Consider the following 72,089-nt stretch of genomic DNA (forward strand, 5'->3'; position numbering starts at 1 on the left):
TGTTCCCGTAGCCAACGGTTAGTGTGGGCCCATAGTAAATATGCATATATCAGCAGCTACCAAATTCAGTACATGTCTACTTCCTAGTAACAAAATTTAAAACAATTAAGCGATCCCAAACACGTGCAATTAAAAAATACAGTAGATAATTAAAAATGGAATGAAGTAATTTCTTGCTTAATTAGCAGTTAACTAGTTTTGCGAATACTTACAGAACCCTCATTTATTTCTAATTTCGTACGCCTCATACGAGTGTCGGCTTAGGTTCTCCCAGGCCGCCCTGGGTGAATAAACAATGCACGTTGTTTATAAACGGGCCTATGTACACTGAACGACAGATCAGAGACAGGCCTACCGACAAGTGGGGGCTGGCATGCGTGATGAAAACACGTCCGCCGCTCAGAGATTGTGTGTTCTGCTGCGAACGTGACGATATAGGTGCAAAGACACGCGTATACAGCAAAACCTGGGCACGTGCCGTTTGGCACCGAAGTTTTTGCACATATCACGTCGACCTGCGCGATAGATCGTGCGGCGATACAGCGGAATACGTTTACTCGAGCCGTTCACTCGGCGCGGGGAAAAAGAAAGAAAAATGCGCGCCACAGTGAGCCGGCGGCAAAAAAGAAAAAAGAAAACGGAATCGAAAGGACGTTTATCGATGGAGAGAATCAACGCACGCATACGCGACAAACGGTGAACGAGAGAGAGAAATGAAACGAGACAAGAAACGTTGGGGGGAAAAGGCAGTCACGCGGGCGTTAAAGTGCACGCACAGCTTCACGCGCGTTTTGGTTCCACACGAAGCGCGCATGCGCGTGCGTGATCGGCCAAGTCCTGTCACGATTTTTTGCGGGAGGAGAATCGAGTCGCATGTGCGCGTTGCACTCACTGTACGCCGTCGGCGAGTGCTCGCGCTTCTCTGCGGAGTTGGCCTACTCGACGAAGCAACCGGGTCGGCGAACTCATTCGCAGTTGTCAATCGATCTCTGCTTTCAGCTTTCTCTGCTATATAGTTGGTGTACGCGTACGCTTCCGTGTGGCTACCATGCAGAATCTACAGAGGACGATCGGATTTTTACCGAGAGATATAGAAAAGAGCTTCCAATCTGCGAGCAAAGCTTCAGACAGGCTCACGGTACAAAAAAGAAAGATACCAGATCTTCGTTGATGTTTACCAAACGGTGACAGCGAACAGCCGTGTGACCCGCAAGCGATACAGGCCCATGGATGTGTCGTAATGCGTTGCTATGTTCTTGGCCGAGGGTCGCGGTGCACCGGCTGCGACGGCAACATAATAATGGATGAGAATATGCAAGAAACGGCGTGTACTTAGATATAAGTGTGCGTTAACTCCAGGTGGTCAAAATTATTCCGGAGTCTCCCACTACGACATGTCTCACAAACATGTCCCGTACACACAAAGAGCTATTTCGCTAGAATTGCTTTAAGAGGACATCCCAGCCTATCCTGACGCTCGGCATTTCATTAGTGAAGGCGGCCAACCAATTGTAGATTGTACTTATGAACGGAAAGCTTTGAGTATCCCAAGGTAGCTTTTTTCATCTAATGCTCACAATTTTTTAGCAGCCGTGTGCATTCTACAAATATTATAACATCACTTTGGCAACAACATCAAATCACTTCAGATTTACAGCAAACCAATTTCCGCGCTGATGTTTTGGGTTAGCTAGCTGGCATGCAGCGTATAGCTGTTGCATGCGTACTACACATTTAAAGGGGAATTGTCAGCCACCCGACTGCAGCATGATGCTACAAACGTTAGCCTTGTACTGTTTCTAAGAAAGAAACCTTCGCGGACGAAGAAAAAAAAAAGTCATCCAGGTCCCGGGTCCACCACCTTGCGGGCTTCCGCAAAACTAATTTCTTGCACTACACTAATAATATATGGGGTTTTACGTGCCAAAACCACTTTCTGATTATGAGGCACGCCGTAGTGGGGGACTCCGGAAATTTTGACCACCTGGGGTTCTTTAACGTGCACCTAAATCTAAGTACACGGGTGTTTTCGCAGTGCACTACACTATGTTGAGGGAATTTGCACATTTTCTCGTGCGATAACATGTGCGCGTGCATACACGTGTATCCACCAGACGCGCGCTACCAAGACGGCCAATCAAGGCTGCAACCGTGCATCATAGGGCGTGTAGACGAGCGAACATAAGTGTACAATAATACCGCGGCACGCGTTGAATTGCCACAGGCCGGTGAAAGGATATTGTTAGTAAGACACTCATACGGCATAATAGACACGGAGTCACTAATTAATTTAATTACTGCGTTCTTTAGTTCCACTTTTCTATTCTCCTAAACATGATCCAGCACGATGTGCTTAGATTGACCAGCAAACATGATCTGTCAAAATGTATTTGAAATAAACTCTGATTTGATTTGATTTCATTTGATTTGTGACTGCACGATGAGTGTATGCGCGCGCGTGAGGTTTGTGTGGTTGGTAGTCTCAAGTTTATTCAAATGATGTTATGCACATTGTCTTTTTTTGTTACAAAATAAATGTTAGAAATAAATGCCAAAAGCAGAGAATGAGGAGGATTTCGGATCCCGCCTATTGAACGCTTAATGGAATAACCAGCATGCCCTAGCTCTGCGCTCTCTCCCTCCATATCTCGCCTCAACGCCCCCCCCCCCCCCCCCTTTCCCACTCTTGGCGAAAACAGAAGTGCGTGCGTATACCTTCTATACGCGCGTGATCGGCGAGAGAGGATCAGGGTTCGTTTGCCTCTCATAGTCCTTGAGCGCGTCGCTTGCGCTACGCAGCGTAACACCGATGATTGCGAGAAATGAAAATTAGCGCAGTAAACGAGAGGCGTTCCCTTAGAGAAACAATGAAGTCGGCCAGTACTCATTGATAAGCAAGAAAAAGAGAGAGCGAGACTGTCGAATCCCCATAGAGGCGCTTATACACGCACGAGAGTGATAAAGACTCAGCCACTCGTTATCAGCGAGGTTGCCGTGGAGGAAGAAATCACACTTTCTTACCACCAAGCGTGGCCGTGACCGCATGGCTCACCGATTTCATGGGGTAATGGGTGTAAATTGAACGCGATACGGTTTATCTGGGTCAAGTTAGCCACGGGAGACTTGGACCGCGAGAAGGAATACGACGGGCGAATAAAAATGGGTCGGAGCTTATACGACAGGCATTCTCAAGTCATGCATGACTACGTACCAGTGTCCCTGAATATAAATGTAGTACATGTTCGGTATTTCCAGCGAGAACTCGCAAGGCTGAAACTTCTACGATAACAAAGAAACTTGAGTAAGCTTGGACCGCGCAACCAGCAATGAAAGGGAAAAATAATGATGGCCGTAACGTTAGTAGACACGAGAACGGCATTATGCATTAGCAGTCAAACTCTTTTAGCCACTAGTTGATATTTCAGCTGATATTAGGAAGATAAACGCGACTCCGGCAGGTCATGTAATGCGCAGAACAAATCTGTTACAGTAACGGTATTTTACAGGTCTATTACTGCAGTGGTCTATTACAGCAATGCAATAGGTGCCAAGGGAACGTAAAAGCAGTATCGGGTGGCCGTGGAAGGGGCGGTGTAATGAGATCAAGAAATTAGCAAGCGTGAGATGGAGTCGGTCGAAGCAAGACACCGTGGTTAAGATCATTGCGGGAGCCCTTCGTTCTGCAGTGCAGATACAATGTCATCATAACCATGACTGCGGCGACAACGACGATGGTGGCTTCGCAACAACAGCGCATTAGCGCCAAAGATCGTTTCATTTCAACCAAAACATTCGTTGAAATGGGTGACTGCGACATGCGACACTCCGAAGAAGCCTTGGCAGTTTCGTCTTCCAATGCGTTTGGGCTGAAAAAAAAAAGGAAGCAATGCGCGTGAAGATTGCGCTCTTTACGCAATATTGTGCTTAGTCGGGGGCAACCGTACGTAACACATAACCACAGCTGCGTAGCAGACGGAGGAAAAGAAGGGGGAACTTCGTCTGCTCGTAATGTCGTTATGGCTCGATGCGACGCTTCGCCGCGGTTCGCGAAGCCCCTCGCTCTGACGTCGCGTCCGTTAAGAAGGAAATCCCATTTCTTTGCCCTTGAATCTGACCCGCCGAGTCGGGGGTGTTGTTGAGCCGCGGCCCCTAAAACTTGTAACGCGTCTTCGCTAAGTATACTAAATAGAAAGGAAACGCTTAATGCTTGCCGTTTTGACTGCGGCATGACTGCGCTATTGCTGCGGCGTCCTGAGGAACAGTGTCGACATCGACGTAAGTACAGGAGCAGAGCGAACAGGAAATGCGCCAGACGGTGACTTTCACTTGGAATTGACGAAGTCGTCTTATCTGTTTCCACCCTTCAAGCAAAGCGTTGTACGTCATTCCGTAACATCCAAACGATAGATTCAATAAGGCTTCTTTTGGCCAACGTTCCGTGTGAGAGAGAACGGTAACAATTATTGGGTTCAGGACTTCAGTGCGGGTACTCTTGAATTAATAATATAGTTTGACTTAAACAGTTGAGGCCCAAAGTACAATTAAAGGTTACAGTGCCATATTTATTGTCAATAAATTAACGAAGAAACATGGTGTTTACTTCAGTAAGTCATTTTGTGGATTCGGCCTACATGGCCAAATTGAGGTTTTATAAGGTATGTTAAACAGATAATTTATGCGTAACTTAAATTAGACAACACATGTTGTAGCAACTGTTTGGCGTGCCTTTGAGTGCTTTTATCACGCGTAATGGAAAGCGGCAGAGAATTAGGTGTGATGAAGTGAGGAAATTTGCAGGCATAAGATGCGATCGGCAGGCGCAAGACCGGTGCAGTTGGAGATCACTTGGAGAAGCTTTCGTCGTACAGTGGAAATAAGTAGGCTGATGATAATCCTGCGTATTACAAGCCATATAATAGAATGTCGTAACGATTGACAAATGCGAAAAGGACCAATCGCGTCGCAAGACAATAACGGTCGCTGATTTCGCAGTTAGAGAATACAGTTGGGATAGTTGTGGCTGGCTTATCAGAGAATTGAAAAGTCATTGACTAGCCCGAAAAAGACATCGTATGACAGTAAGAAGCAAACAGGACAGGACGCTAGGACAGGACACGACACTAGCGTTTTGTCCTGCGGGCTTCTTGCTGTCGCCCGATGTCTTTTTAGCTCTAGTTATAGTATCTCTAGTCGCTAATCTCACGTTCGCCAAGTACCAGTATGTCATACACGTTCAAACGTGGTGGGCTTGTTCGGACGTTTGAAAAGCAGAAACGTAACATATTGAGTGGCGTGCTCATCATCCTAGACCCATATTCCTGGTTTATAAATTGTAAATGCCCACATTCAGCTCGGACGGTTCGTGCTTATTTCGCACACGTGCAGCACCCGCGCCACTCCAGTACACTGCCAGCAGTGTTGTAGCCAGGATTTATATTAATAGGAATGCGTTCATTCTGGCCGTTAAGTCTTTAGAGGGCCCTTGGCACGCTCGGAAGGCGTTTTTCGCTTTTCTCACACAGGTGATGAACAATATACGCCGCTGATGGCAAGCAGTGGCATGGCTAGACCGAAATGAAGGTGGCTCACGCGCTTGACCGGGGACGGGGAGAGAAAGAAAAGGAGAGGAGAGGATGCCTGGTAGGCCGCAAGAATTTGGGAGGGGGGGGGGGGGGGGCACATGCTCGGTGTGCAGCTCCCTGGCTACGCCACTGATGGCCGGTAAAACGGGGTGTTCCTCTGAAAGGCCTACGAACCGCGCATGCGCCCAGCAAAAATGCTTCACAAGCGCGCGGCGGAGTGTTTCCGCGGAAGTAAACCACACGTCACATGTGAAAAAAAGACAGGCGTTCCTGATGAAAGAGATTGGCTCATGGTAAATTATTTTAAGGCCAAAGAACTTCGGCGTCCACACATTTCGCCCTTCAGCGGAGTGTCAGGGCTGCTATAGGTACAATATTCTTGAGCTGCGATTCCTGAATAAGCTATATGAGGTTGCCTAGCCAGGGCGCTACTCTGGAATTTTTTGGTTTTTCGGGTGGTGGCGGAACTGGTGGGTGTGGTGCAGGTGGGTGTGGTGCACACCTACTATTGCGTGTGGATCAAGCACATCACTGACACATAATAATTAGGGGTACTTTGAAATAAGTGCTACTTGTTGTGCAGAGCAGTTATGTCGCCGCAACGATACATGGAAAAGGACAGGGAGAAGGGGGGAGGGGTACAGAGCAGAACACCCTACCCACAGCCCCCTCCCCTTTCCCTTGCTACGGCACTGTGTTCTACACTTTCTTTTGCTTCGGCAGCAATACACTGGAGTGACTATACATAATAGCACAGGAGACCGAGCATGTTGGAATGCTTCAATTTCGAGCAGCACACTAAACGGATTAACAGAAAGAGACGGAATCGGCTTACTGTCTATCACATTGAAAGACAGTGCGCTCCTCTCATTTCTATGTGTGCGCGTGTTTTGTGCGCTGCTCAAAATATGAGTGAGCGCTTCCACAAAAGGAGTTTCAGATTTACAACGAAAGGCGGAGAGGTCGACGTGGAGGCTAAGAAGCCTAGCCAGCTGCTTTGTGCCGTGGGAAGGTAGAAGGGCGGGAAAAAATGGGGGGCTAAGATAGATGTGTGATGATCTACCGGCATGTGAATAATCTAATAATTGGTTGAATAATATCAATAAGCCGAAATTATTATCCTTAAGATGCACGTTTCCCACGAAATGAACAAAACCTATTTGGCGAAGGGAAATAATTTTTCAGGCAGTTTAGGGAGGAATACGTATTTCCATTTATTTGCTGACATTAGAAGCTTTGAGGCTGTCTATAAGTTTAGGGGAAAATGTGCAACTCTATCAATTATGCCCATCCGGTCTCTAAAGCCAGGCACACTGCGAATTAATTAATGGTCGCCAACCGCATCGAGCGCTCAAGACGCTCGCTCACTCACTCACTCACTCACTCACTCACTCACTCACTCACTCACTCACTCACTCACTCACTCACTCACTCACTCACTCACTCACTCACTCACTCACTCACTCACTCACTCACTCACTCACTCACTCACTCACTCACTCACTCACTCACTCACTCACTCACTCGATCACTCACTCTATCACTCACTTGATCACTCTATCACTCACTTGATCACACTATCACTCACTCGATCACTCGCTCGATCACTCTATCACTCACTCATTCGATCACTCACTCGATCCCTTATGTACGCACGGGCGCACGCGCTTGCACATAAACAAACACACAGGCGCGCACACAAACACGCTCACACGCACGCACACGTACAAAAGGAGAAGGTGGATGCGAAGAACGGACCTTGAATCCACGCGAGGAGACGCGCCGACCTACTGTCGTGACCAGGTTCCCCGTGTGCAGTAACAAGGCCAGCGGCTGAGTACGAGCGCGCAAAAAAAATCAGAAGCGGGACTCCTGCTGCCGCGCGGCACAACAAGGGGCCCGTGACTTCCACGCGAAGCCTTTTGTCGCTCGCCCATCAGTGTCGCCGCAACTGCCGCTGTCAGCGATGGGCACGTATACAACGGGTGACGCACGAGAGACCCAGATGCGGATGGCCGATAGCCGCACCATCAGCGACGCGGTTCGGTTCTGCGGCGGGCCGCCGTGCACGTCCCGCGACCTTCCGTTTGGTGCCCCGTGCGACGCGTCGGTATTCAGGGTGACGCGCCGAACAGCGCTGCGTGCTCTTCATCTCGGCGAGAAATCAAATCCGCCGCGCCGGCGGCCAAGCTTTTTTGAACGGCGAGAGGTGCGCTGGAAGCAAGACGAAGGAGCATTTATGAACCCCGGTGGTGTCGTGGTGTCCTTATCTGAGGCTGATCTTTTTCTTTGATACGGGAACGATAAAGAAAGCCTGCCATGTACGAGAAACCTTTTTACCTATCGCATGAAAATAAAGCAAAAGAAAGTTATGAGAAAGGGGAGAAACGGTGCGCTCGTAGGCTGTATAGATTGAGTAACGCACGTGACGTGGATTTTACGTTTTCCAAGGCCGCTGATCTCGGAAAAGCCTTTGTTATCGTTATTTGTTTTCTACATACGGCGCCGAGGCATCTGCTTAGGCGTCAAGCTTCTATATTGTTTACCAACACTTCAATGGTACAGAAAACAGTGTACACGTCCTACCCAATCCTTACATTCCCTTGGCACGCAAGGACACAGAATTAAAACGTTTGCACACAGTCGAGGCGACACAGTGTATGTAAGCGCCTGTCGAGTTCTGGAGCTCGTTTAACTTTGCTGCATGCGTCTGCAGCCCACGCTGTTCTTATGGCGCAGATAACACTGCTTTTCAGCTAAGCGCACAAGAAAAAGGACGAAGCCAGAAAGGAACGAAACAAAGGTAAAGAAAATACAGTCAGGAATTCTGTGTTCGCCGAGTCTAGAAATGAAATTTTGGGAAGACGCAATAGTTGTTCGTGGCATTGTCCAACTACATGGTGCAGCTGACCATAATAATATAATATTACAGCGACACGACACCAAGTCGTTCTTACACAACGCACTGTGCATGCCTGCGTGCGCTTAAGACATGCTATGACACCGCCTAAACGTAAAGTTGCGTGTGTGTTAAAGTTACGTCCAGGTTTTTAGCGTATTCCCTAATGACTCTGGCCTACGCCTTTTCATATGAATCACGATGGTATCTGATTAGCCGAACTATATATTTGTCACCTTAGCGAACAGCTCGAAAGTAGGCGTCGAAAGCAACGTCTGTGATGAGAGCCACGCGCAGACAGCACACAGGAGCTGCACGTCTAAAATGAAACTTTTGGTTGGTTCATGGTTGGTTCATAGCTGAAAACCTCAACGAGCAGCGCAAGAAACACGGACAAAGAAAACACAAGTACACAGGACGGGCGCCCGTCCTGTGTACTTGTGTCTTCTTTGTCGGTGTCCTTCTTTTTTTTGTGCTGCCCGTCAAGGTTTTCAGCTGCACGTCTAGCACGCCGAGATGCAATTTACGTGCGTTCCCACGGAGGCGTCCAAAACATCGTTTGGGAAAGACGTTGATAAGTTATGACACGTCAACACAGCTAACAAAGAGAAGGAAAGCAGGGAGAACTTGGCATTATGTTGAACCACTAACTGAACGGGAAAGAGTGCAAAAAGGAAACAAGTTTGTTTCTTGTTATTTTCTTCCTCCGGCACTATAGTCTGCCGCAAAAACACCTCCCCACGTTATGCCAGAAGCCCGTCCAAGAACCTCGTCACACATCCATCATCTCCTTCCGGCTGACGGCATTGCATCTGACGTCGCCAGCGTCTTGACAGCACAAACGAAGCCGGGAGTTCGCTGAACTCCCAAGTAGAAGAACTGCAGCTGATATATGGGGGCCTGCAAGAAAATGGACTTTTCATCAAAGCCATATATTTTGGTTAACTCCAGAAAGAATCGGACAAGGTGGCATCACAAACGTCTGCGCGAGCGTTGAAGGAATTAAGATTTCTTTTTATTCCGCGCATGCAAGCAATGACGCGTAATTGTTTTGCTCTAGTTATCGCAAAGTGGTGTAGTTACTTGTTTCAGAAGTTGTCCCCGTGAACTTTCCGAAAATTCGTGGTTCGTTGTGACGTTTATAGCATAAAGCTTTATGGTGGCAATGGAACATACCCACTCTTGTGGACTGGCCAAGAATCGGGTAACGTAAAGTAATAGAAAATATGAAGCGCAAAAGAGATTAACCACTTGTTGCGGACGCATAAGTAAGGATCAAAAGAACCAGAACTTTGTAAGCATATTTTAATGAAAATCAAGCTTTTGTTTGCAGCGCTAACTTGGCATATTATTTATTCGGCAGCATAAACACAACGTATACAGTTTGCCCATTCAGGCTTGCGCTGCTATCATTTTTTTTTTCATCACCGTGCTGCAAACAATATGATTTTTTTTTACCTGCGAAGCCTGAGAGTCAGTGACCGACTCCGTCAGTGCTATGAGCCGCCAGTATGCATGTGCAGCCCCGTGGAAATTTTGTTTAGCCCTACCATGTCGCGATTAACAACAACAACAACGACGACGACGACGACGACGACGACGAAGTGAAGGAGGAGGAGAAGAACAACAACAACAAGAACAAAAGTTCATTGTAGATGCCTGACTAACATATCTATCAATACGCACAGATGTACTGTGAGCGGTTAGGGCCTCCAGTAGAAGTAGAACCCCTACGAAAACGGAACAGCCTTTGCGTTTATAACAGTGCAACAGAATACACACGAAAAAATGAGAACAATGTGGAAATGACCTGTGGGGCATTATAAAAAGGAAATGTGGCCTTTATATAATTATTCAATAGAGAAATAAAGCAAAAGTTGGGACGTTTGGCCGCCCCGACTGGGTCAAGTTGGCACACGGGACATTCACTCAAAACTCGGGACTGTCCCGCGAAATTCGGAATGGGCGGAAGTCTGACGTTGTCGAGCAACGCCGACCACGTGGTAGCCTAGAAGTAGCCGCATGAGCTGGGCGTCAGTGATCAACAAAAGAAGCGCCAACAAATTGACAGCTTCGCACGTCCTATTCCGAAGAGTGTATGAAGTCGCTTATACAATACAGCTTCGCTGTCTTTGATGTATATCAGTTGCTCAAATGATACATTTGCGGAAGAATCTTTGTCATCTTTTAATGCGGTAGTATTATATGATTACGAGAAAGCGTTTGATTCAGTCGAAACCTCAGCAGTCATGGAGGCATTGCGGAATCAGGGTGTAGACGAGCCGTATGTAAAAATACTGAAAGATATCTATAGCGGCTCCACAGCCACCTACTCCTCCATAAAGAAAGCAACAAAATCCCAATTAAGAAAGGCGTCAGGCAGGGAGATACGATCTCTCCAATGCTATTCACAGCGTGTTTACAGGAGGTGTTCAGAGACCCGGATTAGGAAGAATTGGGGATAAGAGTTAATGGAGAATACCTTAGTAACTTGCGATTCGCTGATGATATTGCCTTGCTTAGTAACTTAGAAGACCAACTGCAATGCATGCTCACTGACCTCGAGAGGCAAAGCCGAAGGGTGGGTCAAAAAATTAATCTGCAGAAAACTAAGGTAATGTTTAAGAGTCTCGGAAGAGAACAGCAGTTTACGATTGGTAGCGAGGCACTGGAAGTGGTAAGGGAATCTACATCTACTTAGGATAGGTACTGACTGCGGATCCGGATCATGAGACTGAAATAATCAGAAGAATAAGAATGGGCTGGGATGCGTTTGGCAGACATTCTCAGATCATGAACAGCAGGTTGCCATTATCCCTCAAGAGAAAAGTATATAACAGCTGTGCCTTACCAGTACTCACGTACGGGGCAGAAACCTGGAGGCTTACGAAACGGGTTCTACTGAAATTGAGAACGACGCAACGAGCTATGGAAAGAAGGATGATAGGTATAACGTTAAGAGATAAGAAAAGAGCAGATTGGGTGAGGGAACAAACGTGAGTTAATGATATCTTAGTTGAAATCTAGAAAAAGGAATGGGCATGGGCAGGACATGTAATGAGGAGGGAAGATAACCGATGGTCATTAAGGGTTACGGACTGGATCCCAAGGGAAGGGAAGCGTAGCAGAGGGTGGCAGAAGGATAGGTGGGCGGATGAGATTAAGAAGTTAAGAAGAGATTGCAGGGACAACATGGCCACAATTAGTACATGACCGCGGCAGTTGGAGATGTATGGGAGAGGCATTTGCCCTGCAGTGGGCGTAACCATGATGATGATGATGATGATGATGTGAGTCTCAAAGGGGAAAACAGTGTATGTGTGTGAAGTGTGGGTCAGGTGTTAGAGAGGGGCTTTGATATATATAATGTAAACTCCTGGACAACACTTTGCAATGTGGCGAACGCGGTTTAAATCATGGATCCGAGACCTCAAAGAGGTGCGACGTAATGCTATCGCATTTCTGTCGCACTTGCCGCTCAATCGCCATTGAATTTTAGAACGCACCTTCCCCTTGAAAAAGTTTATTTGAGGAAATAAGCCGCTTATACTGCAGAATGTTATGCACGTGCAAATATAACCCGCTCTGCGAAACAGTCATATAAGGTAGAACGTACATGCTAGGGGTTCATTTTTAAGTTTTTCTGAATTTTCAGATATCGCCTATCGCAGATAACATAGTTGAAGTCTTTAAAAAGACATGTAGAAAAAATCGAAACACGCATTCAACTAGCTTTTTTTGAAAATTTTGAAACTCATACAAATATCGCATTGGAATGGCTTACTCACCCATGTGCGCTATGTGCAGTTGTGAAGAGACCATCAATCGCATCCTGTGCCACTGTTATCGCTTCGATAAACAACGCCAGAGTCTCCGATGTGCTTTGAATAGACTGGCGGATGGGCTATTTACAGAAGCAAAGGTCTTGGAACCCTCACCTCACAGCTCATCAGCCCACAAAGTCACTCCAGCTCTTCTACAGTACCTGAAAGCGAAATAACTGAGCGCCTAACTTTGCGTACACTGCACCTGGCTTAGTGCATGTGAAGGTGTGATCAAAACTCGTGTCTTCTCTCTGTCTCTCTCTTTCTTTCACTCCCCCACCCTCCTCCCCACGTGTACTGTAGCAAACTGGACAGTCTTATTAACCTCCCTGCCTTTCCTTCCCTTCTCTCTAGGTTCTTGTATTACTTAAATAGCAGCATAGTTTTGCATGATGCACACTATGCATGTCTTGCTGTTAACCTCACTTCGACCCTTCGGGGCGTTCGTACATTACGTTCATATGTGCCAACATTTCTAAACCACTAGGTTACATACTCCGCCATTACATAATTTAAAATAATTACCAACTTTTGCCCAATCTCAGCTCGAATTATCTGTGTCTGTCTGGTCTGCCCGTCAGAAGTAATTTGAATAATCGGTTGACAATATGGATTCGTGATTTATTTCTCGTTGTCATGACCACAACACAAGTACAAGACATTTTGAACTCGACCATTCACTGCGGCCACTGTATACTCCTCGTGACATTGTACTGTTATTATTGTTTCATAAGTACATCCGTAACATAAAGCAATCACTTCTGCGTTTTCATGTTCCTCAATAGAGGTTACGAAGATTTACAATCAGTTCAGCTTCATGCGCGTCTGCGGCGTGACACTAGCATTTACCTCCTCCGATGTCACTCGAGCCATTCGCCTCTGGGACTACCTCCCTGTCGTCGTAGGCTCCGAGAGTGACTACGAAAAATTCCGACATCTACTGATCATGCCTTTTCCCAACAATCTACATAATTATATGGGTTACCAGTTGTTCATAGAGGGAGGGGGGGGGGGGGTTAGGGGCTCTTCCTTTAGTGTTGTTTTAAAATTCGTTATTTATGCGCTTATTGCAATGTAGTTAATATTAGCTACCAACACAATTTAATAGCATAATATTACGTCGTGTTCATTTCTTTCTTTTCCTGAAAGTCTTCTTGCCCTGTTTTGTTTGATGAGCGTATGTGGGACGACCGCGTAATTGATTATTATTATTATTATTATTATTATTATTATTATTATTATTATTATTGCTTTGTTGACCTCTCAAATCTTTTTTTTCATTTCCAAAAGTATGGACAACTGGGTGAGTTGGTGTGGTAACATAATCATAAAGCAGCGCTGCTATTTCTTTTCTCTGTCTGCATCCCTGGTGCAATTTCATAATTATATTTTTCAATTTACTGTAACATGACCTTATGGTATCCGCTGATGTACATCGTGGGTTACTTCTTTTTTTTTATTCATATGTGTCGATTTAATGCTACTACCCATGTTTTAAATTTTGCATATTAGTGCCTCCATATTTCCTGTAGGTCCCCCTCATGCCTCTATGGCTATATGTGAGATGTCTCTAACTGAATAAACGAATAAATAAATAAGCAAATACACGAACCTTAGTGGCAAAGTCCACGAGGCAAAGAAGGGAAGAGCACTGGGGTAGAATTACCACACAAGTGTTACTTTATCAGTGCCTGTGATCCTCTCTTTTGGAGCCTCCATTACTGGGTGCAGTCACAGAAATATTTGCTTGGAAATCCAAAATTACCTAATCGAAACCAATCGATTTCCATGTTAGATTGATCGTTCTCCCTCCCACCCATAGCTTTCTTTTATTTCTTCTTCTTCTTCTTCTTCTTCTTCTTCTTCTTCTTCTTATTATTATTATTATTATTATTATTATTATTATTATTATTATTATTATTATTATTATTATTATTATTATTATTATTATTATTATTATTATTATTATTATTATTATTATTATTATTATTATTATATACCCGCATTTCATCTGATTATTTCCTTTTTTTTCTCCAAACACACAACGTTTACTTTTAAACTCCAACGCTCAAATTGTTAACTCCCTTGTTATTATTATTATTATGCACCTAATTGAACCACCCGATTCTCGGCCAATCCCCCTCTGTGGGTATGTGCCACGGCCACTCAGGACAGCAACTACAACTGCGCCAATTAGTCCTGCAGAGTTTTAGCGCGTTTTATGTAACCGTTTACTGGAGCAGACACTCAGTCCCCCGGAAGGAGGAAAGAACTAGGAGGCACCGTCAGAGGGCAATATTGAAGACGACAAAGTAGGCCCAGCACGTGATCATGTCGCGGTAAGTAAATTTCAGTGTCTTCCATCACCGGCGATCGGCGACGTGCTGCTGCCTCACTGTCACGACGCAAAGCGGTCGATGAATGTTCGCGTTGCAATAAAGGACCGAGGTTGCACGAGCATATCGGCAGTAAATGTGCACAGAGTAGTTGGATATCGGCTACAGAGCAAGTGCGCGTCGATTGGAACGTATACCGGGGATCAAGCACACCGGGCCTCGAGTCCGCAGAGTGCAACGGTCACGCGCGCTGGGTCAACTTTCTTTTTCTTTTCCTTTTTTTTAGAGCCAGAAAAAGCGAAGGGGATGGCTTCAGTGAGAGTTGGCTTGAGAAGACTATAGTTGCGTGACATATTGCCGTCTTCTACTTTCTTTCCTTCCTCCTTGCTGAAGAGTAAAGAGAAAAATAAAATTCAACTCGAGGTGGACTTGGTGCTGTATTCTTTGTCTAAGTTTAGTATAAGCGTCGTAGTAAGCAAGATGCTTGTTTTCTATTACCCAGCTTAAACGAAAGCGAATGGTACTGTGGAACTGTTTTTCAGGAGCGCTGTCACGGCATGCGCTTCGCCTCCTCATCCTTTATTTGCGCAGAAAGTTGACTGCGGGTTCAGGCTGAATAAAATTTCACCGAAACTTCACCCCGTCCAGCAAGCCCGGGGTGCGCTCGAAAGGCACAAGCCTCATGACCCACTACAAACGGGCCCAACTGGGGCAGTGCAGAGTAGGGTATAACCCCGGGTCGACGCTTGGCCAGCGTCACGACGCGTTAAACGTTTGCCGGCACTTTATTAAAGTTATCCCTATCCTATCTTCACCGAAACTTAGCATCAAGGCCACGCGATGTATGCGCAAGCGCAGAGAGGCCGAGCCCAATGAAGGGCGAGGAACTCGGGCGATGAGACAGAGGCGAGAAGACCCGGCCTGTCAAAAGCAAGCACCTCGGACGACCAGGCGCGGCACACAGGATCACGCACAGATGTTTATACTATATGCGTGAGGTTTAATTACTATATCCGAAAAACATTCGCGTAGACCGCAAGTTGTAGGCCAGCGTATTATTTTGCAGTAAATGCGATTGACCCCATTTCTTTTTCGCGCCGTCTTCTGGGACAATGATTGGAAACGGGAGCCTTACATTACACTAAAAGCAGTCGCTTTGTGTGAGAGCAATGCGACACCAATTTTCTTGTATGGCAGGCTCACAAAAAATGGTTTATTTGCGGGAAACGATGATTCGTCTTCTGAAATTTATGCAGCTCGACTGCGAGCTCATCACAAGCTTCGGAGAGCCTGTACTTAAGCAACCAATTCATTTCCTTCCGGGTTCCATTAGCACAGCATAATCCATGCAGGCATCCTCTTAGCCCAGTCCTTCACTTTAATAGAGTGACACGAATTTGTTTCAAGCACTTCCCATTGTGCGGCTTTACTCGGAGCTCTACTTGTTTTCCATAATGCGGCAGGTCGTCCCGGAATTAATTTCCGCCCCCGAATTTTCTCTTTCTACGTACACCGTCCCCAATCGTCCACGCACGAGCGCGCCCATTCAGACAGACGTCGTCGGAAGGACTAAGAGTAATATTGCTGCGCACTATAGCCACCGGCCGCCGAAATTTGGTAAAACCTTCCAACCACCGAATTCAGTACCATATACGCTGGCACCGTGCGGTGAGGACGACTCGGTCACGCATTCGCGTGGCGGCGTCTGCACGAATCCTACGAGAGTTTAGTCGTCTGTCGTCTGTCGTTTAGCCGTCTGTCCAATACGCATCCGACGCCACTGGTACGTATCGAGACCACCCGTGCTTGAGGGTTCGCGTCGGCTTTTCACACGACGGGGTGGTCAGTGGCCGTCGAATCTTGCTGCTGGGTCGCCGTCGCGTTCGTCGTGTTGACGAGCGGCGCGGCGGCGGTGCCCGTGCCGTTCAGCGGCACCGAAGGCGGCTCCGAGGGCGGCGGCGGCGGACCCCTGGCGTCCGACGGGACGGCGCTCTCGGTCGCGCCGGTGGGCAGCACGAGCCGGACGCCCCAGTTGTTCTGGCGCCACTGGACGAGCGCCTGGTGGTGGTGGCGCACCATGAGGTAGATGTCGGCGACGCAGATGAGCCCCGCGAGCACCACGATGACGCAGATGAGCACGCAGCCGAGCACCGACGAGATGCCGCTGATCATCTCGACGGCCGACAGCCAGGCGGACACGAGCAGCATGACGCCGCCGAACAGGGACAGGGACATGTCGACCAGGATGTACCAGCGGTTCGGCCGGCTGCTCGGGTCGCGGAGCCAGTCCCAGATGCTCTTGGGAGTCCGCTCAACCTGCGCGGTTGAGCGGACTAATCGCATTAAATACAGCGCCATGATTTATTTGAGAACAAGGTCGGCAGGACATAAGTTATTGTAAGGCCAAGAGTTTCCAGTTTTAAGGAATGAAACAAATACAACGTTTTTCAGAAACATGACAGTACTGCACGTAGACTGCATTTCTCTCTATCTTTCCCTTTCTCTCTCTCTCTCTCTCTCTCTCTCTCTCTCTCTCTCTCCTTCGCGCATGGCTGCTCGCGTGTTTAGAAAGCTCTTAAGGTCCGTCCAAGTGGTCGTCAGTCTTTGAAAGAAACAAGGGGTCATGAGGATGCGGGTAAAAAAAAAAGCACGCATAAGTACCTTCCTGTATAGCCATGAATGTCGAGTTCCTTAATCGCTTGAGGATTACCCGCAAGTTATTAGCCCTGAGGCCGTCGTACCCGGAGCCATTGTTCTTTCTGACAAGCGAAGTCGGACCATTGTTACTGCCCAAAGGGGACGCGTCTTCGTGTGACCATCAGCTGAGGCTCCTCTCTCTCTCTCTCTCTCTCTCTCTCTCTCTCTCTCTCTCTCATTCTCTCATTCGCTACAAATTACCGTGCACTGTGATTTGTTCTAACCCAGGTCGCAAAACATTCTTCTTTTTCTAATAAGCTTCTGGCGGCTTGTTGTGTTGTCCTGCTTATGTGTTTGTTTTTGGAGCCTGCGTACAATGTAATTCGCGTTAGGCTTTGCACACGCTCCCAAGCGGCCGCGCACATCACGAAACCGCGGGCCTCACCGTGAGGTCCCAAGCGCATTAGTTGCCGAGTTTCGTACACTCGATTTGCAAAGCGAAAGCCCGCAGCACACAGCGGCACGCGTGGTCGCGCGCTGTTCCGTATAAACCTCTCTCCCCTCGTTGGCGCCCGCCCTCCGTGGGAGAGGAGGGTCACGATTTAAATAGACATTCAGAGGGCACTATATCGTCCCATTTGTGGGCGCTCCTATTGTGCAAGTGTGTGTTTACATCGGAGCCGGACGTTGTTGTCCACGCGTGTCGCATAGGTTGGATGGAAGAAGAGGGCCAGCGGTCGTTTGCGCGCCTAGGACTGCGCCGGCCGGCGCATTTCCTGGGGCAATTACTCGGCGAATGGTGAGGAGGTTTATGAGGCAAATGACCGAAATACAAATACCAAATAACAATAAGTGATTGCAGACAAGATGGTGCCACGCGTACCACAATACATCCATGCTTGTGCGCTTTCAGAGTTTCCCACAAAAAAAAAATAGTTGATCATTACTTTCAGGAAGACCCTATAGCTGGGGATACTTCACACATGGGTAGGACCGTTGCCTCGTTATGTTCTCCTGCGCCATTTATGCACCGCGAGCGCTGGGGACAAAAAGGCAAAAATAGAAAAAGACAAGTCAACGAAATAATAATGAAATAACGAATGAATACCGCAGGGGTAGCAGTTATCTCCTACCCCTGCGGTATTCCCTCCTTACACCTCAACTTTAAAGCTGCCGTCAGTGGCTACTTGGTGAGCGCTTTGGTGTACTAGTCCCAAGATGAAACTATGTGGGGAGGAATTTACGAAGATTTTCTTTTTGAACAGCCCTTTGTCATTGGCCGATCATCTTTGTTAATTAGATGTGCTCTCTATACCGATTGTCCGGTGCCTGTTCTTATGAGCCGATGCAGCGTAGTAATTGCTTCGTGAATAGTGGGTATACAGCAGCCAAGCATTAGTTATTGTTGCTTTAATACAGCACCCCTTCCTTTCTTGCTCGTCTTATTTCTGAGTAACCCGTATTTTTTTTTTCTGAAAACAAAAAACTAGGCTTGTATATAGTTCTCGCACTAACAAGTATAGCACTGCGTACTTATGGCTCGGTTGGGACCAATCCGTTGCAAATGCTGGCAACAGATTGGATTAGTGACTGCACGGCTTGACCGGTTTGCAGATGACGCAGTGTAAACAATTTCGACCTCATCTAACATCAAAATTCAAACTGCGCATTATTCTATTGATAGTTACATCAGCGTTACATATTTATAAACACGAACAAAAAGAAAAGAGCGCTGCAATACGGTAGCGCGTGAACGCAGTCACGTGGTTTTATTTCATATTTTGTGGGCTTTCTTTAAACGCCGGAAAAAAAAAAATCACGCCCCTTACGAAACGCACTTGACCCCAAAGCGAATATTAAAATTTTGCATATTTCTTCTTAGTTAAATAACTAATTAGGTGCAATGTAAAATAGATCCTAAGGAGCATAACATGACGTCAAACCATATGTCGTTGGTTTCGTTCAGTTGCGGTTAACCACTATTTTTTTTAAAATCCTTGGTTCATGTTACATGAAACATTCTGCATGCTGATGCGAGGCCACCGATAGTTGGAGCATTGTGCTGAGGCCTGCCATGTGTTTGATTCTATGAGAACAAAAATGCATGCATAATCACTGACAGTTATTAAGGCATTATAATCAAAGACTAGTTATAAAGAAAACCATTGTGGCATATAAGTGGCGAACTCGTGTTCATAGCGCAATTATTGGAGGACTCTTACGGTGCCTTCTGACTCCTTTGGTTTAGAGGAGCTTTCCTTCACTTGTTTTCTTTTTTTTTTTTGTCCCCAGCGCTCGTGGTGCATAAATGGCGCAGGAGAACATAACGAGGCAACGGTCCTACCCATGTGTAAAGTATCACCAGCTATAGGGTCTTCCTGAAAGTAATGATCAAATATTTTTTTTTTGTAGGAAACTCTGAAAGCGCACAAGCATGGATGTATTGTGGTACACGTGGGACCATCTTTTCTGCAACCATTTATTGTTATTTGGTATCAGCAGGTTGCATAATTTCACCACCAGTAGGCTGAACGAAATGCCAGCGCCACCTGATGTTCTCGTTTCGTGAACGTGCGGCGACGGAGTTTCTCGCGAAAAAGCAAAGTTCAGTCACAGAATTTAAGAAGACGCGCCTATAGGCTTGCGCGTGCCGACACGTGAATGTGATCGAGCAGCGTTGAAAGATCGGTCAAACACTTTAAAAATATTCAGACGAGCGACCTGCAGCAAGAAAAGCGATCTTGCCAAGCGACAATGTTTGAAGCTTCGCACTGTTCGCTTAACAGTGCAAAGGAATGGAGAGAATAAAATTGAAAGTGCTTCCGCACCCGCCTCAACTTCAATCGAATGCGAGGCCAGTGATTTGAGACAACAGAGGCGATCCGCACAGCAGTGTAACCCTGTCTCTACAATGTATAGAATGAAGTTCTACCGTATACGGTAGAATATTCCTATAGGAATATTTTGAAGCTTCCCAATCTGCGGAGGAAGAATGCGTGCAAAGAAATGGAGAATACGCGTGGGGAAAAAAAAGGAACAATAGTCTTAGAAACAAAGTGACAAAGTTTCGCTTTCGGTAGCGCAGCGCGATACCTTACGAAAATTTGTTGCTCTTTGACTAGAACTTTCGTACCTTCCATTGAGTTAAACAAATGTGCGCTGTAACAGCGCGCTGTTGAGCGCTTTCTTTATCATCTCGTCCAGTGACCTGTTACATTATGGCGAAAAGTGTCGTCGCGAAACAAAGCAATATGCCACGCGTGCAGCGCTGTCGTAGACCACTATCTAAGCAGGAATGTTGAAGGAGCAGCAGGATGGGTGGAAATACGAAGGGATAAAGGCTGGCTTGGAAACTGGAGAGTTCATTTAATAACGGAATTAGTTACTCGTCAGTTACTGTGAAACTGAATTGAAAGTCCGTTATGGTAACAGGAGTCAGCAAGCATACACCCTTTAAAACCATGTACTTAGAACAGATAAAGATTGGGAGCCCATTCTGCGCAAGAACACAAATTACGTTCTCTGTAACGAAACCACGGGCAGTCGGCAGCTATCGAAATTCATTGCCTAAAGTGGCGAAATAAACGTAGGTGCTTCTTTGCTTTTTGCTTGTTAAACGAATGCCATGACTCTTTCACACATTAATGTTCTGAGCGAGGCTGTACAGTTTGTGGCGGACGAATTTCAATGCCCATCGTACACTGTAAACTAAAACCAACTGATTCTTTCTGCACAATGTGCTTATCTTTTTTTTTTTTGACGTTTCCGATATCGCACTGTGAAGTCATTTTTCTTTGGCTATCGTGCCGTTGCTGCCTCTGTAGCTATATTCACCAGCTGCAAGCCTGAGAAAAAAAAGTATATATATATATATATATATATATATATATATATATATATATATATATACTTAATCGCCCGACCCATCTCGACTTCCGGTCGGTAGGGACGAGTTCCTCACAGAACATCCAGAGGGAGCGGAGATCGTGCATTCCATAGCATTCCATAGCATTCCATAGTCTGCGCCGTACTCGAAGTAGTCCGTTACTGTGCGCTTAACGAAAACGTGACCGGCGCTTCCGCGGTCACCACGAAAGATCGAGTCAACGACTACACATTGCAGTCCGTATACCTCCGTGGTGGAGAGTGCGAGGAATGTTAGCTCACGCGATTCTTCCGCGATTCTTCCGCGACACTTCCGCACCATATTGAAGAAAAAAGAAAAAGATGCACAGTGGTTCTGTCATCGTATCTATAGAGTTAACCTCTGACCGGCCAACCGAGCAAGCTGAGCAGTCCGCACGGAATAGGTAACAGGACTCGTATACGTATACTCTGTCGCCATCGGTATAAGTACTCGTGACTCACCCTCAAGGCAAGAGGAAGCCAGGTCACGCCGGAAGCTCCACTTCGCTTCTCCTAGGCATCTGCCAACACACGTCACGCAATACACCAGCGATGGATGCTCTCGAGGCTACTAACGGACCCTCCACCCCCCCCCCCCCCCCCCCCGCCCTCCCCCAGCGACGAAAAGTACCCGCTTCGGGGCTAATTGCGCTCAACAGCAGAAGAAAGTCGCGGTGTGACCCTCAGGGGTCAAGTATATGCGAGTGGTAGCCTCAGAAAACACGCAGTCTTGGGGACGAAGCCACCGGATGAAATTATGTGATGGCACAGCGCCCCGGAAGCGCCACATCGTCTTCTAAGCTTTTGGAAAGCGCCCGCAGCGAGCGGCGGCGATAGCCCTCGGCGACCGCGAGGCCCTTTCGATGCACACGGGAGGTTTAGTGCGTGCCACGTTGTCGTGCACGCAGATTCCACAAAATGTGGACCGTGGGGTTGAGAAGGAAACATAACGCGCTTGAGCTTAGCAAGCATGCAGTTCCGCCGCTCCAACTTTGTGTATCACGTACGCACGATGGCAAAGAAACATCCCTGAAGCTTGCGTTTATTTGGCCTGCGTCATACGCGCGATTCTATTTGTACCCATAATGAGTTTCAGCGGACTGTAATTGCCATGCTTAGTGCACGCCGTCATGGTGTAATAACTCTGCGTATGGTAGAAAAACAACTTTGCAACGAATGAAAACACTACTCCAGTATGAATTCCCCGTATGATAGGGAGTTCAATAGGAAGTAAAGTATAGACAAACAAGAAATAGTCAACAGGGAGAACGGAAAATAAAGGAAAAGGTGCGCTATAGTAAATGAAGCCAGCCTGCGAATTGTTACAAAAAAAGTTTGCTGTAGATGGAGCTGCATGCCCCATTAGGCGCATTACTTCAGAAGCCATAATTTGCAAAGGACCATTTTAATTTATTTTGTTATCATCCTTCACGCTCCGACAATAACGGTGGCAGGACGGTTTATCATGAAGTGAGGTAAGATTAGAAAATTAGTTTAATCGTTACAAAATGCAGGTTCTTATGCAAAAACGCGATGTTGATAACGACGATTTCAAATGGCATCCCTCTTGAAACGGAGCGGCGGCAAATAGTCCCCAGCCTGCTCGAGCTAATCAGGTTTTACTACATCCACGTCATTCTAGCATTTTCGCTGACGCTCCTTGATATTTTGCATATTTATTAAAACCTCTGTCCCTGTAATGTACGCACCTATGCCCCTAAGTAACCCGGCTGTGTCGATCTCTTTTCTGCTTTTTTAAAAAAAATCGATACTCTAAAGGTATCTTGCTTATTTCAACCACTGACCAGTCCAGTGAATCCTTCCATCCACTTTGAATCCCAATGCTTCTAGAAGATAGACGTTCCCAATGGTTCTTGCTCGGTAAATATATTGGCAGTTCATTACGGTGTGCTGAGTTGTCTCCGGATTTTTGGCGCAGCAGACACATGCCTCCTCCTGTTCTAAATACTTCTTCCGGTATGTTTTTGCCATCAAGTAACCAGCTCATGCCTCAAATAACGAGGCACTGCCCCTTGAGTGATTCCACCCATTCCATCTCGATCCAGATTTCCTTCTGGTGTCATTTGTAAATATCCATGGAATTTATTTGTTTCCATTCACTGCATCAAATTTACCGTCTTTGTGTCTCGCTTCCTCTTTGATGTCTCCAGGTTGTCGATTTGCATATTAGATTACACTGCTCGGCCGGAGTTTTCCGGAGGGGGGAGGGGGGGGGGCTGAGTACCCCCCCGATGCCGAAGTGCCCCCACCCTCCCACACACAAACACCTAAGGTGTCATTAGCAGAACTTTGCCGCCAACATCGTTGAAATTTCTTTGGACTTTCCTGGACGTTTTCAATTGAAATTTTACTGGGGCTAATAGCTTACTGTATCAGTGTTGGCGCGGAGGTGCATGGCTTTTAATTCATACTTTTGCTTTATTAGTGCATATACTGACAATAGGAGGACATGCGCATTAGGAGTGCTAGCGGCGGCTGCCTCATCCGTATTTTCTCACTTCAACATTTAAAAAAAATTGCACTGTAAACACCATGCACATACACAATACATATGAATGTGCACACAGGACAAAGTTTATTATATTTTTGAAAGTGATTGAGGAAGCCAATTAAAAATTATTTATAAAGGTATGGATAGCCCATGCCTATTCGAACAAATGAAGACCTCCATTTTCAATGCCAAAGAGCTTCAATGAATATTTTATTTAAAAAGGCAGCACAATCGCGCAATAAACCGCCCTGCGACCTGCAGAGAAGCTTCCAAGCTGACAAGACCATTTGTCAAGGCCATTTACTCTTCCAGCGGTCTCCAAACTGTGACACTACATATCGCTGCACAAGAATCTGCATGCGCTCGCGAGTCGCGTAGCCTTGGCTCTGCTGCGCGGAACTACTGAAACAGCCTTTTCCTGCGCCGCTCGCGCCTCTACTCGGTGAGCGTCATCACGTGGTCTAAAGTAACGTCAAATGTTCCGCCGCGCTGCGGAACGCAAACTTCACGTAAGCGACGCCGACTTTCCTTTCCATCAGGGCCAACATCGCAATCAGCCGCTTTCGTAAAATTGGTGTCATGAATGGCATGACATGTACTGACATCGCATGATATGAATGACGTCATGACATGATAGGCACGGCAAGAATGCGACATGACATTAATGACACGCATGACAGGAATTATATTACATACACATGTATGACATGACATGAAAGGCATGTCATGAATGCCCTGTCATGACATGCACGACCGTGAGCAGGTATACCTTGTGCCCCAAGCTAAAGCGTGACATGAAACGAATGACATAAGTCGCCGTATTAAGTTTGACTCCTGCGCGCGCGAGTATTGGCTTTACTGCGTAGCTTTGGAGAAAAAATGGCGGACCGCTGGGTAACACTCAACAAGTAGTCAATAACGCTAGCTCTAGCAGGGCAATCTCTGCAAATCTCTAGCAGCGCAACAAAGGCTGTAGCGGCTCGTCTATGTAAGAGCGTGACGTCGTTTGCAAGTTATCTGTGTGGAAAGCACTGCGAGAGCTTTTTTCTTGGAAGAGGCACAGTAATATGTTGTTGATTATGGCGCGATAATGGACACGAGTCATGACTTGCAGTGCAGAAAGACGGAGACAAGAAATAAAAAGTATAGGGACACCACGGCGCGCTTTTGTCCTTGTCCCCGTCTTTTGACGGGGCAGATCATGAATCTGTTCCGACCAAGGAGGTTTAACCACAACCACAACAAAAATTGCTGTAATGGAAGCTTAGCTTCTTACCAGAAGTAAAGCAAACGCTTGCCCCTCTTTCACCTCTGAAATAGAGCCTTGTCGGGTGATGTTCGCTTAGAGATTAAGTGATTTGGCTCTGTTATTGTAATGTCAGGCTAATGAGAAAATAAAAGCTGATTGTTCCCAACGAAAGTAGTGACTTCGTCTGGGTATTGATGACTATATCCAATAAAATGTGCCAGGATGTTCAGGATAATATCGAGATACACGTAGATCAGTATCTGTCTGGTAAAATAAGTAGTCATTTCACCGTGGGAAGTGTGATAAAAGCGCTGCTTCGCCGTGAGGTAATGTTTTAACGCGCCCCACCGCATCTTAGTGGCTCCTAAGATGGCTACGGTGCGGCTTCGCCTTCGCGATATCATTTTTCACTCCGGAAGTTCCAACTCACCCAATGCTCACTCCGCATTCAATGAACGCGATCAAGGTCTGAATACAAGTCGCAATAAAAATAAATAAAAAGGAAATAGCAAAATAAGCAAAGAAAGAAAACGAAAGAAGCATCATGTATGCTTTTGAATTAAGGAGTACATTGATAATAGAGTAGAGTTATGGACGCGAGAAATTAGCCATATTTTAGTCCATTCGCGCTGCTACAGCTCTTGTATTTATCCATATGGACAGTGTCACGTTGTGATTTGTTATTTTGTGAGCCCACTCCGCGCTCCTCGTTAGTATAGTGGTCAGTATCCCCGCCTGTCACGCGGGAGACCGGGGTTCGATTCCCCGACGGGGAGAATTTTTTTTTTTTTTTTTTTTTTATAAATTGAACAAACTTTTCTAACTTCTGTACAGGATTCCAAATGTTTTACGATAAGCCGTAGGCAGCAGTTCAGAATTCTGAACATAGAAACAGCGAAAGAAGAATCATGTACTCTTTTGAATAAGGAGTGCAGTGATAATAGAGCAGCGTCGTGATCGTGAGAAATTACAATCATAATTTAGCCTATTCATGCTGCTACGGCTTTTCGTCTTTATCCAAGCGGACATTTCTTCGGAAAACGCGCGCAAGAACGCAGGCCGACTGTCAGTGGCGTAGCTAGGTCTTCTGTCAACCCCCCCCCCCCCCCCGGCTGTAGTCGAGGAAGGTGAGGATATGGACAATTTACGGGAGTCTTCAGACGCATATGACACCTCCCCCCGCCTCTGGCCCCTTGCACCCGGGGCCCACGGCCCCCCCCCCCCCCCCCGGCCCCCCCCTGTTGCTACGCCACTGCCGGCTGTACGTTGCAACAGAACTGCTTGTTGGCCTAGTTGGTGCTTGCTATTACAGACGAACAGACGCAGTACAAACGGACATTGACACGTTGTCATTTTTTATTTTGTGAGCCTGCTCCGTGCTCCTCGTTAGTATAGTGGTCAGTATCCCCGCCTGTCACGCGGGAGACCGGGGTTCGATTCCCCGACGGGGAGAGATCTTTCTTTTGTTTTGTTTATAAATTGAACAAAGGTTTTCAACTTCTAAACAGGATTCCAAATGCCGTAAGCAGCAGGTCAGAATTCTGAACATAGAAACAGCTCCATGTAGCAACCGCCGTTGTACCAACTATGGATCACCTATTGTCGCAGTTAACGATGAAGGGGCTGTCACCTCTTATCCCATAGAACACGTATAATACCGCAAACATCCTGGCTCTCGCTCTCATTTGGGCTTTAGTATCTGCAAAAAATAAACTTGTAAAATAGAAGAAAAAAAAATGCTCCCCGTCGGGGAATCGAACCCCGGTCTCCCGCGTGACAGGCGGGGATACTGACCACTATACTAACGAGGACAACGGTTCCACTGTGCTAACTAGTAATGAGGAGTCTGCAATGACTAGCCAGGTAGTGGAGTAGCTTTACTCATCGTAATCTGCTCTAAGCTATTATATTGCTTCCGCGAGTTTATTAACCGCAACGCACGCTATCAAGCACTTGAGTAAGCACCGCCAATAAATATGTGATGCTGGATTGTACGGGTGAGAGTAAAGAAGCACAGTGACGAGTCATTAGATATGCTCCTTTCTTTTATATTCCGGCACAAACTAAATGATTCATACGGTATTACCAGTCCGTGCAAAACACAATTTACTCCATGACATGCATAGCGGACGTGTGTTCGCACTTGCGGTACTTTGAACCTTGACCATTGGCACTATTCTCTCGAGCAGAGCCCTCTTTGCATAATTACAAGAATAATCAATTAGGCACATGCAGCTAGGCTTGTCCGAACTTTACAGGAAGTATGCTCCAACAACTGGCGTTGTTGGCAGCATAATCCAAGCCGGCATCGCTCGAACACAATCCGGCATCGCTCGACAACGCCGTTTACACGCGGCGGTGCTGCCATCTCACGAAGATAAAAGGAAACGTTGTGCTGGCGTAGTCGCGCTATTTTTTGAAGTTCTTCTCAGAGTCTGGGCTATGGTATGGGTTTCGTCGTCATGCGCTTCGTAACACCATTTATTTGCCATGTGTTATTATTGCCTTAGGAATAGTAAGCCAGCGCGCAGTCTTGTGGTATCTACGCAGTGTATCTACGGCCGCCGCGGGGTACCGCCACGAATCCACTGGCTAAGCCGACGGCGGCTCGCTGAGGACAACCGCGTTCGGTTTGGCTTACGCTTAACGCATCTACAGTGTTCCAGTGCACTGTAGCGAATCGTAGGCATCAAAATCGGAAAGTCTAGGCGTCTACATTACAATCAAAAACGAAATTTAAACTGTGCACAACGGTGACATTTAGAAGGCGCTGAAGCGTTGTGGGCACGCCCCACTCCTACGTAACCTTCGTAGTGCAAGGTATTGCAGCCGTGGCTAAGCCAGAAATTTATTTCGATGGGATTCTCCGCCTAAAAGTACCACTCCTACCCTTCCTTCATCTTTCTTTCTTATATATATCAATGTGGTGAGAGACGGTACTTGTGCGGCCCAATGATGCTTGGGTGCAGTCAAAAGAGGCGTGAAAATCATTTAAAAGAGTAATAAGCCGCTCACGTTGTGTCGGCTCGAGGTCATCGGCAATAGAGCGACAAAAAACATCCGGGGGTACTCGGTTAGATGGCACATGGGGTGCCAGTGCTGTTACGTTGGCAGTATCCACGTCGTCGGGAACAGGGAAATGCACAATAACGTCAGCGTCCACAGTCTGGATGGTACCAATAGTCTCGCCACAGTGCAAAGCCAAAGTGTACGAATTTGGGTTAGAAATCAGTATTTCTGCAGCCCCATGGTGAACCGTGAGGAGAGCGAAAGGCAACAATATAGGCTGGCGGCGAAGGAAGACGGCAGCGGGTGAAAACATGACCGTCGCTTCGGCAAGCGATGCGCATGAAAGAGGGACAAATACCGCGCTGTGAGCGGGAAGGTCAGTATCTGAAGCTACACAGATCCTGGTTACATCATGAACTTGAAAGTCGTGAGATGGCATATCGCACAGAACGGAGAACTGAACCTCAGCACGTGCACAGTCAATGACGGCGTGATGGCGCGACACAAAATCCCAACCGAGAATCACATCGTGGGAGCAACAAGTTAGCACAAAGAAATCAATCGGATACAAAATGTCTCGAATCAACACCCTGGCAGTGCACATAGCGACTGGCTGAACTTGCTGTGCACTGGCTGTTCTAAGCAATAATACCGAAGGCATCATGACCACTTTCCGTAATTCACGGCAGAGTTTCTCACTAAGCACAGATGCAGCAGCACCTGTATCGACGAGGGCAAGACATTTGATGCCATCAACAGACACTTCAATAACGTTAGCGGGGGAAAAACGAGGACTTTGATGTTCCGACGATGACGCAGTTCGTGCCTCAGGAACTGCGGAAATCAGTTTTCCGCCTCAGTAGTACTGGCACTGGGCCTACGACGCATGGGTGAGAGTGAGCGCCGACGAGGGGAAGGTGAGCGACGAGTATTGTAGAGCTGTGACTGCGCTGCTGGTATGTCATCAGCAGCGTAGACTTCCGGTGGTGGTCGCTGAGGCATACGGTATGGTCGGAAGCCGGAGCTGGGTGGTCGCGCGGTGCCCACGAAGGCCGGCAAGCGCCGGCGGCAGAAGCGCGCTACATGTCCCGGTGTACCGCAGGCATAGCATATTGGGCGGTTGTCAGGAGTACGCCAAGGATTTGTGCCTTGCTGCTGTGCGCTGAAAAAGGGAGCGACCTGCTGGCGAGGCGAGGGCGGATGAGAGAACACCGGCTGGAGAGGCGCTGCAGGCGGAGGAGAGAATCCCGGCAGACGAGGCGCCCGTGCAGCGGCTTCAGCATACGTCAGAGGCGCGGCCACGGGAGCCGGCTGACACGGAGGTGGAAGAGCTTCGGTCACTTGCTCTTGAATTACCTGTCGGATCGCTGGAGCCAAATATTGAGAAGGCTTCTCCGTGGTCGGCAAAATCAAGAGCTGTCGCGCGACCTCCTCGCGCACAAATTCTTTTATTTGCGTCAGCAAAGTTGTGTGGTTGTCGCCAATAACCAATGCTGCTAACGAATCTTCCGTAGGCGGTGGGCGCCGAGCTAAGATGCGTTGTTTCCTTAGCTCGTCAAAACTTTGGTACAAGTTGATAACTTCGGCCACGGTACGCGGATCCTTCGCTAGCAACATTTGAAATGCGTCCTCATCAATGCCTTTCATAATGTGTTTTATCTTGTCCTGTTCTGCCATTGACGGATTCATGCGCTTACACAGGTCAATGACATCTTCGATGTAACTTGTGAACGTTTCACCGTGATGTTGCGCGCGCCCCCGTAAGCGTTGTTCTGCGCGAAGCTTGCGCACAGCGGGGCGCCCGAACACTTCTGTGAAACTTGTCTTGAATCTGCTCCACGTTGTGAAATCGTGTTCGTGGTTTCGGAACCAGAGGTTCGCGACGCCGGTTAAGTAAAACAGCACATTGTGCAACTTTGTGACGTCGTCCCACTTGTTATGCTGGCTCACCCTTTCGTAAGATGACAACCAATCCTCCACGTCATGATCATCGGTGCCGCTAAAGATGGCAGGATCACGCTGGCGCAATGCACCGGAAACGATGACCGTCGGAGGCTGTGGTGCATCTTCCTGGGTGGTTTCGTCAGGCATGGTCGCAGCAGTCGGTAGCGTCCGGCTTCGGAGTTCCAGTTTTCGAGGTTACCCCGCACCTCCACCAAATGAAATGGGGTTTATGTAGCTCGTTCGAGGGATCGCAGGTAGCTCTAGATCACGAGTCCTAGCGCTTCGCATCAACAACCCGCGCTCGTGACTCGCGCCGCAGCGGTGGCAGTCCGCACAGTGCCACATGCATATTACCCACTACAACTACAGTGCCACATGCATATTACCCGCTACAATATATATATATATATATATATATATATATATATATATATATATATATATATATATATATATATATATATATATATATATATATATATTGCTACGGCATGAGCCGGGCGAGGAGAAGAAGAAGAAGACGTTAGCGTGTGCATGCGTGTGCAGCCTCGGGACGCCATCTTTACTTCGCCATCAATCTCGGTCCTTAAATAAAGCCTGTTTAACTTTAACCGTAACAGTTTTGTGGTGGAGGTGCTGGGTACTTCGACCAAGACGACGGAGCTGCTGCAGCAAGTACCACGCCGGAGCCGACGCCTCGCTCGACTGCCCCCAACACCACTTGAGATCCCGATGTCCCACAGCGGTGACCAACAACCTTCTCTGGCAGCTCCAGTGCGAACAACCGGCGCCTGGATGCATCAGATGGAGCCCCGCCCTTTCTCAGGAAAATTCGGCGAGGACGTGGAGGAATGGCTCACCCACTACAAGCGTATGAGCAAGTACAACGGCTGGAATTCCACGGCTCAGCTCGACAATGTGGTTCTGTTCCTCACAGACACTGCGCTAGTGTGGTTCGAGAACCATGAAGATATCTGCACAACGTGGGACAGCTTCGTGACTCACCTTACCGAATGCTTCGGCGATTCCACCACGAAGAGGAAGCGGGCGGAGCAGACATTGCTGCAGCGCGCTCAAGTCCCAGGTGAGACCTGTACCACGTACATTGAAGCAATCCTGAAGCTTTGCAGAACGGTCAATCCTCGAATGTCCGAAGAGGACAAGGTTGGACACCTTCTCAAAGGCATAGCCGAGGATGTGTACAATTATTTAATCGGCAAGGAGAGTCTCGCCTCGGTCGCCGACCTCATCAAGCATTGCCGCACATTTGAGGCCTTGAAGCTGCGCCGTATCACGCCTAAGTTCGGCAGGTTAGCAAATGTCGCAACGGTGGCAAGCGTTGAAGACAATGACTACAGTTTTCAATTTGACCTTGCGGCAACGATAAGGCAAATTGTTCGCGAAGAACTTGAAAGACACAACAAAGGGGCGGATGTCGAACAGCTTGGGTGGGCTCCCAACCAACCTCAAGAACATCCATCTGCTGTGTCCGCATTGTCTGCCATGCCAGGCGTTGCAGAGTGTCGAGTCGATCAGCTGCGACAGCACCGGCGTACCTTTCCCGACGACGTGACGCACGATCAACGAACTCGTCGAGCTACCACCACGAATCGGAATTCGGAAGATCGCATTTATTATTCGCAGCGTCCCAGGGTTGACCCCGAGGCTTACAACGTCGGTCGCGCATCGCCTGTGTGTTACAGCTGTGGCGCCTCAGGGCACATTGCTCGTTTTTGTCGCCGGCGCCGACAGACAAGATATGGCCCACCACCAACTTGGCCTAATTTTGAACGTGACAGTTATGACGACCGTTGGCCGACAGACCCTGATGGTGCAAACACCACAGGCGCGCCACCCCGGAACACCTTCCGCCAATATAGTAGAAGGAGTGGCTCGCCAGCTTCGGACCGCAGCCTGACGCCCCCAACCAGTCGCCCACGCCGTTCACCGTCACCACGGCGACGTGCTGCGTCACCTCCGCCGTCGGGAAACTAGCCGGCGCGACCGATGGAGGTAAGGTCGCCGGACCGTCTGCGTCTCTGCGAAATACTCCTCTGCCTATTATGATGGTGAAGAACAAAGTGCGTGTGTTAATTGATAGTATACCTGCAACAGCATTAGTGGATACTGGTGCTACCGTTTCCGTCATGAGTGTGACTTTCAAGGAGAGGCTGGGTCGGAAAGTTATGTTCCCGTGGAATGGTGATGTGACGTTTCGTGGTGTCAGTGGAGAGTGCCTAGTGCCCCTTGGTATCTGTGTTGCAAGTGTTTTGTTCGGAGGAGAAGACCTTAAAACAGAATTCCTCGTATTACCGCGGTGCACTCATGACGTAATTCTCGGGATTGACTTTCTTCAGGATTGTGGTGCATCTGTTAACTGTGGCACAGGCGAAATTACTTTGAATAGCGCACTTCTCGCCACCCTTGCCGACACATCCTTACCAGTGAAAAACTATTGTGTTGTTTCGAAGAATTTGCTGGTACCGCCTTGGTCGCTGTCACGTGTCCCTGTCAACTTCACTGCTGCCGACCTTTCATCGTTTGACGCGCAAGTCCAGCCACTTACGTCGAGCTGCGCAAAGAAAGATGTACTCGTGCCACGCTCTGTCGTGAGAGTAGTGAATGGCGTCTCAAATTTGTGGGCTTTCAATTGTTCTTGCGTCCCTGCCGTTCTCCCGCGTGATATGAAGCTTGCTGAATTTGACAAGATTACTTATAGCTCCATTACAGTTCTAAGCGAGGAGGAGCAGTCTCATACTAGCGATCCCCAACATAACATTTCTGAAGAGCAGATCCTACGAATGATCAACAAGGCACTGCCCTCACATGAGCGCCGCGCTCTCGCACAAGTATTGTGGGCACATCTTTCTGTGTTCGATTTCACACAAGGCGACAAGCAGGCTTCACTCCCGCGTTCTCGTGCTCGCCACAGAATTGACACCGGATCTGCGCACCCCATTCGGCAAAAGCCTTACCGCGTTTCTTCAACCGAGAGGACAGTTATTGCTGAACAGGTGAAAGACATGCTGCGGAATAACGTCGTTCAAGAGTCTTCTAGTCCGTGGGCAGCACCAGTGATCTTAGTAAAGAAGAAGGATGGATCGTGGCGGTTTTGCGTCGATTACAGGAAACTGAATGCGGTCACCAAAAAGGATGTGTATCCACTTCCTAGAATTGATGATGTCATCGATTGTTTACATTCCGCTGCCTACTTTTCATCACTGGATTTGCGATCAGGGTATTGGCAGATACCCATGCACCCAGACGATAAGGAGAAAACGGCCTTCGTGACACCAGACGGTCTTTATGAATTTAACGTTATGCCGTTCGGCCTTTGTAACGCGCCAGCAACATTCGAACGATTCATGGATACTATCCTCCGAGGACTTAAATGGGAAATTTGTTTGTGCTACCTCGACGATGTGGTGATTTTTGGCAGCACATTGAGTGAGCATAACAGCCGTCTCAGTCTTGTTCTGGATTGTGTCAAACAAGCCGGCTTGATCCTAAATTCCAAGAAATGTCGTTTCGGGGAAACCGAGACGTTAGTACTTGGGCATCTGGTCGACAAAAACGGTGTGAGGCCAGATCCACGGAAGATTGAGGCAGTCAGCTCCTTCGAAGCACCGAAGTCAGTGCGGGAGTTGAGAAGTTTCTTGGGCCTGTGCTCGTATTTTCGTCGCTTCGTCCCAAGATTCGCCGACGTAGTGTACCCCCTAACATGTCTTCTCCAAAAAGCCGTCCCTTTCAACTGGACATCGGCTTGCGACGACGCGTTCCGCCAGCTAAAATTTCTGCTAACGTCAGGGCCCATATTGCGTCACTTCGATGCATCCGCACCTACGGAAGTGCACGCTGATGCCAGTGGCATCGGCATCGGTGCCGTACTTGTGCAACGTCATCAAGGAGCTGAACACGTTGTGGCTTATGCTAGTCGCTCTTTGACTAAGGCGGAACGCAATTACACTGTGACTGAACAAGAATGCTTGGCAGCTGTTTTCGCTGTCCACAAATTTCGACCCTATATCTATGGACGCCCGTTCACTGTCATTACTGACCACCACGCGTTGTGCTGGTTGGTGAATCTCCGTGACCCGAGTGGACGACTGGCACGTTGGGCTCTTCGACTGCAGGAGTACGACTTCGTTATTTCCTACAAGTCCGGGCGTCGCCACGCAGATGCGGACTGTCTCTCCCGCCTTCCTCTGACGACGACGGAGTGTGACGAAGACAATTTTGATGACTGTTTTGCTCCCATTTCTTCTACATTCCCAGATTCGATGACTTTCAAAGCAGAGCAGGAAAATGATATTAGTTTGGAACCTCTATTTGTAGCCGCATCGCGTCCTGGAGCCACCGGTCGATTTTGTGTCCGTGACGGCCTGCTTTACAAGACCAATTATGCTGTTAAAGGAGCACGCTTCCTTCTGGTGGTGCCGCAAAGTCTGCGAACGGACATACTGAGAGCCATGCACAACGATGTAACCTCTGGTCATCTAGGATTCGTAAGAACTTTGAACCGGACACAGGAGCGTTTTTACTGGCCCAAAATGCGGGCCACAGTCAAGCACTACGTCGCCAGTTGCGAACAATGTCAACGCTACAAGCGCCCTACGACCGCTCCGCCAGGTCTTCTCCAACCTCTGCCGCCACCTTGCCTGCCATTTGAACAAGTGGGTATCGATCTTCTGGGCCCATTTCCCCGATCATCTAACGACAACCGATGGGTGATCGTATGTGTCGACCATCTGACCCGTTACGCGGAAACGGCGGCCGTACCATCTTCAACAGCTGCGTCCGTTGCGACGTTTTTGCTTCGATTCATTATTCTTCGACATGGTCCCCCCCGTGTCATCATTAGCGATCGCGGTCGTCAGTTCGTTGCGGACGCCGTAGAAGAACTGCTTCGTCTCTGCAGTTCGCAGTTCCGTCATTCAACGCCTTATCACCCTCAGACAAATGGGCTCGTGGAACGTACGAACAGAACTCTAACTAACATGCTGGCCATGTACGTATCTTCCGATCACAAGGACTGGGATGACGTACTCCCCTTCATCACCTATGCTTATAATACTGCAAAGCATGAGACGACCGATTACAGTCCTTTTTATCTCCTTTACGCACGTTCACCGCTAAGCTGCATTGACACTATACTACCGTTTGACTTTCACAGCGAGTACTCTGTTGCCAAGACGCTTTGTCTTGCCGAAGAAGCCAGGCGTATCGCTCGTCTTCGCACTGTGGCATCGCAAGACCGATCGAAAGAGCGCTATGACAGCCGACACCAGTCTGTCTCGTACGCCAAAGGAGACTTTGTGTGGTTGTGGACTCCGCAACGTAAACGTGGCTTATGCGAAAAGTTTTTACCCCAGTACACGGGCCCATTCGTCATTGTAGATCGCTTGAGTGACTTGACGTACGTGGTGGCACGCTTGACGTCGGCTGGTCGTCGGTCTAGCCGGACCCAGTTAGTACATGTTGCCCGTCTTAAGCGGTTTCACCCTACGCTTTCCGAGTGATTTGGACTTGCCCAGCGGGCTTCGTCTGGCAACCGGGGATTGCTACGGCATGAGCCGGGCGAGGAGAAGAAGAAGAAGACGTTAGCGTGTGCATGCGTGTGCAGCCTCGGGACGCCATCTTTACTTCGCCATCAATCTCGGTCCTTAAATAAAGCCTGTTTAACTTTAACCGTAACAATATATATATATATATATATATATATATATATATATATATATATATATATATATATATATTCCGGTGTTGCAGCGAAGACCTAAAAGCATAAAAGCGAAGCATAAAACGACGCTTTATTTAGAAAGTAAGTGGAACGACAGCGCATTTTTACCCCAAGTTTGACGGCGCATATCTCGTAAATGGAGTCATCCCCACTATTCTTTTCGAGTGGATGTGCCTTGCAATCTCAATCGCCAAAATTTGTAAATTGCAATATGTGCCATAATGTAATTAGCTAAAAACTGAATTAGTGCATTTTTGTTGATTAGTCGATTGTGCATTTCAATTTTTTGTGCATGTCCGCCTCTTCAAGTAGACCAGCCCATGGAATAGAATTGTGCTATTTGCTGCCACAAACAAATCTTAAAAAAGATGGTTGAAAGTGTTCGCTGAAGCACCCTGTATAAATGGAGGCAGTACATCATGAAAAGGCGTACTCCTAGCACACCCCGGAGAAGAATGCTTTAAGAACGTCGATGCACGATTTTGCATTACCGATACAACGCTTTGTTTAACTACTCAAGCTTTAACGCGACAGCGTTAAGCACGCCGTGCCGCAGAAAATTCGGAGTTTGGCGCCAGACGTCACGTCACATCGACAAAATATTTTCGAGCCACGTATTCCGAGGCCTTCCATATAATGCAATGTAATGCAAGAAATTGACTGAACTAATTGAATTTCTCAAGCCAAAATACGCAGAAAGATCGTAAACTACGACTTGCACACAACCTGCAGACATGATAGCTCTCGGATTGTAATATGACTATACGAGAAAACATAATTCTGTTACGCGAAAACCCAAAGAAACGCCTTCACACACACAAACCGGCCGCGGCGTCCGCCATTTTGCGCGCGCCGGCGCGATGGGTGTCTTGAATGGGTGTCTGGGTGTCTTCCTTGGATGGGTGTCTAGGTGTCTTCCAGGCACCCATCGCGCCGGCGCGATGGGTGCCTGGAAGCGTGAGAAGCAGTCAGGATATATGAATGCTATCGCGTTCATTTCTTAAAGGCGAAGCTTAAGCGTCCTCCAAATTTTTTCATTGCTAAGGCGCGCAGTCACTTCGCATCAAATTATGCTATCACCCTTATGCTATTTAAAAAAATTATGGTATAAAGAAAACAAAATTTCGTTTGCGAATTGCATTTGTATAACGTAAGTCGATAACCTATAGCTGGTACATGACTTGGAATTAACTAGACCCGGGCATACGTGGTAAAAATCCATGATGCCGCGGCGAACTTCTGACAGTAAAGTGCGGCTTCGCCACCAACCAGTCTTTTCTAGTGCTCAAATGACGGACCCAAGGTTTGGTCGCAGCGTACAGGGGAGTCAAATCACGCATCGCTAGCAGCTCGCACCTGGACGAATCTAGCTCGGCAAGGCGAGGCGTATATATTTGAGTCTTTTCTAGCTTGCCAAAGCTCTTCTCTTGGTAAGAGTGTCCATGCCCAGAAACCTGTGAACACCATCGAAATGACTCGCTCAAGTTTCACCATATGCACTTCCACTGATGCGCTCTCACCAATATTCCTCGTAAGGGTAAAGCTTTGTTTTAAGTATCGTTGGGTAAAGAAGCTGAACTTTCTGACGTTATACTCCCTGATATGGTACCATCACCATGCGCCTGTCTACGATGGTGTCCGTTATAGCTATCGGTATGTCATCTAGCCACCGGCTTTCATAGATGCCAGAAACTGCAAGCTTTATATGCTGGGGCCGTTTGCAACACTATACTGTCTCTGTGCAGTCTTCCTCAGTTAAGTGTACAACGTGCTAGCAGCCCTTGTTCCTTTTCTTTTAACGCAGTGTTTTTTTTTTTATACGGTTTAGCGCCTTACAAGAGTAAATTCTAGCTACACCATACGTTCACGAATCTCCAAAGCGTGCTCAAATCCTGCTGACAAAATGTTTATCATTTATGAGGAGAGGCATGAGGGAAATAATGGAAGCATATTTGGAAGTGCATCTTTTGGAAGTGTATCTTAGTGTGTAAAAGGTGTGAAGCGCTGGAGCTGAGGCGCTGCCTGCGATGTAACTGCAAGGGGTCTATACAGACGCAGATGCTCACCAGTAACAAAAATCAGCGAAATCCGCACGCTACGTGCAAGCAACAAGTAGCTCTGCAACGGTGGGAAGCGCAACCACAGGCAAATCGAGCGTAGCGCGAAGGCTGATCAGCACAGTTGCTCTGCACAAGCTGCTACAGCACGCGAAGCCTTTTAACACGCATGCGTTCTTATCTGCATATGCACGATTTACAAACACATCGTTTGAAGCCTAACAAATATCAGGAACATAAACGAGGGTTGCCGATCCCTTAATGCTGAATAAGCATTTGCTGAAAGTTTTTTGCAAACATTAGTTTTGTTTATTCAGTTAAAGTATAAAAAACTTACTGCTGACCGAATAAAAAGTAATTAGGTTCTGCTCACCACTTCCTTCTCTTTCATTGCTAACTTTGCTCCCACTGATCGAATAGAGCAGGGCACGTTAATTCTGCATGTCAGAGTCACGAGGTCGTGAAACATGGTAGGGAGCCAATGCATGTGCATGTGCGGATGCCGAGTTGCGCCGCAGCTTATCGTGTCTGCACAGTGCCTCACGGCGCGTATACCTTGAACTGGTACGCGCAGATGTTGCACTCGTCGGTGTTGCGTCGCGAGAGCCACTCCTCGAGGCACTCCTTGTGGACGAGCCCGATGGTGCCCTTGCAGTTGCACGGCGACAGCAGGCTGCCGGCGCGGGAGCCACGGAAGCAGATGCGGCACATGGGCGACTCGCCCATGCTGGACGTCTCGTCCGCGTTGTCCGATCCATCGTGCGTGTTGCCGCCGCAGCCGCCGCCGCCGCCTGAACGCGACGAGGCCTCCTCGGGCCGCCCTTCCGACGACGCCATGGCCGCCCCCGTGCCCCTTAGCGCCCGCGTGGCCGCATCCCTGGGACAATCCGACCCCTGCCCCCTCAAGGGCTGCTGCCGTCTATCTCCTCTTCCTCATCTTCTGCGGGTGGCGCACTTCCTTGCCTGCGATTCCCTGTGTGCTACCACCGAATTCATGGCCTAGCCTCCCGTATAGTGGGTATAAAGCAAGTAGCTGCGACCAGCCAAGAACCAACCCACTTTGCTGCAATTGCTAAAGCTGGCGCGCTTGTCAAGCGAAGCAAGGAAATTGACGTTTCGCGCGACCAGGCATACTATGCTTTAAGGTCATTGTCATCATCACTATAATGTATAGACGAACAATTTGTTGTGGTTTCCTCTCATATTGAACTAATCGAATTTGTCAGATATCTCTCAGTTCAACTTTCGCACTCCCATATAAGGTGTCCAGCGAAAGTGCAACTATACATCAGAGCTCGGAGGAAATTGCAAAGAAGCAGGCGTGGCGTCCCTCACTCTGTTTCAATCTTATAAGACATGCAGTTTGCGCTTGTCTTGCGTTCAACCGTCTTTTTCGAGCGCTTTATACCTGTCACAATGCCATAACAACAGGACTGAACGTCAAGCCTTCGCAGGTTACGTTAGGTTACGTTCTACAGGTGCGAGGCATGTAGTAAACTTTGCGTGGTCAATGAAGAAGATGGCGCTACGCACCTGTAAACGAAGTTATTTATGTTAGCTTCCGTAGAAAAAGTAACAGGCAAAGCCTCGTTATGAATTAGACACCAAAAGTGCTTCTTCCGGCGACTTGAATCGATTGTGGGTTCGCACCAAACCGTCCTTCTAAGTGTCATGCCACACGTTCTCCTCGCTTCTTGGATGGGCAATGTGCTCACCATCGGTGCATCTTCGCCACAGTCGGCTTTTAGCGACCTCTGCTAGCTGACCTCTGAATAATTTTTTGAATCACGTGAGCCGTGAAAGGCAAGCAATCCGGGTCTGTCAGTTAGGATTAGCCTAATGGAGATGCACTACCTTGTTCATTGTTCAGGCGATTAGCAAGAGGCGTTGAACTTAGGTCGTTTGCGCGCATCCTCTTAGAAACTCGACTCCAATAACATCCGGATAAATACCGCATGCTTCAAATGCGAATAGCCTAAGTTTTAGGAGAGAGTGTAGTAGAAATAACGCTTTCTTTTTTTTTTCTTCCCGGCAGCGCGTTACATAGCGGTGTCCAACGTCGGTAAATGTATGTGATTCCCCTTTTGTACAACAAACGTAAGCAGTATTTGTTAACTTTCTGATAGAATACGCTGTGATACCTGATGCAATCCCACAGTTGAAGCCGATCAGTGCTCGAGGCATGTGTACGCTCAGTATATACGCATTCCGGGACTAACACCAGGTTCAATGTCGCTCCCCAAACTTCCAAAGAAATGCATTTTACATTTTCCAAGGAAGCCTTTGCCCGATGTGGGAAAAGAAATTAAGCGGCACAGCTGCGTTTCGGCACAGCTTGAGATGCGCGATGCATAAACGTTGCATGACGTTTGGGGTTTGCGCGGTGCGTACACGTTGCATGAGATTGCACGTTGCGTTGGATGACAATAAGGACAATTGTGCACATCGCATTTTCTTTACAACATTTAATGAACCACTTCACAAAAAAGCTCGCCTTCACCTAGTATATGTGCGTTGGATCTGTATAATTCCTTTTGTCAGCCAATCAGGAACGAAAACCAGCTGCGTGCCTTAGAGAGAATCTAGCGGTTGGCCCATTGTAAGCCGCTAACCTTCGCGTCACCCTGTCATACTGCCCGCGTAGCGCACACGGGAATCAACGGCGGACAATGGAGAGATTCGCTTTCTTTTCGGTTCTCGTTCCTCGTTTGCTGACGCCAGGAGTAGTTTTCCGTGTACTGCACAGATCTAGTGAGATAGATCGCGACATAGTTTTAGTGCGCCAATTCTACATTGTGTGCTGCGTGCGCTGCGGACGTTTGTCTTTCAGTATCAGAGAGCTGGACACGAAATCTACGATCTTGGTCAGTATATTCAGGACATTCAATGTTCATTCGAGTGTACCGGGATACTCGAGCACGGCGATTCATATATTCACGGTGTTCGACAGAGCATTGCCTGCAAGTGCAGGGACAGAACGCATTTGCGTTAAAGTGGGGAATGCGTGTATGTGTGTGGGGGGGGAGGGGGGGCGAACAATTTGTCACCATCTCTCTCTCTCATATATATATATATATATATATATATACAGTGAAGTAGACGCGCGTATGAAGCGGTTTATTGACGTTTCGGCCGGGGTCCGGCCTTCATCAGAATCAGAATATCATCGGAATATCATCAGAATATATATATATATATATATATATATATATATATATATATATATATATATATATATATATATATATATATATATATATATATATATAATATGTCGGAAAGCTGCCCGCACAGCCTGGCAGGTCCAGAACTCGATAAGTTCACAGCTTTTCTGTCATGAATCGTGTCGTGTCTCATGAATCACGTCGTCCTACAGCATCTCTGTCTCTCCCTGGCGAGAAAACACTTCTCTCTTAAAGCAGGGTGCAAAACCTCGGTCACCATACTCAACTATGGCGTTAGTTACCGAAATGAATTCCTGAAGACTTTCCCAATTTTCGGCGGCCACGCATCATACAGCTGTCACTATCGTTTACATCGTATACCTTGTTCCTGGCTTCCGGTTTCCGATTGCCTCGTGCATCTTGAGATAGTGGCGAGAAAATTCTCTTGTCGTTCACTAGCATTTCCATTTCCCTTTTTATGTCTATGTGTTAATTAACACTTCAGTTAATTCAGTTACTTGGCTTCAATGACTGTTGCAACTTGGACTCATGTGGTTAGGACCAACAAAAAAATTAAGCCCGTAAGTTCCCCTTCCCCTGAATAGTGCTAGAGCGTGTGTAGTATGTGTTATTTTGATCTGCCGTTTACTATTCTTTTCTTAAGTAGCGTATGGAGAGAGCTGGCATAAAGGGGCCTACATTCCTAGTTTTCTTTCTTTCCTCAATAAAAGAAAAAAGGAACATATTAGAGAAATGTGCACGAGTCTACACAGGGAATCTCGAAATCACTCGCCCGCCACATATGGGAACTGAGAGCAAAAAGCTTCCTTAACCTGATCGTTATAAGCGTAATATTGTCACCCAGCAATGGCAACTAAAACATTTTAGCACCGAGAGATTGGGAAAAAACGTCAGCCTTTTGCGATGGCTGGTCCTCGGAGAGCCCGCGCGCAACCACGAACTTCGTCGTTCTCGCCTTAAGGGTCCCGTGTCAACACGTGTAAACTTATTTCGCGTCAATATTGCTTAGAGTCTGATGAGACATGCACACAAAAATCATACACAAGTAACCAAAATATTGCATATAGAGCAAGGCGTAACTAGGCGTTCCCGCAACACATTCACTGCTTACATTTAAGGTGACGCTACTGTGTCCCTGCAGCCTATCTTATTTTTTTTTTAGCTTTTCAGTTTTAACATTAGTGGAGGGAATCTTTCTACAGTCTAACGCTTTTTTCCGATCGTGCACTGGCAAGCTTTGTTTGTCAAGCCCTGTCTTAAAGGTGCACAATCCTGAGTGAGTTGGTTTTGAACACTGAAGAATAGCGCGATAAAAAAGGACTATTTTTCTTGCGTGGGTGTCGTGACTTGTCCTTGTGTAACGTCCCTTGTGTATTCGCGCTATTCTTTGCCAGCAAGCTCTGTCCACTGCATAACTCGACTTCGCAAGGGGCGTCCCTCTGACCTTCTTGTCGTAGGCGAGGGTCTACTGGAGCGTGTGGGGGGGGGGGGGGGGGGGGGCTTGGGCAGTTTCGATTGAAGTGTCTGACAGTAAAGAAGAAAAATACAAGTTTGAAGACATCTCTCGCTTTCTATCGCTCGCTCTCTCGTTACAAAAATTTGAAAGCACGAAATACGAGCCCTCTTTCGCCATCCGAGAATCCGCTTTCGTGGGGGTGGCCCTGTTGCGCGATCGAGGCTTCCAGGCGACACGCTCTGCCAGCCACGCCGAAAATTAACCAGGGTCAAAGAACCCTCACCGTGTGAGGCATAATTCCTTGAGACCACACTTTAGTTTTTCCTCTTCGTCTGAATCACTTTGGGACTGCGCTGCGAATTACATCATTCAGTTATTTTTTATTTGTTTGGCACTTGTACGACAAAGCAAAGTGCCATAAGGCTTCATTTTTTTCGAGGGAGCCGCATATCTTCCCATCTGAATTCGGCTCAGTCATGCGGGAAGCGGGGCTCCTAATTATAAGAGTCAAAGGCGGCCGCACCTGCTCATTTGGGTTTGAGGTCTCGTGCAGAGACCCGATAGCGTTCGGAAACGTTATAGCTCACGTAGATGAGGCGCCAGCGCTCCTGCGACAGCTTGTGAATGCTGCCGCCATGACAAAGCGCCGATTTTCCGATGCACGAGGCTGCGCGCTCACCCTATAATTAAGTGGTGCCCTGGGTCCGTGAAACATGCAATCAAAAAAGTTTCGTGGGTGCGTACTTGCGCGCGGGGCAAGATCGGTATCACTGTAGGTCTTGTAGCGGGACTGCTGTAGCAAGTCGGTGCTCAGCAGCCGAGTATAGATGTAAGCTATAGAATACTGTCCTCCTCGATCTGTGGGGCGTTTCAGGGACCAGATGTCTACAGGGATTATCTTATCCCAAGATTTGACCAGTAATCCTCCGTGAACTCCGCACGCATCCAGGGCTGTATGGACTCGAGCGACAAGTGGGCCGCACGCACGAAGTCACATCTATAGCGGAACCTGAAGTACGCTATGAGAGGAATGGAGCGCTCACTACGCTAATTTATCCACTTTCGAAAGCTGTATACCTACAGCCTTACGGAGTACACGGGCTCGGCTTGTGCCCACTCGAGTAAGATTGCTTCATTAAACGATACAATCACCTATACCCGCATACGATGTTTATGCAAAGCATAATTAATGAGGCCAACTCTTGCGCTGAAGTTCGCTTTAGAAATATACACAAAGAAATAAACTGTTGAAGGAACAGGGTGCCACCGGCCCCAGAATGTGCATAGAGACTTGTACGAAAGCTCACACGCCTGGTCGGTGCAAAGATGACGGAGAACGATTGCAGAAATATAGCATCACGGTACAAGAATTCACAAGTACCGGCCTCTTTGTACACAAATGCATTTTGCGAGAAAATAAAGCCAAACGCACAAGGAGGAAGTGAGACGAGCATATGTTGTATGATTCGAATGAATTCCAGGAGTATGTAGCCGCGGCTGCCCTATTGGTTCTTGTGTATTAGCTTTTTTATCTGTAAGCGGCCTTTGCCACAAGAAGGTCGAATTTTGTAATGAAAATGCATTTGCTTGTGCGTTTTCTCGAGTATTTCCTTGCGAATGCATTTGATTGAATTCCAGGAATACGTAATGGGCTACGCTGTTCTTTTCCATCAGTTTTTATACGTAAGCTGCCTTTACCAAATGGAGGTGGAATTTTTCGTAACGGCAAGGTATTTTTTTGGTGTAGATTTGGCGTTGCTGCTGCCTCCACGGACCGGCGAAGGAGCCTTACATAGCTGAACTACGTCAACGAACTCTATAATGCCGCTTCATTAAATCCAAACACCCGCGCGAAAATGGTAGAAACCTTGAGAAATGCTTTCGTTTTAGCGACATTGAAGGGCTCAAAGGGAACTCGTTATCGAAAGCGAGTTGGGATCGCTTGCGAAAGAATGATGGGTCACTCTTTTGAATCTTCACGCTACATAGGAACGGAATAGCCAGGCACTTGAAACTCGGCAAGTGCGGGTGGCACTATATACTCCGATGGTGTCTCTCGGGCATGCATATATTGGCGCTAAAAGAGATTCGTGTATCGACTCTTTCGTTTCTATGCCTTTCTAAACGCGTGTGGAAATAGCGGTCAAGTCTGCTCGGCGCAGTGCGCTTTATTTTGTACCATTTCTAGAAGAGGACTGAAATAGGATATAAAATTTCGCATTGGTATGAGAAGTTGAAGCAAGATTGAGGAATTCTACAAATCTGGAATATTACTTAAATTTGGACAGCGAGAGATGTGGTCCTCCTAAAGGAAGTGGTGTTATTTGGACATTGTGACAACGTTACATTTACACCTGAGTGATATACCGTTCTCGTGTTCTTCCCCTCTCGGTAAAAGACAATTATATTTGTTCCTTGTTCATTCACATATTAACTGCATGATATACCGTTTTCGTTTTCTTCCCCTCTCGATCAAAAGACAGTTATATTTCTTTTTTGTTCATTCACGTATTAACTATTGCTCATTGGTCTGGGTATACATGTAACACTATAGTATAGAGACATATTAGAGAAACTTTCTGTTCAACAGTGACAGGCCTGCAGGAAGATTATTTAAGTGCCCTGGTCTGGAAATAATCGCTCTGACACTGATGGCCCAGATTAATATTCCAAAGGTTAAATATTATGACATCATGGTATTGTTATATTTAATGAACGAAAGTAAGCAGGTTTCTTTAGCCGGTTTGTTTGTAGAAATACTGGCTGTGCGTTTATCGTCAAATGTTAATGGTGGTGGAAAATCAAGCACACATTATGGCACACAAAGAACTTCCCATCAAATTATGACAGTGTGAAGTGTTTCTCCAAGTCTGATTCTTATTGCTGTAGAGCCTAAACAATCTCCATCTTCAAGTGTACTATGCACTTCTTATTTCTAACAAAACCACCGAATGAATGATGATACTTACATGCAAGTAATTCCCTCATAACATAGGCGGTATTATATTTACGTATTTATTTTTCTCCGAGTCACTGCTTTCGTTGATGATAAGGCTTCTGAGCACGAGGCCGCGGGATCGAATCCCGGCCACGGCGGCCGCATTTCGATGGAGGCGAAATGCGAAAACACCCGTGTACTTAGATTTAGGTTCACGTTAAAGAACCCCAGGTGGTCGAAATTTCCGAAGCCCTCCACTACGGCGTGCCTCATAATCAGAAAGTGGTTTTGGCTCGTAAAACACCATAATCTATCTTCGTTGATGATAGCTTGCCAGTGAAGTATGTTACATAAGACACCAACAATGATATCAAGGGCGGCATAGGGGAAATTACCTGCATATACGCATTCCGCTTTTGATGTGCTGGGTCATGTGATAGATACCGCTTTTTTTTCTATGTATGTCCCGCTACACAATTTTTCAGTGTATTGAATTGCGGCTGCTGGGACGTTCTACGAAACCAAGACTTAGCCAGGAGACTAGTGTCTCCTTTAGTCATGGCTCGGTGGGTGGTATAAGATTGTATTGCCTGACACAATAAAGCTGCATTTCACATGCGATGAGAGGTTGCGCTGACAGGTGCTCAAAAAACCAACCTCGGTTATAAAGTACGTGAACATTAGAACTGATGTCGCAACATTTTTTATAATCGTTGCTTATATCATTTTTGTCGTTTCGACGAGCGCAGTTATCATGCCAGAGAACAGCAGCCGTCGCCACCTATATGCAGGTATAACATCTCCTTAAATAATAATAATAATAATAATAATAATAATAATAATAATAATAATAATAATAATAATAATAATAATAATAATAATAATAATAATAATAATAATAATAATAATAATAATAATAATAATAATAATAATAATAATAATAATAACAAAGACAACACAGTTGTGCGAGCTTGCAGAATCTCATCCCAATTTCTGGCGAAGCTGAGCGTTTCTTTCGAGGAGCTGAAATAAGAATTTCAGTTGCCTGTTAACAAAGCAGATACTTCAAAACATTGCCCGCATATGACCAGCCCGTTCGAAACCTTGCCCGCGTGTAACGCTTTCAAGCCCATGTTAAGTTTTTTTTTTTGTTAGCAAAGTAGCAGCGATAGTGGCTGACAGGAGAACAGCCTCGTCACCTGTAGCTCTCTGTCGCGAGGGCGAAGGCCATGTGTGATGCTTGTCTAGGGCAAGTCGTCGATTGCGACAGTGGCCATTGCGAGAGATTCTCCTTTCACATTCTACGTTGTTACAGATGTTCTGAGAGCGCACGTCCAACACTTGACCGGGATTCCCTCACACTATCGTGCTTGGTTGCAAGCAAATAGGCCACATGCAATATTTGCCAAAAGTATTGAAAGACATCAGTCCTACATGCCATCACAATGTACGCCTGCTACACGATTATCAGACCCATTGTGGTGTCCGCACCGGCGGCAAGTACAGTTGACAATTCTAGGCATCAGAAAAAAAGCTGGAGAGCCTTTGCAATCTTTGAAACAAGCAACTTTGGAAGACATTCACAACGTGCACAGATTCCGGCATCATGTCTACACATATGGTTCGGTAAAACTCAACAGCTCTGCTGCTGCAGTCATCATCCCAGCAAAATCTGAAGAATAAGATTAAAAAATTCATGTGTGACCACATTGACGGGTGCAGCACTTGCAGCACTCAGCGTTGCACTTGGCTTCATTTATCAGGAACCACTGCAATAATGGACAGCCTTTAGTGACTCCAAGGGATCCCTTCAGTGCATACAAAGCCCAATGCGCAGCGGACCCAGTGAACAACTGGCCTCAGAAATTCGACACTGGAGAGAGAGAGAGAGAGAGAGAGAGAGAGAGAGAGAGAGAGAGAGAGAGAGAGAGAGAGAGAGAGAGAGAGAGGAAGAAGGAAAGGCAAGGAGGTTATCCAGACTGAGTCCAGTTTGCTACCCTACACGTGGGGAGGGGAATGGGGAGTGAAAGAGAGAGAGACCAAACATGAGTCTATACCGCACTTTCACATGTACTAATTTAACACCCGTCACAACCATGACAAGGGACACAACATAATCTTTCAATGGCTTCCAGGACATTGTAACATCAGCGGGAATGACCCCGCCGACGAAGCCGCCCGATCTGCCCATGAAAGTGGTCAATGAGTCTCATTCCGCTTTCGCGAACAGACGCTGCGGCTGGGCTGCGATTGATGTCCTGTGATTGTACTTTGCATCTGTGGGACTCGAACGTTTTCACCCTGTGTCGGTTGCGTTCGTTGTCTCCTGACATACGGATGCTGTACCGTCTGTGGCTAGGCATTGCGTTGACGAACTCATATGCTTCCCTTATTGGAGTGGCCAACAGCCCAACTTGCGAGACATATGCAACAGCGAAGAAACGATCACACACATTATCTGTGTCTGCCCGCGATATAGTGTCCAGAGGCAAGTAATGTGCAGAGTATTGGAACAGTTGGACAGTCGTCCACTACCAGAACTAAAAGCTTTAGGGCAGTGCTCCCAAATAACATCCGCGCTAAAGGCCTTACTGATGTTACTAAGCTTCCTCCGGTCAACGGGCGTACACGATAGACCACTGCCACTCTATCCGGTCATTCCAGCGTCTATAGGCGGCGCGACGGTAGGTCAAAATGGCTGCCGAGGCGGTGATAAGGCGATCTCGCAAGCGTGTGCATCTCCAGCAGCAAAGCACGTCAGGCGCTCTAGTTTCGCCGCAAACCATCCTTTAGCTCTCTCGCTCGAGAGACGCAAAGGTGTGTAAATGAAGGCGAAGCTACGTTCAACGCCGGTCACATCATATGCTGCGGCACCAAGTCCATTAGAGACGAGTTTTACAAAGGGGAGCACAGAAGCGTTGCGGAAAAAGGAGACGTGGACAGGAAAGACCAGGAACGTTATTCCGCAGCTGCCATAGAGAATAGTGAAAAAAAAATGTTTACATGATATATATATATTTATATAATTCGGCTAACAACATGGCGTGCATCACTACATCAATAATAACAGCTATGGTGTAGGTGATAGCAAAAACGACACGTGTAAGTGGCCAGACAAAATTCGTTCCAAAAAAACATTCGGTGGGAGAGTGACAGAGGAGGTGGCGTAGAAATTTCAGCCAAGGGCGAGGAACGTAAATCCCTTAGCCATCAGATGCACTGACGGAGCACCAATACAAAGGCTAGCACGAGCGTGAACCTGGCCTGCCTCGAGGATTTCCCTTTCGAGTCTGCCTTTGGACCTGCTTTTAATCTCGGATTTATCGAAAATGGGCTTACAGCCACAATCCCTGCAGTGCGCAGGAAGGTGCGCGGAGTTGCTCAGGGCCTTTAAAAATGAAGAATGTTCCATTAGCCTGTCATTTAGACAGTGCCCCGTCTGCCCAATGTAAGCTATCCCACAGTCGACTGGTATCTTATGTACCACTTCCGTAGCACAGCAGGCGAGCGGTTTCGTGTGTTTCTTTCCACAGGTCTTGTTCTTGTTGTGGCCGTTTTGCAAAGGCACACAACCGAGAAAGCTTGAGATGAGCTGCGAAGACGAGGTCAATGCCGTGTTTCTTCCCGATTCTTTTTAGGTTGTGTGAAATCGTTTTGTCTCTGAAAATATACTTAGTTGCAAGTGAGTGCCTTTCCTGTCCACGTCTCCCTTTTCCGCAACGCTTCTGCGCTCCCCTTTGCAAAAATCATGTCCAACCAACTAGCCCAACAGCTTACTATTCCATCAGAGAACCCGAGGTCAGCGTCGAATCGCTGCGCCTGCAGGCGAGAGCAATCAAGGGCCCGCGGCACTGCGTTAACGCCGCAGTATACGTGAAGGTACAGGCTCTGTAAAGGTCAGTATGTCATTCCTAGCCTTGAAAAGGCTCACGGGCATGTAGCCATATATTTGTGTTTTCGCAAAGACTTAGTAAATGTAAGCGCATACCGGTAACAGACGTTAGTTGTTTTTCAAGCGCTCCTGTTTTCAACAAATTAATCCTGTGTGATAAGAAAAAAACCTTTAGTGCATTTCGTAATGTAAACTAAACAAAACGGCTGTATAATACAACAATTTACGTAACTCGTAACGTACAGGGGTGATGTCGCTTGTCTAGAGCCTCGAGCAGCGTATACGGCGGAGCAAATGAACTGAACTTTAGCGTAGCTGTTTAACTAAAAACGAAGTACTTGTGCCTGAACGGGTTTCACGTTTCTCCACTTGCGCTTCGAGTTGTTTCTTCGTAACTCGGTACCTCCCTTAAAAATTAGTTCTTCCTTGCGTAGAGCTCGGCTCGATCACTGTGGACAAGTGGGATCCCCTCTGTACGCGATTCAGTGTCATGCAAATGTAGTACGAGCTTCGTAACTGCTTGCAGTGCCTCATGTCGTTACGCCTGTCTTGAAGTACATTTTAAAGATACCCTATAGCAGTGAACACTCGCTACGGCACGGCTTGAGCGCTGCGGCACGCTGCATATGTGATTAATATTCCCTTTTTTCCTCATCGGCGCGTCCGTGCATACCGCCAGGCCGAACCGCCGAAGTGCGTCGCAGATTTCTATCACCGGGTGACTGGTTCGGAGGAGGGCCGCGTGGTACCGCCGGCGTCGCTGGAATGACCGATATTATAGTGTATGCTGTTTGTTTGTGCTCGTCTCTTTCTTTTTCTCTCTCTATCCCTCCTCCTTCCTCTCTCATTCTCTGTTTATCGCCTTACTCCTTCCGCCCGGTAGGGCAGTCAACCAGAACTGCCTCTGGCTAACCTCAATGCCTTTCTATGCATCCTCTCTCTCTCTCTCTCTCTCTTGTCGAGGGTAGAATGTTGATTAGCGGGGTATGCACAGAGAAGTATGATATGATATGTAAATGCACATATGGCTTGTAACTCATCTTCGCAGTGACATGCCCATACTGGGTGATTGGCCAACATTCGGCAGATACTCAGTGACCCAAGTCTTCTGTTCGGGTAAATAAGCTAGATTTACGTAAAGCAGCTCGTACTGTCCAACTCGAGCTTGCAGGACCAGATACGGCTGGTGGAGCGTTAACGACTCCTAGACTTTCGGATGGAGTAATCTACTCGAAGGCGGATGAAGAAGCCGGACCAGCTTTCTCTAGCTGATCCCTAACTCCTTATGGCTTTGTTAAAATTTCATGCTGCTACTACTACTACTACTACTACTACTACTACTACTACTACTACTACTACTACTACTACTACTACTACTACTACTACCACTACTACTACTACCACCACCACCACCACCACCACCACCACCACTACCACCGATAGGCACATACCAAACAACCCAAGTTGCTGTCTACTATGAGAGAAAACGACGACGAATGCCAAAGTAGGGAAGAGGCAAACAAAGCATCGCTTTAAAAATTACGTGGAGCGAGATGACTTCGCCTGGACCTTAGCGCGAGCGAATCGAAAGCTATACCTACAACCATTGAACGCTCGGCGTCAGCGCTGTCCCACTCTTGCCATTCTTGCTGTTTGACGCATACATTAGCCGCCATGTTTTCTCACAGCGCAACGCAACGGGCCCCCGCGTTTAGAGTTGCATCTTATCCAACGCAATGCCTGCCCTCCACCTGCCAGCCGCGGAGGTCGACGTCTGACAGCAACGAATTGGCGCACGCGATAGTGAACGTAAGGAGACCGCGCTTCTATCGAGATAGTTAATCGAAAGCGGGCGGGGGAGAAAAAAAAAAAAAAAAACGCGCGCACCGCGTCTCGGCCATCGAAAATGACACGGTGACCGAAACCTGCCCAGACGATCGTGTGCCATTTCCCCAGTTCTTTTTTTTCCTTCTTTTCTTTTTCCGGAGTACCGAGCCGCGCACGCCGCCGGAAAAGAACGCGCGCGTTCGAAACGTCGTTCCGGAAGATGCGAATATAGATTCCACCGCCATTCCGGCCTTTTCTTCTGCTTCCGCCGCGGCTCCGAAGGCGCGCGCAGAAGCTGCATCTCGCCATCACTCTTCTGTTTCCGTTTCCTGTTTCGTACGTCGCAGCGGCCGACGGGTCCACTCTCTCTGCCTACAGGTGTTCGCAGCCCAGCGTGCCCTGATGGAACACGGCAACGTCCATTCAAGCGGCGAGAGAAGGGGGTGAGGCAGGCCCGTTCGGCCGGCTGCAAGCGAGGCCCGCCGGTTTCGTGAAGAGGCGCCTGTCAGCTCTTCTCTCGTTCAAAGTGTGCAGGGGAAATCCAGAAAGAAAGAAATGAAAAAGAGAAGGAAAGGAAGGAAGACGTAGAAAGAAGCCACGCGTCTTGTCGATTCTAGCTGCTGTTAGGCCCAATGGGAAACGTAAACATAGCGATTGTATTTTTCTCTGGGTGTTGCTGCTGGACCGTAGTGCTTTCGGGTGCCGTGAGTGAATGCGGCCCGACAGTCCGACCGGTGGCGTCGCAGGACGATTGGTCTGTCCCTTTCCGACGAGAAATTGACGCAGCGCGAGCGTCATGTAGCTTAGCGCTCACACAACGATATTTTCATATATGGATTCTGTTTCTGAACTAACGACAAAAAAATCCACTAGCTTATTAGGAGTTAAGATTTGCTGGCGTGAATAAACGTTTTAGCTACCCAGGTGTGAATCCTTTAGCGTCTGTGCGGCTACGTAAGTTTTTGGTGTTCAGTATCTTTTGGGTAAACTTATTATTCAGTTTATTCAAGACATCCTAACTTAGGCATCTAATTTATCTTTTTCAGCGCAACAGGTGCTCCTTTGTTTTCCCCCGTTCCTCCCTTCAAGTCTCTAACTTCTTGTGAACCCTTCACGGGAAGAGAGACTAGAACAAACAATTGAATTGCTGGAGTTCGAACAGTTGGAGTCCGGTTTGCATACTGTTAATGGGAATTTCTGTCTAGGACATTTATACGTGACAGAATAGACCGTTTTATCGGCGAGGAGGAACGTAGCTTCGAACCAGCGCGCCTAGCAGCTCTCCTCCCCGCACTGGTATGTCCGGATCGCCGTTTCTCCCAGCGGCAGCTTGGAATGGTAGTGGTGTCATTGCGAATTAGTGCGAGTCTAACCTGTTCCATCTGCGATTGCTACGATTTCAGATGGCTCAAGGTCAACAGGCTACCACTGATGTATTCGGCTGCAAACATAGCTTTCGAAAGCGATTGTGAAGTACATCTTCAGCCGCGGCGAATCTGAGGACTCTGCCGCTTAGTGGCGTACTATTTCTCAAAAGGGGTGGGTGGGGCAAACCGCAAACGACCTCCCTCCACCTCTCTCTCTCTCTCTCTCTATATATATATATATATATATATATATATATATATATATATATATATATATATATATATATATATATATATATATATATATATATATTAGTCATATAATGAGAAGCCAACAAACACTGACACCAAGTACAACATAGTGGAAATTGCATGTGCTTAATAAATGAAATAAAGTAATGATAAATTAATGGAAGTTAAAGTGGATGAAAAAACAACTTGCCGCAGGTGGGAACCGAACCCACAACCTTCGCATGTCGCGTGCGATGCTCTACCAATTGAGCTACCGCGGCGGCGTTTCCCCATCCACTTTCTTGGGTATTTATGTGTACTAGTAGAACCCTGGGAGTGTTAGCCAGCGCCCTCACTCACAGACCTTGGCGGCGGACGTGGAACGTCTTTTTTGCCGCAGGCGTCACGAGAACGTGATCTTTTCGGGTGGAGGCAACTGGTCAATAAACCCACATATGCTACCTGAAGGCATCAATGTTGCCGGATTCGAGACCCTCGTTAAGTAATAAACGAGAAGACTCCCAGGGTTCTACTAGTACACATAAATACCCAAGAAAGTGGATGGGGAAACGCCGCCGCGGTAGCTCAATTAGTAGAGCATCGCACGCGACATGCGAAGGTTGTGGGTTCGGTTCCCACCTGCGGCAAGTTGTTTTTTCATTCACTTTAACTTCCATTAATTTATCATTACTTCATTTCATTTATTAAGCACATGCAATTTCCACTATGTTGTACTTGGTGTCAGTGTTTGTTGGCTTCTCATTATATGACTAATAATTATCGGGTCCCTCGGTTAACCCCCTTTCTTCTCGTTTATATATATATATATATATATATATATATATATATATATATATATATATATATATATATATATATATATATATATATATATATATGTATGTATAGTAGACAGCCATAATAAGTAAAGACAGTAGTTTTATCGGACGTATAAACTCGTAACCACTCTATTACTAACTAAATTAAAAAGCATGGTGTCAGCGCGCACAGGCAAACAGGCTCACATCACACTCGGTGACCGTGGACACTCGCTGTCAAAGCGCTGGCGTGGGGAAGCGCAGCAGCGGTTAAGGAACTTAGATGGGCTAGTTGGTTGCTAGTTTGATGATTTACCATGGCGTCCTCCCCTCTCCCTACCTCCTCCCTCCACTCAATTTCCGCTAGATTGCCGCCATATCGGTTGAGTTCACAGTTCTCTTAGGGCAACGGGATGAAATCTTAGTTCTCAAAACACATTCATAACGTTCCAGATCGCTTGCATGCGTAACTTTCTGCAAATTTCATAATTAGTCCACTCTCTTTGGAGTTTGCCTGCATATAGCTCAGAACGCGCCCTTTATTTTCGTCAAATACAGGCAATAAACTAAATTCCTTGTTTAGTTCAAAGAGGACATCGCTGAAGCCAAGTCGGAACACTTTATGACGCCTGGATATAGGGAAAGAAAAACGACGGCTTAATAATTATTTGCAACGCTTCTAACTGGACCGGGAACGCAAAAATTTTGTCGCACGTTGCAGTTAGCATGTCCCTGATCCCTTTTCCACAAAATATAAACCTGTGGCTACCTACAGCTATATGTCGGGACATTGGGAAGCATAACTGATAGCGGTCGCATGACACGCTTTAGCACTTGAATAATATTTTTTTACAGAGGCTGTGTTTGATCCAACCGCATTTGACTTCGCACAGTTTCCATAAAGTACCACCAATTTTCGCTAAATTTGTTCTTGGCGGCCTCTACAGTTCTGCGAGGGCAGCGGGCTCAATTATACCCCGCTTGTTAGTCATGCTTATAACACTCCAGAGTGCTTGCCTTCGTGATTTATTGCGAAAGCCCCAATTACCCATCTACGTTGAACTTCACCTACACTTCACTCGTTAACTTGTCCTTACAGTGACCAAACATAATGAAGCGGCCTTCTTTAGTTCAGCGAGGACATCAGGCGAAACAAATGTACCACGCATGAAAAAGTAAAAAGAAAAACAGACGAGGGTTCAATAGTTATACGTGACGCTTCTAAATGGGCCAGAAAAGTTACAAATAGGCGACACATTGCGCTTAAAATGCTACCTTCAGAGTACAAAATATCTGAAACGCTAAGTTCTCTTGGGACATTGGGAAACCTAGTTAATAGCAGCAACGTCATACTTTCGATAACTTCCTTACACTTTTTTCAACCTTGTATTTGATCAACACTCATTTACGATCGCAAATAAAGTTGGCGTATTGTCCCCCTGATGTTCGAGAAGTTTGACCTGAGTTGCAGTTGTAATTGTACCAGCGCAGCCTGTCTGTCTCGTACCGCTCGTAAAACAGACTAATAACGCTATGGACCACTTGAATACATGTTCTACTGTAAAATATGCATTTAACCCAACAATTTGGAACATTGCCTACCATACATTGCCTACACCCCTCATTCTCCCCAGATATAAACAAGACGCCTTGTTCAGCTCACCGAGGACACTGCAGAAATAAACTACGAAACTCGTATGATGTAAGAAAGCCCGTGGAAAAACGGGGGTTCAGTAATTATTGGCAACACTTGCATTTAAAACAGGAAAGTGAACGTTTCGCAACGCATTGCGCGTATAATTTACTCTATTTATACGCGATTACAACTGTGTCTCGTGCTGTTGTTTTAGGAGTCTGGGAAACATTTCGATTAGCGGTGGTATGACACCCTGGAACACTTCAATGAGTAAATTTCTACAAGGGCTGTAGTGAACCCACACAGAATAAACATCTCTCTCTGATCACTCAGAACATTGCTTCGTACTTCGAATAACTATATACACCGTGCGCCACATATTTTACCGAGGATACCGGGGGAAAACAACTAAATGACGTGTATAACGCTTAAAAATTGAGAGAAAGCAACTAAATTGAGAGAGAGCACATAAGCAACCTACAGAGTGCAAATATTCAATACATGTAACCAAAAAGTGCCTTTCATTTTTCCAAAATACGAAATATCTGCTGTTTTTCCAGCTGCCTGGAAACCCGTAATAGTGTAGACTTACACAGAGTCCGAAAATGAAATCGTCAAAGTCAGAAGTGACACCCGCCTTTAGAAAAAAAATTACATTCAGTGTTCTATTAGCATTGAAATTTCGCTCTGCATGTTCGACGTGTAGGAGGTTTGATTAGATTTTTGATGGTGATAATATACTGAGACTGGACTTATACGTAGGCTGTCCTTGGACAGAGATAAATAGTTCCAGCGTTTGATTATCCAACGATTTCATGCCGTATGACAAACCTTTGGGCGCGGCCGATTATTATACTTTATCCGGACCTTCTCATCGCCCGCAGATTAAATGTAGGAAGTTGTTTCGAATGCGGATATTGTGGTCCCAAAAAACTGGACATGATGCAAGTTGCGGAAGCTGACGTTTGTTGCGGCGGGAACTGCCCATCGCCAGGCGTTTTCCTCAACGCGAGCCTATATGGCGACTCCCACGCGTCGTCCGCTACAGGGCGTCCTGAGAAGGCACAAAAGACAATCGTCGTTGTCCAAGTAGGGATATGCGTAGTACATAAAGGCATTACTTATGTGGCCACTCTATTAGGAAAGAAAATTTAGCTTCGGCTGTGCTTTTGTCGGACTTTCCTGCATGCAGCCGAATACCCATTTTCAAAAGTGCGAGGGGGGGGGGGGTGAATGGCATACTTTGCCCTCCCCCTCCACATGGAGAGGGGCAAGTGCCCCCTTGCACCCCCGGCAGATACGCCATTGCTACCCCTGCGGTTACAGACGAGCGTCCGCTTTGGATTGCCAGCATAAACAGAAATGACTTGACGCCATAAGCCTAGTCACGTGTATGTTCAGAAAATTTTATTGCCAGTGAGCGCACGGCGATGAGTTCGGCACCCATAATCAAAGTGGGCTATGAACGAAAGGTGCGTATTCCAGTCGGTCAACAATTGCGAATGGACGAAGTCAACTGTTTCTTCGCGCACGCACAATAAAGCTATTCTGTTCAAGTGTGTTTTGAGATTATCATGCTTGGCAGCCAATGGTCTGGTGAAAGCTTACCGAAGGAGGTTTATGAAAACAGTACGTGCCGGATAAGAAAATGGAGGTGCGTTCTTTCTTGTTCTTTAATCAAAGCCATGCCCACCACCATGTGCCAGCCACCCCTTGTTCACGTGGTCTCACCTATGCTTCCGAATCTCGCCGGCAAGCTGTCTGGCCGACGCCGCCCACATCGCACGCTGTAATACTTTATGAAAAAAAAATCTCCGCCCGAGCACTCCGTACAGATAGTTAACCAACGGAGCTGAAACGTGCGGCGCCAGTGTTTATCACTAGGTTAATCCCGATGGTTCATTAAACGACGGCTTGGTAGGTTTCTGGATCCTCGGTACGCAGTTGCTGCTTGCGCTCGGCTGCACGAGTCTTTTGCCCGGGCTGCAGCACCGGCATGGCGTAGACGAGCCCGTTCCCGGTTCTGCTGGCGCCGTTGCTGATCGAAAGCTGCCTGCTCCCCAGGAGTACGTATGACACGTGGCCTACCCATTTCGGAGCTGGAGAGAAACTGCTGCGCGCGGGCTTAGCAGCGACTGAGAGCAACGACGTACCTACTGGCGCAGCCAATCGCGCCTCTCTTTCTTTTTCTTTTCGAGCTTGCGCATGGAGTTGCGCTGGACCATTTTTTGGCGTACAGGCGACAGACGGACGGACGGACGAATCGACTAGCCATATACAGCTTCGATGTAAAAACTTGGTGTTGTAAAGAGTAGTTGTGAGTTTTTCAGCTTTTTCGTGTCGGCGAGGTACACTTGCATAGGTGCCACTTGAGACCTAAAGGAGGAAGACGACGAAGTGTCTTCTTGGCAGAACGCTTGTTTCTGTGCTCTGTGAATTTTCGGGTGAAATCTTCGCTATTCGAGGTGCCTCGCCTCCCCGTCTTGCGGCCATGGACGCGGAGCATGCCAGAGACCCGCCTGGCCAGAAGTCATCACGGCCGTCAACCGCAAGGAAGCGAGTTGGCTCCCCCAGTGACACCGAAGACACCGAGCTGTACACTATGTCGGAAGACGACTCAACCGACGACGGCTTCATACCCGTCCGGAGTAAGAGGGCGAGGAGAAAAATCGCCAACACAGCGCCGTCAACTCCTGCGAGCACAACGACTGTGAAGACAAGGCCTGCGCGCTGGCCACACGTCATCATCTTTATGCCGACAGAACCGTCAAGCAACCTACGATTGCTGAACAGGCAAGCCCTATCCATTTTTCTGGAATGTGCGGTGCCGGATCAAATTAAAGACATAAGAATAAATTCACGCAAGAATATACTCGCCATAGACGTGTACAACGCGAGTGCGCTTGGAAAACTCCAAGAAATCACAGAGCTAGACGGAATCAAAATGCGCCCCTTTACCCCGATCGACGACACATCCATAGCCGGTGTGATTTACGACATTGACATTGCCATTCCCAATGATGACTTACCTAGCCTCATCAAGCCGGCATACGAAGGCACGATCATTACGCAAGTGCGCCGTCTTGGGAATACGCGCTGCGTAAAAGTAATATTCAAGGGGGATTGTATCCCATCCCACGTTAAAGTCGGACATTTCCGTCATCCGGTTCGACCATTCATCCAGAAGCCGCTTCAATGCCATCAGTGTTTCAGGCTAGGACACGTCAAAGGCGTGTGTCCCAACTCGCTACTGTGTCCCCGTTGCGCTGAACCTCATGCAGAACAGACCTGCGGTGCCATGGTCCTGAAGTGCGTCAACTGTAGCGGCCCTCACGCGGCCTCCTCGAAGGACTGTCCCCGCATCAAGAGGGAGCGCGTGGTTCTTAAGCAAATGGCCAGAGACAATTCTGCCCACAGGGAGGCAGCCGAAGTAGTCCGGCGTCGGCGACGACGTAGGCGCCATCGTACGTCTTCGAAGAAGGCGCATGCGCGAAGTGACAGTACCCACTCCACTGCGGTGCCAGTTAGTCACGCCGCGACAAGGCCCACCACTTCCACGAAGGAAGCAGAAAAGACTCTATCTTTAGAGGAATGGCCTACGCTACCAAGCCGCTCCCTTGCGAAGGAACCTCAGAAGGTCGGGGTCCCACCTGATCCTTCTCCGGCCATGGACGATTCACCTAAACCAGACCGCCAAGTCATCTCGGTGCTACGTTCTCTCATGGAGGCCATTCGAGCACTTTTAGTGGACATCGGGACACCCTGTGCTCAAAACGCACTTAAAGTGCTGGACGCCTTAGGCCCAGTGCTTGCATCCCTCAACTAGAAAGATGGCTACCCATACCCCATCCTTCCGGAAAGAAGTCAAGGCTGCGTCCATCATCCAATGGAACGCCAGAGGGCTAAAATCACGAATTTCAGATTTTCGGCAGTTTGTGTACACCAATCTGTTTCCCCTCATCGTGATTTGTGAGCCCAACTTGTCGAAATCAATAAGACTGTCAGGATACGAATTTATCATGTCATCAACAAATGGTGCATGCAGCAAAATCGTCATTTTTGTTCGTCGTGAACTCACCTATGTTTTGCAACCAATTGCTCCCCACGACGACAATCAATATATATGCATCACAGTTAAAAGGAACAAACTCTTGTTTACTCTCATAGGCGTGTATATATCGCCTTCCTGCAATTTCGATACCAAAAGATTTGTGGATATCTTGAGTGTTTGTCCCGCCCCATGGGTCATCATAGGAGATTTCAATGCACACCATCCAGCATGGGGAAGTACACCGACAAATGCAAGAGGACGAAGATTAGCAAGCATCGCCCACAACTATGGCCTTACTCTCCTGAACGATGGTAGCCCCACCTTTCTTCGCGGCGTGACATACGGCAGCTGCCTCGACCTTGCTTTCGTCTCCAACTCTCTCGCCAGATGTGTGAAGTGGTTTCCAGACATTCAGACACATGGGAGTGACCACATTCCCACCTATCTGAACATCAAAGGCTTGTCGTCTAGATCAGGCTTACGGAATACCATTCGGACGATTCAATGGGTCAACTTCAAATCTGAGATGGAAGATGCCTGCCGCGAGGGCCTACCATCAGGGTTAGAGCAAACGATTAAAACGACGATGCAAAACGCCACTCGCATGATGACGACCTCTTCCACGCGGAATGACTTCGACATAGAATTAGAGCGGCTTCGAGCGCTTCGTCGCCGGGCGGAACGTCGATATCGGCGTACAAAATCAATTCATGACCTTAGGGCAGCCAGGAGGATGCAAAAGAAGATTCAGCGTCGTATGGATAGATTAGCGTCGGTACGTTGGGCAACGTTTTGCCAGAAACTCGACCCCCGCAAGCCACTGTCTCACATATGGAAAACGGTGCAAGGTCTGCGTTGCCTTCCGGAACGGCGTTTCCCATTCAAAGCGCTAGCGCTTTTCCAAGGACGGCAAGACATCGATGTCGCAGAAGACTTTTGTGCGCGGATCGCAGACCAAGCTACTCGTCCAGATCCTCCAGCCCGAGCTGACGTCCCCAATTCACGTGATGGCCGCATGGACCTTCCTTTTACAATGGAGGAGCTCGAAGCGGCTCTAGCTCTCTGCAGGCGCTCATCATCTCCGGGTCCGGATGGTATATCATACCGGGCCTTGTGCTATCTCGGAGAGTCCGCACGGATAGACTTGTTGAGCCTTTACAACTCCTCTTGGCAGGAGGGAAATGTTCCTGACGAATGGAAAGTAAGCCGCCTGGTGCTACTCTTAAAGCAGGGCAAATCCCCATTAGAACTCACCTCTTACCGCCCAATAGCGCTGGCCAGCTGTGTAGGAAAGATAATGGAACGGATGATCCTTGGCCGCCTGGAATGGTACCTTGAATACTACAAGATTTATCCGATTTCCATGGCTGGTTTCCGACGTGACCGCTCTTCTATCGACAATGTAGTTGATCTCGTTTCCTATGTCCAGCACAAAAAGTCCCGTAAGCGTTTATCTGCAGCTTTATTCCTAGATGTGAAAGGGGCATACGATAACGTATTACATGAGGCCATTCTCGACGCCCTTGCGACGGTTGGCCTAGGTGGTCGAGTTTTTTTGTGGATTGCAAGCTACCTATCTGCAAGATCATTCTTTGTGTTAACTGACGATGGCCCAACTACGCGACGCTATACCAGCAGGGGCGTTCCTCAAGGCGGTGCTCCCAGCCCGACGCTATTCAACCTCGCTCTTGTTGGACTTGCTGAGTACTTACCAACTACCATCAAAATTTCAATATACGCTGACGACATCTGTGTCTGGACTTCGGCAGTCACACGTCCTCAGATACGTGCGCGACTTCAAAGAGCGGCCACTTTGACAGCGAACTACTTGTGTAAACAGGGTCTCAGCATATCACCAGAAAAATGCGCACTAGTAGCATTTACTCGCAAACCGATGACGCCTTATATCATCTCACTCAATGGGCGGACTATTTCCTATGTCCGAACCCACAGATTCCTTGGCGTAATAATTGACCGAGACCTCTCTTGGAGCCCGCACGTGGCCTACATGAAACGGCGCCTGACAGCAACTTCCCAGTTGTTTCAATACTTGGCAGGAAAGACGTGGGGGATGTCAATAGACGCAATGCTTAAACTCTACAGAGCTCTCTTTCTCGGTTTTCTAAGATATAGTCTACCTGTACTGACCAACACCTGCAAGACAAATATTCGTGTTCTGCGGGCAGCACAAGCTCAAGCACTCAGAGTCTGCCTTGGTTTGCCCAGATGCACCTCAACAGAGGCAACTATTGCGATTGCTCGGGACCATCCAATGCGAACTCACATTACGGTGGAAGCCCTGAGAACGCACATCAGACATTTTGCACGTGCCACCTATCACCACCTTGCAGCACTACCTTCGGACAGGCACCAATCATCATTCGCTAAAACTATCATCAAATACAACGACAAACTGCCATCGGGCTTCACCGCTGCATCTAAACCATCGATACCCCCTTGGTGTCTTATCAGCCCTACAGTCCATCTCAGTGTACCAGGAATCGGAAAAAAGTCTGAACTGTCGTCGCGTGTGCTCAAACAACTGTCTCTGCTTCTTCTGCACGAGAGGTACGCGGACAGGGAACACATTTATACCGATGGTTCCACAAACATCCAGTGTTCGTCCGGTGCTGTGGTTGTCCCAGCAAAAGCTATTACCATCAGCTTTAGGACTGACCACCCAACAACATCGACATCTGCTGAACTAGCTGCTCTTCGCGCTGCACTTCGTGTCGTCAATCGGGAGCCACCTCGGCAATGGTCAATTTTCAGCGATTCAAAGGCAGCCCTACAATCTGTACTATCAGCTCTGCATCGCGGGCCATTCGAACAGCTCGTATTCGATATTAGATGCCTACTCTATACATCACAGGAGAAAGGACACCATGTGACGTTTCAGTGGCTGCCAAGTCACTGCGGCGTCACTGGAAATGAAGACGCCGATAATGCCGCTCGGGCAGCTCTTGAAGACGCACAAGAAGAGGCCATACCGCTTTCACGATCCGACGCAGCTAGCAGACTTCGAGTGCTTGCACATGAGATCACGCTATCTCTATGGTGCACACCAAACAGCCAGACCACCCAGAGCAACCGTGAATACCACCTGCCCTCTTTGATGCATCTCTATATGCCAACTGGACTGCGTCGAAGAGAGGCGACTCTGCTTTATCGCTTATGGCTGGGGGTGGCTTTCACCAAATCTTACTCCTTCCGCATTGGAATGGCCGACAACGATCTCTGTAATGCCTGTCTTTGCGAGGAGACGCTGAAACATGTTCTGTGCGACTGTCCTGACTATAACGTTCAGCGACAGTCCCTGGCATCTGTTCTAGCGCGCCTTGACAGTAGACCATTGTCGCTCGACACGATTTTCACATGCCGCCGACAGAAGATGTCGCAGGTGAAGGCGACAAAGGGACTACTTCGGTTTTTGAAAGAGACGGGATTGGACAAGCGGCTGTGAGAGTGACGTCGCGTACCATGCCAGAATGATGGACTCCAACGGACGATGTGTGTGTGCTGTGATATGTGCTCTCTCTCCCTCTCCCCCTTCCCCATCTTTAATCTCCCCCATCCCTCTCCCATGTGTAGGGTAGCAAACCGGTTAAGCCATACTGGTTAACCTCCCTACCTTTCCTTCTCCACTTTTTCCTTCCTTCCTTCCTTGAGACCTAAACGTGCGCGTATTTTTCAACGCGTCGCATGCGTCTGATTGATTGATCGCGGAATATTCACGGTCACTTTCACCAGGTCGATTTATCGAGCGCCCCATGTTTACTGCCCTTCCGGTTGAGGTATTTTACAGTTCTTGATTTTGTAAAGCTTGATGCCCGGTTGCTAGGTAAACAATGTTTAGAAAACCGTACCGCGAAAATTTTAGGTGCACGAAAGCTGGCAAAAAGTGTTTCATCAGAGCTTCGCCAGTTACCTGGATTGGAATGTATGCTGGTGCAGCACACAGCAGAGCACACGGAGGCATCTCTTATTGTTGTCACCTGCATGATGCCTAGAATAATTTCAAGGCTAGGCATGCAATAAAATACGTTGCATGTATGTTACGTTTCGACAATACTCAGGCCTGACGCGCCTCCTATTTCGATAGCGGGCAGAGCTGAGACACGGCCTCTAGGCCCAACGCCGTTCGATTTTGTGACTTAATCAAAGCTCGAAGCTAGGTCAATGCTCCGAAAGAACATCCGCGTTGAAGGCCTTACTCGCGTTATTAAGGTTCCTGCGGTCTACGGGGCTTCACGACAGACTCTAAGAATGCCGTCCCCTACCGCTCTTTACTGTACGCGCTTTGTTCATGCTTGTCTGTCTTTCTTTCTATCTCCCTCTTCCGCTCTGTTTCTCTTTTTATACCCCTTAACCCTTCCCCCTGCGCAGGGTAGCCAACCGGAACTACCTCTGGTTAACCTCACTGCCTTTCTCTGCATTATCTTATCTTTGTGACGACACGGTAAGAAGTTTACCAATCGCAACAACTTGTGGAGACCTCTCAGACAAAGGCGAAAGTTGCCACTCGTCGTCAACAACTCATTGGCTTTGCACCCTCCAGCGCAATCCCACATACCAGCACGGCGCCGGTCGATAGACGCCGCTACGATCGCAAAATGGCAGTGCCCTTGATTAAAGAGCGTATACGGAAGGGCATGTTTATGCCTGCACGTTTTCACTCAAGAATTAAAGAATACGATTTGTGAAGAATGAAGAATGAGATAACTTCAGAGATCTGTTGTGATTTTGTTCAGAACCGAGTTAGCTCGACTATACGGGGATGAAGTTTCTGGAAGGAGAGAGTTTAAGCAGGGGACATATCCGGTTATCGCTATCCTGTGCTGGGGAGAAGGTCAGTGAGTACAAAAGTTAGAGGAAAGCGTGAGTAGCAGTTAGAAGGTTTTAGCTCTCAGGTTATCTGCTGATGGTGAGAGAATAGAAGCAACTATATAAGGGTATTTGCACGGGCACAGGTCGCATCCGGGAGCTTTCGCTTAGAGTAACTCGTCCTTGAGGCGACCCGCCTGCTGACTTCATCACGCGCATGTCTATAAGTGAACTCCCGTTACACAATCTTACAGTAAGTACACCTACCTGTGTGATTCGATATTGCAACGTCTAACATAATTATGTCGTGCTTTACTACTATTCTTTGAGGAACGCCTTCTGAACAAAAAGAAAAAAAAAAGAAAAAAAAAGGAAGAAAGACAACTCGCATACGCACACAAAACTAATGCTTGTGAGATTGCTCAACTGTGAAATGTGGGACATAGTGGTTGCGCATAACGATTACACAAGGAGTAACCTGCGTGACCTGTAGCACTCACATTTACTGACCAACTTCAGAAAAAATAAGTAAATTTACGACTCTCTGGACTCACCAGAAGCGCAGCGATAATTTTAGCTCTGCACTCAGCGTCGTTTCCTTCGAGTGAGGACTCGTTCCGTTGAGTGGAATGCCGGAGAATAATGCTTGAATAAGTCAGGGTACCCAGACGTTGTCTGGCGCAAAGCCGTAAGACCATTTGGAGATCCAAGGAGACCGTTACGAAACTACAGTCTCTATCAGCGCTGTACACAGCTTTTTTTGTCCCTGTGACTGGCCGCCTAAGGCGAGCTTCGGGGCGGATATCCTTTTTCCCCCTTCGTAAGAGCGGTATCACAACCGTTTAGCTTCGTCCTCACGTAGAGAGGATCCTCGACTATAGACTACAAATTACGGCAGCACGGATAAGCTGGAATTTATACGGCAGCGTATCGAATAATTGCGGCAGTGATCGTGTTGGACGTCAAGGCACGAAGCCGTTTCCTATAGAGCTCGCTCTTCGCTTTCGGGCTTCCGCTAACCTAGACGTCAAATCCGCCACATTGCTTGAGTTGCTGCAGCGTTCCGGCACGGGGCTGCGGTTTCGATTCCCGACCTTGACGGCCGACTGCAAAGAATACCCGCCTATTTAGATTTAGGCACAGGGTAAAGAACCCCATGTCGTCAAAGTTATTCCGAAGCCTTCCGCTATGACGTCCCTCATATCCCACTGCGCACCTTCTGGACGTTAAACTAGACAAGTTAACTTTTCTTAAAGCATTAGGAGCACTCTTCCATTCTTACGTCTCCTTAGGCCCGGACTGTCGCTGATCGCTAAACCTTCCGTTCACTTTTCTATGTAAGCACCAGCCGCGAAGCGCAATGCGTCACCGTGCCGCATTGGATCCACAGGAGAGTGCTTGCGCACGTGTTTGAATGCTTGTGTAGACCCACTCGACACCAAGAGGAAAAAGACGAGACGGGGGGGGGGGGGCAGAGGAGCATGCCGAGAGACGCGCAGAGCTGAAAGTGTACGGAGGACACATCCCTAGTCATGAAACAAGATCGACGAGAATCCAGAACGACGAGTCGCACGCAGCAGCCGGCTGAGAGATGCGCGGTGCGGCCCCGTCCACATTCCGTCGACGCGCATCGAAAAGAGATTATACGCACACACACACGCCGAGCCAGAAGTTCCGGTTTTCCAGTGTTCGGGGCGGCGGGCCCTTCTGGCCCCCGCGCGCGGAATGGATAAGCGAGCGTGTGTCCCACACAGCAGGCGACGGGGTTGCCGCATTTGCATGCGGCACGTTTCGCGAAGTGCGCTCACGTGCTGTCCGCCGCCGAAGGCGGCCTCGGCGCTGGCAGCCGCTGACCGGCTCTGCGCGGCTCGTCTCGGTGCAGCGTGCGCGTACGTGCGCGTACGCGAGTGCGTGTTTGCGGCGCTAGTTAACGCGCTTTGCAGCGCGATCGCGCGAATTCCCGGCTTTTAACCTTGGTCCTCTCGACCTGCAGCGATGGCTAAGTGGAGGCACAGGCAGCCCCGCGTGTCAGACCTGTTCGTATACGCTGTAGCGCTTTCGAAAATAGCTTCTTTTTTTTCTTTTTCTTTATATGGGAGTATTCGATAAACGCGCACGTTGGTGCAAATATTCAGGCTGAATTAAGGACGGAAGACGCGTCTTCCTTCAACTGCTGTAATGTCTCCGATACATCACGCGTCCCATTAGTGCTCATGACTCGGCACAATATGGGGAGTGGGCGGAGTCATGGGTGCTTGACTGTGGAAGACGTTCATGAGCTGATTTTACTGAGAGATAGAGAGCGAAAGGGAATAGGCAAGTTAGCTGCATTCGCATCCGGTTGGCTACTCTATACACGTGGGGAAGGGTCGCGAAAAATGCCCAACCACAATACAGACAGAATGAGACACCGCTATAACCGGTGTCTCATCCTGCCAAGTGATGCGCATGTTTGCGCCAGAATGCGCGTACCACACGTGCGTTTCGCGAGAGACAATGACGAGTTAGACGCGATGAAACATGTTACTCTCAATTCTTACTCTCAAATGTTACTCTCAAATGTTACTCTCAAATGCGCATGATTAGTCGCGACGATGTAGCAACTCACCACGTGGTCTGCTTAGCTTTTCAGGAGTGGGCAGTCTCTCAGTTGTTATTATCAAATTCACACTCTGCTTAACAACGGGGTGTGGGAGTTGAGCAAGAGGGTTGGGGAGGGGGAGGTTCACATTTTTTCGGTAATGGCAAATTCCAGGTAATAATAATAATAATAATAATAATATATGGGGTTTTACGTGCCAAAACCACTTTCTGATTATGAGGCACGCCGTAGTGGGGGACTCCGGAAATTTTGACCACCTGGGGTTCTTTAACGTGCACCTAAATCTAAGTACACGGGTGTTTTCGCATTTTGCCCCCATCGAAATGCGGCCGCCGTGGCCGGGATTCGATCCCGCGACCTCGTGCTCAGCAGCCTAACACCATAGCCACTGAGCAACCGCGGCGGGTAGGCAAATTCCAGGTGTAGGCTACGTAGGTACATGTCCCATGTGACATCTGGTCACTCTTCTCGATGAATATCTTCCTCCACCGCTTTCTTGGCTCATTAAAGTTCAGATCGTCCTTCAACGGTATCTTTTCCAGTTCTTCACGTCGAAGTTATTCGTTTGAAGCAATTCGAGAAATTACAAACTGCACCTTTCCCCATGTTTTGAGCCCGCCGGAAAGGAGGATGCACGAAACACAACATACGAGTGGGGTGCCCTTCGTAATGCGCTCTCACCTCAAAGACCAACTATTGTGTGTATACAGTTTAGATTGCTTGCCTCCATCGTGTTTTTGCCAAGACGTCAATCATGGTTTTGGCCTTCGAAAGAGCAATTTAGTACGCTTTTTACGACAGCAAGAGATTGCGAACTTTTTGACACGTGCATCGCTTGCTACTTCGGAGGAATGTTCCTTCAGTTTGAACCGGTTCGCGTCGCTTCGATTTGTATCAGTTTTAGAAATGCTATGTGAAAGTTGGCCGGCGGCAATTTATCTGGAATAAGTTCTGCAATAAGTTCTGCAGTGATGGATATGGGAGGGACGCCGTACGGGATCTACGGTGGTGTGAGCTGCCGCGGGATTGGATAGCAGATCGGCAGACAAGTTTCTAAACACTTTTGCTCATTGGCGCGTGTGGAGTTCAAATGACAATCTCTTTCTTTTTTCAAATTACACCAAAAATTGTTAAGTACCTCTCACTTCAGCATGGCCCAAATAATGTTATGTTGTGTTAGAATACAGCAGGAAGTAAATAATGTTCTACAAATGCGCGAGCAATTATAGCTTCCATCTGTAAGCCACATGATGCGCTGCATACTATGCAGAGTAGTGATAGCGCACAGCGTTAACAAATTAACCGCATTAATAAAGCGAGTAGCCGCATGTCACTCAAAGAATGGCAAATGCGACGCGCCAATTCGCAATTGAATACCAGTGAAAACACTTGACCTTTGCTTACGTTTCCTTCATATATACCTTTTACCTTTTGCGAATCTTTCTTCGAACGACTGTCTAACGATTGAACAGCGTTCGTGGGATGTATAATTCGGCAGATGCTTTAACGCATGCCAATAATAGACAGCAGCGAAATAGGAAAGTACAGGCGCCAGTTATGCTTAGGCAGAAGGGAAAACGAATTCGCAGAATTTTCTCGCGAGCGAATTCCACGCATGGTTGTCGGGGAGCTATGCCCAGTGAGGGCGACAAACGCCACCAAGGCTGCAGTGTGACGTCGAAATTCCGGCGCTCTCGTAACCCTGCTCCCGAATGGCACAAACAACTTACAGCTATCGCAGTCACTTCTGGGCACAGCGACTGTGCAATGGCGGGTTAATACTTCAGATCAGGCCTGCACATCTCAGAACCGGCTAGGGCCAATATACCAACTCCTATGGCAGTCACGCGGGCCACACTTAAGTGACAAGCTTTGCATATTTTGCTCGCGGAGAGGCAGTCATTTCGGTGTCATTCCCTCGAAACTGGTGGGGAGAAAAGCGCCTCTGTTTGATTCAATTGTGACCGCTGCGCCAGAAATGGGGTCCTGGCGTTGATAACTCGACGAATACGTTCGGGTGGTCGTGCGCCTTTGTTGCACGCTCCCAGCAAGGGATCCTACGCTTGCACACTCTCATGTTTTAATGCCCTTGTTGCAGTGCACGGGCCAGATCGTGCATTGTGTTTGGTGACGGAATTCTAGTTTTTTTTTTCTCATCGTGTAGCCATACTTCGATTGCACGGATAACACAACACGGAAGTCTAAACTTGGCTGCGAGTCCCCGAAAATCTGCCTATACGGGCCGCACGTGGCCTGGGGCTCGGGTATTGTGCAGTCCTGCTTTAGATGGTTAAAAACTCAAGAAAAATTGAACACGAAAAAAAAGTTGCACTAAAGAAGGTATGTTAGTGAACACAATGCCGCCACTGTAGAATCGAAACACTTTTGCCAGTGGTAATTATACAGCAACCTATATACGTATACAAATAATACAACAATACGTCACATGTGCATACATTTAAGAGGACGGTAGGAAACATTAGGTCAATAAGGAACACGCATGCTTGGCGCCAACTAAAGCAGCACCTGCGAGAACGTGAAAGGACTGGTGTACTCTAGAAACAAGCGAAAGAAGATGCCAGCCGTCGTGCACGAGAAGATCACCGAGCACTGCTTTCTGCAAGGCAAATTTTCTAGGTTAGAAAGCTGTTTCACGCGAACACTGGATGCAAGACCGCCTCTAATGTAAGCCAACACATTGCAATGTGTAACGATATTCTACAACATGTGGCAGCGTGCGCAACAAAGACTATGATGCGTTACATATTCTATACCGCTGTCTGGATGTTTAGGAACGTTATGAGTCGCGAGCGATGAATAAGAGAATGCGCGTTATAGAGCGCCGGTATGCACGTGGGACTGCAAACGAGAGTCGGCGGTATGCAAATGAGCGCTCCAGGGATTGTATCAAAGCGAAAGCCCAGCTCATTGATTTCTACGTCCGCATTGTACGCGCTTTCACATTTTCCTTTATGAATGCGGTCAATGCAAAGTTATGCGAACCCGTAGCAACACTCTTTGTCCATGTTTACTGTCAAAATATGGCGTGACGGGAATCGCTTGCGACTTTGCGTTGTGACGTTATTTATTTTGTTTCGTTAGCCCAACTTCTGAACCGTCGCTAGCCGTATAATGTCAGCCACCGCTATCAGTTGCTATCGGTGACAGTGGCCGTTAATTTTAAAACAGTGACGGAAAATTGTGACGGCAGTAAAAAAAAAAGAAAAAAGAAAAAAAAAAACAAGAGAAATCTTGTATTGCTAGTATCTCTCGTGAGATTATTAGCAGTTATGTCAAATACCACGATTACAAACCGACACAAACATCGGCCGAAGGAGAACCTACACTATGCACGAGTATCTTTTAATCAGTGTGCATATATGTACGACGTGGTCAGAAACTTCCGTTGACACCTTTTTTAGGGGACAAATGCTTAACTTTGCTTTAGCACAATGTGTTTTCGAACTTTCTGCTGCAACTTTTTGTTACCACCTTTATTACTCTATTTCTGCTTTCAAGTAACTACACGCATTGCTCTGCGGCTGCGTAGCGAGCATGAAGTGCAGTAAAATGCAATAATTGCTACACACCTGTGGAACCAAAGCAGACGCTGTGCATTCCCTATTTCGTACTTCTTGCCTTGCCGAGAGTCGCCGTTCACGGTTGCCAGGTGCTGAGCTCTAGACCAATTTCAGTGCGGCTTCTTGCCTAAACTGGCTCGAAATTTTGTTTAGGCCATCCCATGGGCAATGTCTTGCCACACACAATGCCAAGTGCGGCGAGGGGTCTTAGTGCAAATAAATATTCGTCCCCATGTTTCGCCACCGGCTTTGTGGCTTTGGATTCGACTACGGAGCTTCTTCGTGGGGGCATATCAGAGCTCCGCGTGTAAGGTTTGATGACTTGTTTTGATTATACGGTGAGTCTGAGAGAAATTGAATACATCTGGTTCACATTCATGACATTTATGAGGGCATATGAATTCCCTACTCCATTCAGAGCATTAGCATTGCTTGAAGGATGTATCTAAACCCCACATATTACTATAGTCACATCGTACTGGTAGCCCTTAGCAGCACTCGTCATACCCCACCATTTTCCTCTTCCCTTTTTCTCTGAGAGCAATCGGCTAGAAAACTTACATCAGGCCGAACTCACCCCGTTTCCTCAATAAGTTATCTCTCCGCTTCTCGAAGCCCAACGTAGACATTTTTCTGCGTTGTGTGTCATGCCTAGAAATTCTGCTTCCAGCGTGGGGAACTTAGTGCAGAGCTAGTATCAGCTTTTCATTACTCTTGAGAGACCTTTAGGTCCTGGCTAGTGAAGTAAACCAACTACTGTGAAATTACTGTGCAAGTCATTTTACTCAGAATACATTTCTTAGCTTTTTTGTAGGAATATGTACTCTCGATGGCCAAAAATAAAGGTGTATGAGTTCTAATTTTACTTGCTGTGGAATGGTGTTGGGAATTCGCGAGGTTAGTGCAATGAGGATAGTTATAACCTTTTCGCCTGTCAGTACATCACGATGCCAGAACGTTGTCTGAAACGGAAGCAACCGGTAGACGACTTCGGTAGGATTCAAATATACCACACACAATTTTGTATAGATTACGGTTATTGTAAATAATGCTAAATGTGTATAGGAATGCAGTGGCCAAAATACGGAGGGGTGTACCGTTGGAAGGATGAGACAGAAAACTGCAACTTCGCAACATCATTCTCATACCGCTCTCCAATATTGATTTTTCGCTTTGGTTTCAATTTATGAGGCTGTGGCGTACAGAAATGCTTGATGCCTTCTTTATATACAAAGTCACATTTATTCAAATATACCGTATAACGCGGTCGCGGTGGCCGAGAAAATATGCGGTTGCACGTAAGTAGGACGTCCTCCTGACAGCGCTGTGCCTCCTTTGCTATGCAACGTTCTAGAACTCGAAGGCAGTGCACATGGAAATGCTGTAACCCTCGTTCATTCCGTGGCGTGCAATTGCTGTCGCCGTCAACTATCCATGTTTCCAGCCCGTGACTGCTCACACGGTGGCAAGAGCATGTATGCCCAAAAAATTTGTTTAACTTTCGTGGTGCCTTCAGTGCACTTCCTGTGGAGTTATATGTAATTTGTTTCAGCGAAATTTTTGTTTATGCCCGTAAAAACGCAGCCATCAGTTTTGTACTCCTGACACAGATGCACCCAAAGGCCTTTAAACTAGGGTACATCTACAGGAAAGGCATTCACGTGGAGTGACACGACAAAGTAAGTGCCCTTTGTGGGAAGGAGACATCGCCACCTCTTAAAAAGAAAGCTTCAAAAAGAAATGATGGCTTATTAATAATTTTAGTGCTTCCAAGTGCGATATTGTACTTAGCAGTGACGCGATTTGTCTGGCAGTAAACGTTTACTGCAGAGAAACTCTGAAGCCGTCGTAAACATTGCCGCATGCATTTATGATCGCCATCATCGCGTCGTATTGACCATGGGCAGCTTTGTGGCTGTACGGCTTCGTCCTCATCCAGCTTCCACGGGGCAGCGTGATTCGCACGGTCCTGGTTTCGTCTATGTT

At 47.5% G+C, this 72,089-nt stretch overlaps 1 protein-coding gene and 3 non-coding genes across 4 annotated transcripts; 2 read left to right on the forward strand and 2 right to left on the reverse strand.

Annotated features, from left to right (window-relative positions):
* Positions 1-15,822: 15,822 nt before the first annotated feature.
* LOC135901169 (E3 ubiquitin-protein ligase MARCHF3-like) lies at positions 15,823-38,645 on the reverse strand. Its single transcript, XM_065430844.2, has 2 exons — positions 38,251-38,645; positions 15,823-16,957 (listed from the first exon to the last, which is right to left on the reverse strand). The coding sequence occupies exons 1-2, from the start codon at positions 38,530-38,532 to the stop codon at positions 16,469-16,471; spliced, it is 771 nt and encodes a 256-aa protein (XP_065286916.1). The 5' UTR covers positions 38,533-38,645; the 3' UTR covers positions 15,823-16,468.
* On the forward strand, positions 25,650-25,721 carry TRNAD-GUC (transfer RNA aspartic acid (anticodon GUC)). The gene has a single exon. It is a non-coding gene; the product is annotated as a tRNA-Asp (tRNA).
* TRNAD-GUC (transfer RNA aspartic acid (anticodon GUC)) lies at positions 26,326-26,397 on the forward strand. Its single transcript has one exon. It is a non-coding gene; the product is annotated as a tRNA-Asp (tRNA).
* TRNAD-GUC (transfer RNA aspartic acid (anticodon GUC)) lies at positions 26,685-26,756 on the reverse strand. Its single transcript has one exon. It is a non-coding gene; the product is annotated as a tRNA-Asp (tRNA).
* Positions 38,646-72,089: the final 33,444 nt, after the last annotated feature.

The sequence above is a fragment of the Dermacentor albipictus genome, chromosome 4, assembly GCF_038994185.2.
Source record: "Dermacentor albipictus isolate Rhodes 1998 colony chromosome 4, USDA_Dalb.pri_finalv2, whole genome shotgun sequence".
NCBI lineage: Eukaryota > Metazoa > Arthropoda > Arachnida > Ixodida > Ixodidae > Dermacentor > Dermacentor albipictus.

Excerpts from the sequence above, each read along its gene's own strand:
- LOC135901169 (XM_065430844.2), bottom strand. The coding sequence starts at position 38,532 with ATGGCGTCGTCGGAAGGGCGGCCCGAGGAGGCCTCGTCGCGTTCAGGC. Across the intron at positions 16,958-38,250 it reads TCTGCGCGTACCAGTTCAAG|GTTGAGCGGACTCCCAAGAG; the intron begins GTATACGCGCCG and ends TCAACCGCGCAG.